The sequence below is a fragment of the Artibeus jamaicensis genome, unplaced genomic scaffold (assembly GCF_021234435.1).
Source record: "Artibeus jamaicensis isolate MK-2021 breed Jamaican fruit bat unplaced genomic scaffold, CSHL_Jam_final contig_477, whole genome shotgun sequence".
Lineage (NCBI taxonomy): Eukaryota > Metazoa > Chordata > Mammalia > Chiroptera > Phyllostomidae > Artibeus > Artibeus jamaicensis.
The window spans coordinates 9,492,744-9,564,832 of NW_026521854.1; the positions used below are offsets into that span (position 1 = coordinate 9,492,744).

Here is a 72,089-nt window from a genome sequence, read left to right on the forward strand (position 1 = left end):
CTTCTTAGAGTGGAGTCGTGTAAGTTCTTTGTATATTTTAGAGATTAAACCTTTGTCTGAGGTATCATTGGCAAATATGTTTTCCCATACAGTTGGTTGTCTTGCTAATTTAATACTGTTTTCTTTAGCCATGCAGAAGCTTTTTATTTTGATGAGATCCCATTTGTTTATTCTTTCCTTTACATTCCTTACTCTAGGGGACATATCAGTAAAGAAGTTGCTGTGTGAAATATCTGAGATTTTCTTGCCAATGTTCTCCTCTAGGACTTTAATGGTGTTATGACTTACATTTAAGTCTTTTATCCACCTTGAATTTATTTTGGTGTATGGTGTAAGTCTGTGCTCAAGCTTCATTTTTTTGCATGTAGCTGTCCAGTTCTCCCAACACCATTTGTTGAAGAGGCTATCTTTACTCCATTTTATGTTACTGCCCCCTTTGTCGAATATTAATTGACTGTAGAGAGTTGGGTTGATTTCTGGGCTCTCTGTTCTGTTCCATTGGTCTATGTGCCTGTTTTTATGCCAGTACCAGGCTGTTTTGATTACAGTGGCCTTGTAATACAGTTTGATATCAGGTATTGTGATCCCCCCTACTTTGTTCTTCTTTCTCAAAAGAGCAGCTGCTATTCGAGCTCGTTTATGGTTCCATATAAATTTTCGAAGTGTTTGTTCTATGTCTGTGAAATATGCCATTGGTACTTTAATAGGTATTGCATTGAATCTGTATATTGCTTTGGGTAGTATGGACATTTTGATGATGTTAATTCTTCCAATCCATGAACAAGGTATATGTTTCCATTTGTTTGTGTCTTCCTTGATTTCGTTCTTCAGTGTTGTGTAGTTTTCTGCATACAGGTTTTTTACCTCCTTGGTTAGGTTTATTCCCAGATATTTTATTTTTCTTTTTGCTATATCAAATGGGATTTTTCTCTTTATTTCTGCTTCTGCTGATTCACTGTTGGTATACAAAAATGCCTTTGATTTCTGAATATTGACTTTGTAACCAGCTGTTTTGCCAAACTCATTAATTAGTTTGAGCAGTTTTGGGGTAGAGTCTATAGAATTTTCCATGTACACTATCATGTCATCTGCAAACAGTGACAGTTTTGCTTTCTCCTTTCCTATTTGGATGCCTTTTATTTCCTTTTCTTACCTGATCGCTGTGGCTAAAACTTCCAATACTATATTGAATAGAAGTGGTGAAAGTGGACAACCTTGTCTTGTTCCTGATCTTAGTGGAAAAGCTTTTAGTTTTTTCCCATTGAGTATGATATTTGCTGTAGGTCTCTCATATATGGCCTTTATTATTTTGAGAAATGCTCCCTGTATTCCCACTTTGCTGAGTGTTTTTATCATAAATGGGTGTTGTACCTTATCGAAAGCTTTTTCTGCATCTATTGATATGATCATGTAATTTTTGTCTTTGCTTTTGTTTATGTGATGTATTACATTAACTGATTTGCGAATATTGAACCATCCTTGCATTCCTGGGATGAATCCTACTTGATCATGGTGTATGATCTTTTTGATATATTGTTGGATGCGATTTGCCAATATTTTGTTGAGGATTTTAGCATCTATGTTCATCAGCGATATTGGCCTGAAATTTTCTTTCTTTGTTGTGTCTCTATCTGGTTTTGGAATTAGGATGATGCTGGCTTCATAAAAAGAATTTGGGAGTTTTCCATCCTTCTGAATTTTTTGAAATACTCTGTGGAGAATAGGAGTTAGCTCTTCCTTAAATGCTTTGTAGAATTCTCCTGTGAAACCATCTGGTCCGGGGCTTTTGTGTGATGGGAGTTTTTTGATTACTGCTTCAATTTCTTTTGCTGTTATTGGTGTATTTAGATTTTCTGCTTCTTTTTCACTGAGTTTTGGAAGATTGTATTTTTCTAGAAATGTGTCCATTTCCCCTAGGTTTTCAAATTTCTTGGCATACAGTTCTTCATAGTAATTTCTTACAATCTCTTCTATTTCTGTGGTATCAGTTGTAATCTCTCCTTTTTCATTTCTGATTGTGTTTATTTGTGTCCTCTCTCTTCTTTTCTTGATGAGTCTACTTAAAGGCTTGTCTATTTTGCTTATCTTCTCAAAGAACCAACTCCTGGATTCATTGATCCTTAAAATTGTGCTTTTAGTTTCTATGTCATTTAATTCTGCTCTAATCTTGGTTATTTCCTTCCTTCTGCTTGCTCTGGGCTGTCTTTGTTGTTGTTCCTCAAGTTCTTGCAGGCGTAGGGTTAGGTTGTTTGTTTGAAATGTTTCTATATTCTTTAGGTAGGCCTGTATTGCTATAAACTTCCCTCTCAGGACTGCCTTCGCTGTGTCCCATAAGTTTTGGGTTGTTGTGAGATCATTTTCATTTGTTTCCAGAAATGTTTTGATTTCTTCCCTAATTTCATTCTTGACCCATTCATTGTTTAATAGCATACCATTCAGTCTCCATGTTTTGGGGTGCTTTGGGTTTTTTTCTTTGGGGTTGGTTTCTAATTTCAGTGCCTTGTGGTCAGAGAAGATGCTTGGTATGATTTCAATTTTGTTGAATTTGTTGAGGCTCCTTTTGTGTCCTATCATGTGGTCTATCTTTGAAAATGTTCCATGTACATTTGAAAAGAATGTGTATTTAGCTTCTTTGGGATGAAGGGCTCTATATATATCAGTTAAGTCCATTTCATCTAGGGTGTTGTTTAATGCCACAATATGTTTGTTGATAATTTGTTTGGAAGATCTGTCCATTTTTGATAGTGGGGTGTTCAAATCCCCTATTATAATTGTGTTGCTGTCAATATCTTTCTTGAAGTCCTCTAAGATTTTCTTGATATATTTGGGTGCCCCTATGTTTGGTGCATATATGTTTACAATGTTAACGTCTTCTTGGTGGATTCTTCCCTTGAGTATAATGAAATGACCTTCTGGGTCTCTCTTTATAGCCTTTTTTTTTTGAAGTCTATTTTGTCTGATATGAGAATTGCTACCCCAGCTTTTTTTTCTTGTGCGTTTGCTTGGAAAACTTGTTTCCAGCCTTTCACTTTTAGTCTGTGATGGTCTTTTGTCCTGAGGTGAGTCTCTTGTAGGCAGCATATGGGTGGGTCATGCTTTCTTATCCATTGAGCTATTCTGTGTCTTTTGATTGGAGCATTTAATCCATTTACATTTAAGGTTATTATTGATAGGTACTTATTCATTGCCATTTTTGTACCTGTGTTCCTCTCTGTCTCCCTCTTATCCTTCCTTCCCTTAAAGCAGTCCTTTTAGTATTTCTTGTAGAGCTGGTTTGGTGGAGGCATATTCTTTTAGACTTCTTTTGTCTTGGAAGCTCTTTATTTGGCCATCTATCTTGATTGAGAGCCTTGCTGGGTAAAGTAGCCTTGGTTGTAGGCCTCTGGTTCTCATTACTTGAAATATTTCTTGCCATTCTCTTCTTGCTTGAAGTGTTTCCATTGAGAAGTTGGTAGCTAACCTTATTGGGGCTCCCTTGTATGTTATTTCTTTTTTTCTCCCTTGCTGCCTTTAAGATTCTCTCTTTGTCTTGGAATTTTCCCATTTTGATGATGATGTGTCTTGAGGTGGGCCTCCTTGGGTTCCTCTTGGTTGGGACTCTCTGTGATTCCTGGATTTGTGAGACTTTTTCTCTTATCAAATTAGGAAAATTTTCTCTCATTACTCGTTCAAATACGTTTTCTATCCCTTGTTCTTCTTCTTCTCCTTCTGGTATTCCTATTATTCGGATATTATTACGTTTCATATTGTCTTGCATTTCTCTTAATCCCTCTTCATTCTTTCTGAGCCTCTTTTCATTTTCTTGCTCTTTCTGTGAGATGCTTTCTACCTTGTCCTCCAACTCACTAATCCTATCCTCCGCTTCATCTATCCTACTTTGGAAACTTTCTACTGTGTACTTCAATTCGGAAATTGTATTCTTCATTTCCTCTTTTCTCTTGCTGATGGTTTCCATTTCCTTTTTGATGTTGCTGTAGTTTGCAGAGATATCATTATAGTTCCCCTGTAGTTTCTGGTAGCTCACTGTGAGCTCTTTGAACTTCATAATAACCAGTGCTTTGAATTCACTGTCTGATAGTTGATCAGCGTCTATTTCATCTAACATTCTTTCTGAAGTTTCTGCTTTGTCTTTCATTTGGGGATTGTTTCTTTGTCTTCCCATTGTTTGAGACTCTTCTTGTTAGTCTCTGCTTCCAAAATTGATCTGTTCTGAAACACTGGTTTTATGGTGTAAACTTCTGTGGTATGTTCCTTGTGAAGTTCAGTGGTACAGACTCCTTGAAGTTTCTTGATGTTCTTCGTCTCCACCTACACTCATGCTGGTCCTCGCGCTGGTCTCTGCGTTGGTCGCCTACCACTGCTGAATGTCCCGGCTCTAGTAGCCACCTCCTCAAGCACCCAGGCCCGTTACTAGGGCAGTGGCACAGAGGCTGGGAATGTCCTGGCTCCCGTATCTGGCTCTCTCTGCCACCCAGGGCTGTCACAGGGGCTTGGAGTGTCCTGGTTTCCGTACCTGACTCCCCGGCATCTAGTCCTGTCTCTATGGCAGTGGTACAGAGGCTTAGAAAGTCCCAACTCCCGTACCTGATTCCCCAGTGTCCAATCCCCTCGCTATGGCAGCAGTACAGGGGCTGAGACCCTCCCAGTTCCCGTAGAGGGATCCTCTGCCACCCCGGGCTGTCTCAGGGGTTTGGAGTGTCCTGGCTTCCGTACCTGACTCCCCTGCGTCCAGTCCCGTCGCTACGGCAGCGGCACAGGATTTGAGAGCTTCCGGGCTCCCGTAGCTGGCTCCTCAGCTGCATCACAGGGGTTTGGAGAGTCCAGGCTTCCGTACCGACTCCCCGGCATCCAGTCGTCGCTATGGCAGCGGCACAGGATTTGAGAGATTCCCGGCTCCCGTAGCTGGCTCCTTAGGGTCCAGGCCTGTCTCTATGGTGGCGTCACAGGGGCCTTTGGTGTCCCAGCTCCTGCAACTGACCCTTCCGTTGCCCAGGCCGGTAGCTATGGCATCGGCACAAGGGTGTCCCCGCTCTGGTTCCTGACTCCTCTGTCTCCCAGGACCGTCACAGGGGCTTGGAGTGTCCGGCTTCCGTACCTGAGGCCCCGGCTCCCAGGCCTGTTGCTCTGGCGGCAGTACAGGGGCCGCGTGAGACCCAGCTCCAGTAGCTGACTCTGCCGCTGTCTGGTGTTTCAGCGTTGGTCACAATCTCTGGTCTTTTAATTTCATAAATGCTGGGTAACCGATGGTTTATTGTGCTGTTTCTCCATAGATCTGCCAGGATTTTCACCCATGAGTACAGGAGCTAGTATCCGCTCCATCTTACTCCGTCGCCATCTTCCCAGCATCCTCCGTTCCTCCCAGTTTCTGCAAGTGAATATGGGACCACCCAGTCTTCAAGCTCCCACCTCATCCAGGTCCTCCAGGTGCCACCTTCCTGCAAGTCCTCTCCACTGGGCAGCCCATCTCTGCCCCTGCTACCTCCTACCAGTTGGGATGAAGGTTTCTTCTTTAACTGCTTGGTTGCTGGACTTCATATAGTTCAATTTTCTGTCAGTTCTGGTTGTTTTTTGTTTTTAAATTTGTTTTTGTCTTTCTTTGGGTTGTGCAAAGAGGCACAGTGTGTCTACCTACACCTGCATCACAGGTTACTTATTTTTATAGCCTAAGTCATACATTATTAAAACACTTCCAAAAAATAAGAACAGTAGAAGACTTAAGGTGTCCTGTCTGAGGACTATTTTCAGCCTGAAAAGGTCATCAACAGGATGACACCTTTTCAACCAGAACGGCAGCATCGAGTATTACATGTCTTGTGTTTTTTCACACACATACATACTTATAATAAAATGTAATTTATAAATTAGCCCAGTAAGAGGTGGACAACAATAACTATTCTTTCTCTTTCAGGGAGTTTTTTTCTAGTTTGTCCTCCAACTCGCTGATCCTATCTTCTGCTTCATCGATCCTGCTTTGGATTCTTTTCACTGTGTTCTTTAGTTCAGAAATTGTATTCTTCATTTCCTCTTGGCCCTTGCTGATAGCTTATATTTCCTTTTTCATGTTGATATAGTTTGCAGTGGATTCATTATAGCTCCCCTGTATTTTCTGGTAGCTCATTGTGAGCTTTTTGAACTTCCTGATAACCAGTGCTTTGAATTCAATATCTGATAGCTGACTTGCCTCTGTTTCATCTAGCATTCTTTCTGAGGCTTCCTCCTTTCCTTTCATTTGGGCATTGTTTGTTTGTCTTCCCATTGTTTGTGAGACTCTTCTTGTTAGCTTCATCTTCATAAACTGCTTTATTCTGGCTTCCTGGGTTTATGCTGTGAACTTCTGTAGTATAATGCCTGTGAAATTCAGTGGTGTAGTCTCCTTGATCTCCCCAGCTCACTGGTCTTGGGCTGTCCTTTACTTTGGCTCTGAGTTTGTCTTTGGGTTTTTGTTGTTTCAGGGTCTTTCTTTTGTGGGTCCTTCCCACCAGCTGGTGAACTGATGGTCCCTCTGTCCACCACTCATTTTAATTTGTTGTGCTGGTGAGGGTAAGTTGTGGTGAAGCTAGTTCTGCCTTTTGACTCAGCAATGCCACTGCTAGGATTATATCCTAATAACCCTAAAAAACTAATCCAAAAGAACCTCTGCACCCCAATGTTCATAGCAGCACAATTTACAATAGACAAGAGTAGGAAGCAATCTAGGTGCCCATCAGTAAATGAATGGATCCCAAAAAATGTCACATACACACAATTAAATTCCATGCAGCAGAAAGAAAGAAGGAGCTACTACCCTTTGCAACAGCATGGATGGAACTGGAAAGCATTATGCTGAGTGAAATAAGCCAGGTGGTGAAAGACAAATTGCATATAATCTCACCTTTTACAGGAAACTAAACAACAAAACAAACAAGCAAGCAAAATATAACCAAAGACACTAAAATAGAGAACAGACTGACAGCGACCAGAGAAGAAAAGGGAGGGAATTTCAGGGGAAAAGGGAAAGTATTTACAGGAACTTGTATAAAGGACACATGGAAAACAACTAAAGGAGGTGAAAATGAGAGGGAGGTGGGGAGCACTGGGGGGTGGGCTGGGATGGGAGTAAAAAACAGAAAACTGTGATCGAACAAAAATTAAATAAATTATTTTTAAAACATTTTATTTTATTTTAATTGTAGTTCAAGTACAGTTTTCTGTCTTTTACTCCCATTCCAGCCCACCCCTCTAGCCCTTCCCACCTTCTTCCCATTTCTACCTCCCCTCCTAGTTTTTATACATCTGTGCTTTATAGTTGTTCCTGTAAACCTTTCTCCTTTAACTCCTGCAATTCCCTCCCCTCTCCTCTCTGGTCACTGTCAGCCTGTTTTCTATTTCAGGGTCTCTGGTTATATTTTGCTTGTTATTAAAAACACTTTTTAAAAAAACCATACAGACTTCCGCCAAGATGGAGGTTTAGGTGGATGTGCCGTGCCTCCTCACACAACCAAGTTTAGGGACAACTAAATATTAGCATCAGAAAACACAACCAGAACACGGAAAACTGAACTTTTCGGAAGTCCGCTAACAACAAATTCTTCGGCCCGACCGGTAAGGGGCGAAACCGGCGTCCGGTGAGGAGTTACAAAGGAGGGCTCGATCGACCCGGGTGCGGAATCCAGACGCACGAATCCAGTCGCACGGGTTCCAAACCCAGGATTGGACCTAGTGAGCGACCGGGCGGCCCACCGGGTGAGCGACTACGGAGGAGTCAGTGGGGAGGCGGTGGCAGCGAGTTGACTGTGGTTGCCTGGTTGCACACGGGTGAGGGAGTGACCGGTTGGTTGGACCGGTGGCGGCGGCAGCGGCGCCATCTCCCCGCTCTGACCACGCCCCCACATACAGCGTCACAACCCAGCGACCTGGGAATCCAAGGCGCCGCTCCTCCCACTTAAAGGGCCAGAACAGACCAAAAATGTCGCAGGGAGACCTCAAAGCCCCAGAGATAAATCTAAGTGATGAAGAAATAGCAAATCTCTCAGACGCACAGTTTAAAACACTGGTCATCAGCTTCCTCACAGATCTGGTGGACTATAGCCCCAAATTAGAGAAACATATGAAGGCTAAATTAAGGGAAATGAATGGAATTCCACAGGAAACCCATAGAGATGAAAAAAAAACTGGGACTCAAATCAATGGAGTGGACCAGAAGGAAGAAGAAAAAAAATCATCAAACAGAAAGGAATGAAGAAATAAGAATTCAGAAAAATGAGGAGAAGCTTAGGAACCTCCAGGACATCTATAAACGCTCCAATATCCGAATTATAGGGGTACCAGAAGGGGGAAAGACACAACCACCAGTGGAAAAACTATTTGAACAAATAATAAAAAGAAAATTTCCCCGATCTGGCAAAGGAAATAGACTTCCAAGAAATCCAAGAAGCCCAGAGAGTACCAAAAAAGTTGGACTCAAGAAGAAACACACCAAGGCATATCATAATTACATTAGCCAAAATTAAAATGAAGGAAAGAATCCAGGAAGCAGCAAGAGGTAAGGGGACAATCACCTACAAAGGAGTCCCCATCAGGCTGTCAGCAGATTTCTCAAAAGAGACCTTACAGGCAAGAAGGGGCTGGAAAGAAATATTCCAAGTCATGAAATCTAAAGACCTACAACCAAGATTGCTCTACCCAGCAAAACTTTCATTTAGAACGGAAGGACAGATAAGGTGCTTCTCAGATAAGACCAAATTCAAGGAGTTCATCATCACCAAGCCCTTATTATATGAAATGTTAAAGGGACTTATCTAAGAAAAAGAAGTTAAAGAAACATGAACGGTGAAAGGACAACAAACTCACAGTTATTAACAACCACACCTAAAACGAAAGCAAACTAAAAGGACAGCTAGATCAGGAGTGGAAACATAGAAATGAAGATCTCAAGGAGGGTTAGCAACAGGGGAGTGGGAGGAGGAGAAGGGGGAGAAGGTACAGAAAACAAGTAGCATAGACAGTAGATAGAAAATAGATGGGGGGGGCAAGAATAGTATGGGAAATATAGAACCTAAAGGACTTGAGACACATGGACATAAACTAAAGGGGGGTAATGGTGGGGTTGGGGGGCAGGGGTGGAGGGGAATGAAGGGGGGAATAGAACAACTGTAACAGCATAATCAATTCAAAAATAAATAAATAAATTTATTTTAAAAAAAAACCATACAGTGAACACAGTGATCACTGACTGATAAATTGGAAGACACAAAATTAATCAACTTTGTACATTCTCCAAAAGTGCATGTACAGATACCTAAAATAACTAAAATGAAAAACAGACAGTTTATATTTAAAAATCCCAATTCTTCCTTGGAAGGAATCCAATGAAAATAACATAAGGAAATACAATCAAAAGTATTGTGGCCCTGGCTGGTGTAGCTCAGTGGGTTGAGCACAGGCCTGCGAACCAGAAGATTGCAGTTCAATTCCCAGTCAGGGCATATTTCTGGGTTGCAGACTGGTTCCCTGCAGGCCAGTTCCCAGCAGGGGATGCATGAAAGGCAACCATACATTGATGTTTCTCTCCTTCTCTTCTTCCCTTCTAAAGATAAATAAATAAATAAAATCTTTAAAAAAAAGTATTGTGATAAGCTTGCATAGTGACAAGTAATTACTAGACAGTGTGGTGATTGCATTGCAATGAATATAGATGTGAGTCACTCTATTGTATGCATAAAACTAATGTCATATTGTCTACAAATGTACTTAAGCAAACAAACAAAAAAGAAATAAAAATACTCTTGAATAGATAACACTATTCAAGAGCAAGGAACATTCAGGTGAACAACATACCGAAAGTTGTAACATTGTAGTCCAACAACAATTTAAAATACATAAAGTAATACACAGGTAAAGCAAACACTTTCCCTGAAAAATTTCAGTAGTGACCATAACTGGTTTACAAACCCACACATTTCCTTACTCAGCCTTACAGGTAATGAAATAATTGTAAACTGAATCTCATCAGCACACTTGTTTTCACCTACCAAATATATGCCTTTTCATGTGAATAGCCACAGTGAGAGAAGATGCTGTGAAATGCATGTCTCATGCACTGCTGTTGCAAAGGTATATTTTCAGCCTTCCTTGGTCCACATCTTTCTCATCCATAGAAAGACACAGTCTACTAGGCCCCATCATAAAATTTGTAAATGTCCCCACTTCACTGTCTGTTCCTCCACAGCTAATAACCTATCTGTCTATTCCTGTTCATTGAACTTATGTTCTACTTCTACTGGAGGGACCACCCCTCCAATTCCCTCTCTTAATATCTCTTCAATTAAAACCACTTAGTTGTCAACAAAGACACCTGCACTTCTGAGTACGATGTTCACTTTCCTTTCCACATCATGAATTAACATTCATTTATTAGTAAAGCCAGCCAGCAACCATAGTGATCACTGGTATCTATCTGAGCTATGTTGGAATGGTTCTCAGGTGATTTCAGGTACAAGTTCTTGGTTCCCAGTCTCTCTGATCCTCTCCTTCCATGTCTTCTGGGCTCTCAGGCTCACGTGCATGGGAACTCTGACAAGAAGGTTTTCCTGTGGGACTCCAAAATCTTCCCCTGTGTGGTTGATGATAGAGACTGAAACTCTGTCCCAGACAAAACAGCAAGGAGTGGTCAAGCATTGGTCTCTCTGCCAGATTCAGGACTCCAGGAGCAACAGCCACCTTTCTCCAACCAAAGGTTGCATATGCTGAGATGCTGCAGTACTTACAGCTCTCCAGGACTGCTCATTAGGCACATTTATTTCTCAGCACTCTAACCTCTAAGCACAAAATTCCCCTTGGGGACACTTGTCTGGACAGAATAAAGTTTCCCTGCTGATCCTCTGTTCCTAGGAGGCTATGGAATAAGCCATCTGAGTACAGTTTTGATGAGTCCTTCTCCATTAACTGCCCTGCTTCCTGACATCTGTCTACACCTCCCAGCACCTCATCCCAACTCTGTGTTAAAGTTTCTAAATGGATGGACCTGGATGGTATTGTGCTCAGTGAAATAAGCCAGTCAGAAAAAGACAAATACCATGTGATTTTACTTGTATGTGGAATCTAAAGAACAAAATAAACAAACAAAAAAATGGACAGAGTCTCATAGACACAGAGAATGGACTTGTGCTTGCCAGAGGGGAAGTGAGTTGAGGGACTGGGAAAAAAAGGTAAAGAGAGTGAGAAGTATAAATTGGCAGTAACAGAATAATCTCAGGGATGTAAAGCAGAGCATATGGAATATACTCCATAGTACTGTAATAGTTATGTGTGATGTGGGTTGGATACTGAAAATACCAGGCAGGACATGGCAGGGGTAAGGAATGGAACACTATGTAAAGTTTGTGATTGTCTGACCACTGTGCTGAATACCTGTAACCAATGCAGAAAGATATTAAAAGTAAACTGTAGTTGAAAATCAGAGTCTTATTCTGAGAAATTTGACTGTTCTTTGAGTCTTCAAAGCATTGAATTACAGTGAGATGCACCTATTATCCCTAGAAAATCACTATTCTCCTCTTTAGTAAAGGGGAGATATTTGTTACTTTGCTATAAAACATTGGGCACTATACTCCTAGGCTTTATGATCGTTCAGCCAAAACAATTAGGAATTTCATAGTGAAATCACAAGTTAAGAGCTGCCATTTGGTCCCTCATCATAAAATGTTTACTAAATATAAGAGATACATTTAGATTTTAGGCACCATAGCCCAGCTTAGCACTTTGTAACAACTGTCAAATGTATGTTTCACAGAAATGCATTTTATGAAGTAGTGCATTGAGAAACTACCTTCTCCAATGCAATGCAGAAATGGGGCACAGAGGGATTTATTATTGTGCTCAAAGGTATAAACGAAGCAAGGGATGGAGTTTTGATTGAAACCAGTCAGAACACTTCCAGTTTGGAGATTCTGGGCCAATGGTTCTCAAACAGAGATGACTTTTCCCCTGGGGATGTTTGGAATTGGCTGCTAAACACCTGCAATGCACAGGAACGCACCCAACACACAGAATTACCCAGCCCCAAATGTCAACAGTGACAAGGTGAAAACACCTATTGTAGACCAGTACTTGTCCACTTCGTTGTGCACACAAGTCACTACACCTGGGAGTTCAAATGCAAATTCTGGTCTCCAGTGGGCCCAGAGACTGCATTTTGGACAAACTCCCAGGTGATGTTGAAGCTGCAGATCATCTTGTTCTGAGGACCACACTTTGAGCAGCTGTTTATGGCCCTGTCTTAGAGTTAAGTCTGGGTAACAGGTCTTCACCAGGAATTTTCTGTGTCTGTAATGTTGAACGACAAATCTTCCACTCAATCCATAATGAGTGGATAAATGAGAGGAGGATAAATTCTGTGTTTGATTATTTTATATTAGAGCTCCATAGAGACAGGTAATAATTTTTATCTGGGAAAGGCTTAGTGGTAGGCAGAATAGGTGCCTCAAAATATGTCAACAACCTAATTCAGAGAACGTTGGAGTATGTTAGCCATCCCAAAAGGGTAACTATGATAAGAGATGAAATAAAATTCCTAGTCAGTTGTCATACATAAGACTAGTTTGGATTTTGCAAGTTGGTCAAATTTCTTCACAATGGTCTTCTGAATGTAGAAGGGAGCAGAAGAATTGGTGTCAGAGAGGCATTTGAAGATGCTCTGTTGTTGACATTGAGGTTTGAGGACAGGCCATGAGCCACAGAGTGCAGGAGAAGGAAAGGGAAGGCATTGCATTCTTCCCTGAATCACCCAGAAAAATCCAGTCCCTGCAGACATTTTGAGCTAAGCCCTTTAAGACCCATTTGAAGCATCTGAACACTAAAACTCTAAGTTAGAAAGTTGGTTGTTTTAAGCCACTAATGTAGTAATTTCTAAAAACAGGAATGGGAAACTAATGTAGACATTGACCCAATAAAATACTGAGTTGAAGTCTCAGAATCATTCAGTTATCTTCCTTTGAGCAAAGGTATTTTTGTGTTGAAATTCTACATTAGATAGAAACAAATTACAGCTAATATAGAGCTACTTGGCCCCATAGGTGGTACAAAAAAATTCCCATTGCATAAATGTAAATGAATTCCTGACCTTGAAGCACTTAAAGCTTTCAAGTGAGAAAAAGTTATTCATTAAGATTAAAGACACATGTTTTACTTAAATCTTTTTGTCAAGATTTCTAATTCTTTCTATTTTGTGTTAACTCACACCTTTCTTCTTTTTATTTCTATTTTGTCCAAATTTCTTTCAACATAATAGATGGTATTATAAATGAGTCTATGTGCATGTACATACATATGTGTGTGTTTATTTGTGAGATGTATATGACTTTGGACAAGATGGTTGCATACATAAACACATCTTGCTTCCTTTCAAAACTACATCAAAATTATGACTAAAATATAGAACAGCCATCACTCAGAAATCAAGTCGAGTGGAAGTCTGACAACTATGGAATTATGGAAACCCCATCCATCCAGACTAGTAGAAGGGGTGAAAGTGTGGACCAGGCTGGTCTCACAGTCACATGTGCTGGATAAAAATTCAAAAGTGATATCTCAGGAGTGAGCAGTCCTAGCCCCATACCACATCCCCCAGGCCAGGTTCTAGTGCAAGGAAGACAAGTTCCCATAACTTCTGGTGGCAAAGACCAGCAGAGATTCAGTTGGTAAAAGAAAGTTCTGGAGTCTCAAGCAGAACCCACTTGAAGCCCCTTGAAGAACCCACACACAGACTTACTCTCATTCACTACCTCTGAGCTCCAGCACTAAGGTAGCAGCTGGAGGGACACCAGTGGCATAGGGGAAGAACTGAAGTGTCTGGCATTGAGGCGAGAGCTGGGGTAGTTTCCTCTCAGACAGAAAGGCAAGCAGAGGCCATTGTCCCTTTCTGAGCTTTCCCCTCCAAAAAGCCACCGAGCCAGCAGGATGGTGCCATATCTGAGACTCCATCAATCTGGCTAATACTGTTTGCCCTGCCCTGGGAATCCCCGGAGACTCCATCCCATCCAACTTTTGGGCCCACCCAAACTGTTAATCATGACTTTTACATATAAATGGCTGGTCTTTCCTCATACTTCACAACCTCCTAAATCCTATCAAACAAGCAACTGCTGGACTCAATGAGCCCCCAGCCTCCATAACTCTCACTAAGTGGCCCCAGGCCTGGCACTAGCAGCAGCCAGCCTATATTCACACTTAGGCTTCCTCTGGGAATCTGCAAGACCAGCACCAGTAGCAGCCATCTCAGACTGTTTTATAGCTTATGCAGGGTGGGCCCTGGGCAGAACACAGGTGTGGGTTGACCTTGGCCTGCATCACCTGGGAAATCCCAGAGCCTGCACACCCAGTAGACAGCTGCAGACCACCACCCTACTCCTGCACAACTGATCCTCCACAGAGGGCGAAGATTTCTGGTCAGTGGTCACTGCCAGATTTGCAGCTGACTGGCCTGGGTAATCTCCTCCCAGTGACCTGCCATCAATCAAGGCTCAGTTATAAGAGGAGGGTGTACTCAGCCCACATGGAGGGCACACCTTGAGACCCTGCTTAGGTGATAGGGGAGGCTGAGCCAAAGGACCCTCAAGGGCACCTAGTACATTGGACCATGCTACCCAGACAGGGAGTCATAGCAGCACTACCTAATACATAGAAACAAACACAGGGAAGCTGCCTAAATGAGGAGACAAAAACAAACAAACAAACAAACAAAACACATGGCCCAAATGAAAGAGCAGATCAAAACTCCAGAAAAAGAGCTAAACAAAATGGAGATAAGCAATCTGTCAGATGCAGAGTTCAAAACACTGGTTATAAGGATGTTCAAGGAACTTAGTGAGGACCTCAACAGCATAAAAAAGATCCAATCAGAAATGAAGGATTCACTCATTGAAATAAAGAACAATTTACAGGGAAACAACAGTGGAGTGGTTGAAACTGAGAATCAAATCAATTATTTGGAACATAAGGAAGCCCCCCGCCAAAAAAAAACCCCAACAAATCAGAAAAACAAGAATAAAAAAGAATCAAAAAAGAAAAAAAGAGTGTAAGCAGTCTGAGGGACAACTTTAAGTATTCCAACGTTTGCATTATAAGAGTGCCAGAATAAGAAGAGAAAGAGCAACAGATTGAAAATCTATTTGAAACAATAATGAAAGAAAACTTCCCTAGTTCAGCAAAGAAAATAGACATGCAAGTACAAGAAGCACAGAGAATCCAAAACAAGATGGGTGCAAAGAGGCTCACTCCAAGACACATCATAATTAAAATACCAAAGGTTACTGTTGAAATTCCACACTGTTTTGCACAGTGGCTGCACCAGTCTGCATTATCACTAAAATGCACTAGGTTTCACTTTGCTCCACAACCTCTCCAACACTTGTTTGCTGATTTGTTTATGATGGCCATTCTCACTTGTGTGAAGTAGCATCTCATTGTGGTTTTAATTTGCATCTCTCTGATGGCTAGTGATGTTGAGGATCTTTTCATATGTCTCTGGATCTCTGTATGTCCTTCTTGGAGAAATGTCTGTTTAAGTCTTTTGCCCATTTTTTTTTATTGGGCTGTTTGTCTTCCTGGGGTGGACTCTTGTGAGTTCTTTATATATTTTGGAGATCAAATCTTTGAGATATCATTGGTAAATATGTTTTCCCATATGGTTGTTTCTTTTCATTTTGCTAATGTTTTCTTAGCTGTGCAGACCTTCTTATTTTGTTAAGATCCCATTTGTTTATTCTTTCCTTTATGATGGTGTGGTGAGATGAAAATGGAGACAACTGTATTTAACAATAAAAAATAAAATAAAATAAAAATAAAATTTACAAAACAATAAAAAAACTAAATCCCAATGGTTAAAGATAAAGAGAGAATCTTAAGACAAGCAAGAGAAAAGCCATTAGTTACCTATGGAGACTGTCAGCTGACTTCTTAAAAGAAAATTTTCAGGCTAGAAGGGATTGGCAAGATTTATTCAAAGTCATAAAAAGCAGGGACCTATAGCCAGGATTGATGTACTCAGCAAAGCTATCATTTGTAATTGAAGGACAGATAAAGAACTTCACAGATAAGAAAAAAACTAAAGAAGTTTGTCATTACCAAACCATTATTACATGAAATGTTAAGAGGACTTATTTAAGAAAAAAAAGATCAAAGCTAGAAAAAAATAAAATGGCAATAAATATCTATCAACAGCTACACTTAAAAAACATACTAAGCAAACACGAAAAACAGACACAGAGTCATGGATATGGGAAACATTTTGATAGTTGTCAGATGGGTTGGTGGTGTTAGGGAATGGATGAAGAGATGAGAGGATTAACAAGTACAAATAAGTAGTAGTTACAGAATAGCCATGGGAATGTAAAGTACAGTATAGGAAATGGAATAACCACAGAACTTATGCACATGATCCGTGAACCTGAAGAAAGGTGGGGGAATTGCCTGAGGAAGTGGGGGTGCTTGATAAAGAGGGGGAAAGAGAGGGAAATTGGGATAACCGTAACAGCAAAATCAATTAAAAATAATTTTTAAAAAGAAAAAGATGTAATAACTGCACACATGCTCCTCATTCTTGAACATTTTCTTTGGATTCAACAAAGTATATTCAATATTTTACTTATTCCTTACAAGATCTGGTTGAAGTAAGATTCTTATTATATAATCATTTTCTTTTTCTTTTTAAAATACTTTTGATTTTTATTGTTGTTCAAGTATGGTTTTCTGCCTTTTCCCCCACCCTTCACAACCCCTACCCCAGCCTTCACAACCTCCCTCCCCTGTGTTCACCCCTCTTGATTTTGTACATGTGTTCTTTAGAGTTATTCCTGTAAATCCTTTACTTTTTCCCCCCATTATTCCTTCCCACCTCCCTTCTGGTTACTGTCAGTTTGTTCTTAATTTCAATGTCTTTGGTTATATTTTGCTTGCTGAAAATATATCTGAACTCATGTTCAGATCAAGAGTACAGGTAGCTGAGTCATACCAGATGGTGGTGGGAATTATACCTTATAACTAAGAAGAAAGCAAGGTTTCATATATAAACATGGGAACTGTGATATTAAATTAAGACAATTAATATTTCATAAACTATTCAAAATAACCTGTAAGATCAATACACACATATATAAATAGAGTAAACATCACATATTGCTTGAAGAAATAAGGGCAGTACAAATTAACAAGACATCATGAAAAAGCTTTAGAAACACAATGTAGTGCCTCACATCTGAATACAGACTCAGGTGAACTCAGAGAGATGAGAAAAAACTCCACAGCATACAATCCTATTTGATTATAAAAGCATTATATTAAAGTATGTGCTTTTAGGATTGCTTGTTATGGAGTGATAGCTAACTGATACAGTAATAAAAGAAAATACAACTGAGATCAATTAATATATAATAATATGCTCTTTTCCATTCTAGGCATTTGTACAGACATTTGGAGATAGCATTCATGATTATTCTGTTATGGAAGCTTATTTCAGATAACTGTATTAAAAAGTAACTCCACTGAGGTTTACTTCCAGGTACCAAGGGGAAGCTGAAAGGACATGCCTCTTTCAACAAAAGTTGTTACCTGAATCACTAGAATGAATAGTAATTCAAACTCTAGTAATCCCTTGATGAGGAGGATATATGTGTACACACATACATATATGAATATATATTCTATTCATATATAATATATATTATTCACATATAATATACATTATTCGTATATGTTACTCATATATATGAACAATATCAATATTGTTATTCATTGTCCATTTCATAGTCATGATGAAATTTAGAAAAGAGAAGACATTTCATTTAGAGCATTGGAATCACATCTATATGCAGCACTGTAGATTTTAAAGCAGAAACAGGAAGATAATTTGATGAAGAAACTATAAGCATGCTAACCAATTCTTCACTTCAGTAGAAAAAAATAACCCTTGTCTTTCTCTGTCTCACATACTTCACTTAGCATGATAATACGCATGTTGTCACAAATTTCATTCCTTTTAAGGCTGAGTAATAATATTTCGTTGTAAATATGTACCACCTCTTTATCCCTTCATCTATTGATGGATATATAGGCTGTGTCTAAATCTTGGCTATTGTAAACAATGCTGCAACATAGGGATGCATATATCTTTAAGAATAAATGTTTTTTATTTATTCAGATAAATAACCAGAACTGGGATTGCGGAAATTATATAAAGGTCTAATCATGATATTATACACCTGAAACTAATATCATACTGTATATTGACTATAACTTTTTCCAATTTTGGGAGGCCTTTGTACATGGACACCAGTCTTCCATACTTCAGTGAAAACGTGTACAGTATAGAAAAGAAAAATCTTAATGGTAATCAAATGTATGGTTAAAAAAATTTCTTCCTCATTTTTGAAGTTGTTTCTGACACTAAGACCATATTAGGTCAATCTCTTTATTCAAATTTGCCTTTCAGTGTAGGCTCCACTTGCAATATATGTGTGATAATCAATTTTTGTTAGTGAGGACATCAAGCTGAAAAAAATACAGTAGCAGATCAGTTATAAAACTTAATACCATGTTAGAGATGACTTTATCAGGAAGAACAGCTAAGGATAGTGATGATGATGTAGGAAAGAATGACAGAATCAAAGTGACAATTTTGTTTTCAAATTTTCTTCTGTGATAAAATTACATAAATGCCTGTAGTTGCCAAGTGTAGTATTTTTTCCATGTCAGTAATATAACTCATGACAATGCTTTCAGGAATACTATAGAAAATTTACTTGGAAAGTTAGATATCATTTCAGAGAAAAATAGTTTTAATGAATCTAATTTACCTTATAAAATAAATGAAAATTTCCAAATATTTCTCATCCAACTTTGGAAAAACCTTGGAGAGAATAGGAAAATTTAATAATGAAAAACTGTCCATATATCAGACAGAACGGGAAGCTCAGTCAGTGCGTTTTTAATTGTAGAAGGAATTTCAAATCAAAGAAGGTTCCAGGCATTAAATAGAAAGTGTACTTTTTCCAGTCTAATCAAAGAATAGCAATTTCTGACTCTAATGTTTTCAACATTATGACCAGTCATGGGAACTTTTTCAGCCCCAGAATAATTAGTCTTTTCATAGCTGCCATCCCAAAGAATCTTTTCAGAGCTCCCTTTATGTCTTTGTTCCTGAGGCTGTAGATGAAGGGGTTCAGCATGGGTGTGACCACGGTGTACATCACTGAAGCTGTTGCACTTGAGAATGAACTGTGGGTAGGAGCAGAGCTAAAATACACTCCTGCACTTGTGCAATAAAATAAGGAGACAACCAAGAGGTGAGACGCACAAGTAGAAAATGCTTTATACTTTCCCTGAACTGATGACATTCCATGTATGGAGAGCAGTATCTTAGAGTAAGAATAAAGGATCCCTGCCAGGGGAACACCACCCAGCAGACCAACTCCAAAATACATCACCATGTCATTAAGAAAGGTGTCAGAACAAGCAAGTTGGACAACCTGTTTGAGTTCACAAAAAAAGTGGGGGATTTCCACATCTGGACAGAAGGACAGCTGCAACACCATTAAGCTTTCTAACAAAGAATTGAGGATACAAATGATCCAGGACATCAGAACCAGCAGCCCACAGAACTGGGGGTTCATGATGACTGTGTAGTGCAGGGGGTGACAGATGGCCACAAACCGATCATAGGCCATCACAGTCAAGAGAAGGACATCCAACCCTGCAAAGAGTAAGAAAAAATACATCTGGGTGATGCAGCCTGCATAGGTGATGACTTTGCTCTGTGTCTGGATGTTCACCAGCATCTTTGGGATGGTGGTGGAGGTGAAACAGATGTCTACCCAAGACAGGTTGGAGAGGAAGAAGTACATGGGTGTGTGGAGGTGGGAGTCTGAGCTGATGGCCAGGATGATGAGCAGGTTTCCCAACACAATGATTAGGTACATGAAGAGGAACAGCCCAAATAGGATGGGCTGCAGTTCTGGTTCCTTTGATAATCCCAGGAGAAGAAACTCTGAAATTTGTGATTCATTGCCTTGTACCATGAGGTTTTGCTCAAAACTAGGAAGAGAAATAAAATGATTCATTTTTACACATGTAGGTATTACCATAGTGAAATGCTATAATTTATGTTTTTCAGTTAAGAAATTATACATTTATATTTATCTTGAGCATATAGTCTTTAAAGAATATGATGTGACATCTCTGATTAGGAATCCTTGTCCCACACTCAGTCTTATTCCCAAGAGGTCATGTAATATATAGTCATAATGCAAAAGTCTTTCATGCACTTGAGGAATTTATGTTGAGTACTGACCACCTTCTAAGGTAAGAGTATAGAATGCTGAGAAACAAAGTTTTTCTATAACCCAATGATGAAAAAAGAATATAAATTAGCAAATATAAAATATATACTATGTCAGAGGATGATAGATGCTATGAAAAAAAGCAGGTGTAAAATAGAATGCATGGGGCTCTGGCTGATGTGGCTCAGTGGATTAGTGCCAGCCTGAGAATCAAAGGGTTGCTGGTTCACTTCCCAGTCAAGGCATACACCTGAATTGCAGGCCAGGTCTCCAGTAGGGGGTGCATGAGAATCAACCACACATTGATATTTTTCTCCCTCTCTTTTCCCTCCCTTCCCCTCTCTCTAAAAATAAATAAATAAAATATTTAAAAAACTGGAGTGTATGGGGTGTTGTATTTCACAGAGTTCAGGAAGCCCTGCAACCCAGGTAACATTTGAACAGAGGCCCAGAGAAAGGCAGAGTGGGAGTCATGCAGTTGTCTAGGGGAAGTGTGTGCCCTGTTGTGAGAAGGGTCATGGCAAAGACTCTGATGATTGCATCTGTTTTGGATACCCAAGGCTCATTTTTAATTAAATTTATTGTGGTTACATAGATGAATAAAATTATATTAACTAATGTCATCCCAATAAATTTAATTTAAAAATAAATCAAAGTATATAGGTTCCATGTATAATTCTATAACACACCATCTGTTTATTACATGTGAGCCCACCACCCAAAGCCAGGTCTTCTTCTGTCACCATGTATGTGACTCCCTCTACTCTTTACTACCCCTCACCCCTCTTTCCTCTGGTAACCACCATATCATTGTCTCTGTGCCTGAGTTTTTGTCCTTTTTTTCTTATTTGCTCATTTGTTGCTTCAGCTTTATATCCCACATATGAGTGAAATCACATGGTTCTTGGGAAGTCAGAGTGTGAAGGGGGATGAGGAAGAGGGAGAGTGATGAGGGATGGTGTCAGAGGATGTGGAGGAACAAGGTGGCCTCACTGCTGCTGCTGCTGCTGCTGCTGCTGCTGCAATTAGGATATAGGTAGTCCCTCTCCTACATGTTGTTTTTTTAATTTTATATTTTGTTTCAAAAGATTCCTGTGAATAGAATTGTTGTTTTCTTTATTTCTATCTTTTGGTTAAGATTATACTGTCTTTTTAAAGGTCTACATTTTGGAGTACATGAGCTTAGGTAACACTGCCCACAGTGTAATCTAAACACTTGTGCCCCACAAAACATGCATGTGTGTGCATACACGCAACACATGCAACACACAGCACACTGTGACCTCCTGGGGCCCCATGCCTCCCTGGTCTCCTCACTTACAGCTGCAATAATTGCGAAGAGAATCATATAAATAAAGCAAGTTTTTAATATCATATTATCTTTATTATGAAGATTGTAGGAATATTTCCCAACAAGCTGGTAAGCCTCCTGAGAACATGTAAACATGGAAATCCATTTTAATGAGATTATTTTTGTGCCCTATATTAAAAAATTTAAGAGGCATTTGGGGAAACGTGAAAGAGGAGAGAAACAGACATGGAGTAAAATGAGATCCAAGAGCTCGGAGGGCCCCTGAGGGACTGACGTGAGCACAAAGCTCCCTGATTCTGGCAACATTCCAACCACAGTTCTAGCCCCTTGACGCCCAGAATAACTGATCAAACAGCAAAAAACAATTTACCCAAAAGAGAAAAGAGCGCTGTCTTTATGGTGTCAAGACATGTTCTTGACTGAACATTTACTAGACCAATAAGCTAAGGGAATAAACACACAATTTACAACATAAAATATATAATGTACAACAATATGAGGACTAAAAAGATAATTGGTGAGACTTTCTAAATGATTTTAGGTGCAAAACTTCTTGAATCAGAAAACTGAATCTGTTTTGAATCTTGGTGTACCAACCACACATTAGCTGCTTGAACTTAGAGAGACAACAGAATGATTCTAAATTCATCATTACATGTTCATATTCTCCCTTAAAAGCCTAGCACAGTTCCTCCCTGTTACTAAATGAATAGTTATCACTGGTGAGATTTGGATAGTTTTTTCTCCTATCTCACAAATATTTCCATTGCTTCCCCACCTCTTGGTAATAACGTATTGCAAAGTAATGCTCATTCACGTATTAAATGCAATTTTTCATTTGGATCCCAGTGTGAATGATGGTACTCTGAAAGGTATGTCTCAGGACCTGCTATTGTGAGGCAATATCTATGTCCAGGGGTCTGGACCTTTTTTTAAAATTTATTTAGAAGGGAAGAGAAGGAGAGAAGGAGAGAAATATCGATGTATGGTTGCTTCTGGTGCATCCCCTGCTGGGCACTGGCTCCTGCTGGGAACTGGCCTGCAACCCAGGCATGTGCCCTGATGGGGAATCGAACCGCGATTGTCTGGTTCGCAGGCCTGCACTCAATCCACTGAGCTACGCCAGCCAGGGCTAGACCTTTCTAATAAATACAAAACAGGCTCAAATGCAACCTATCTTAAAAAGTTGGAAAAATGCCTTTGTTTCTCTATTTTCCCACTGCCCTTAATTGCAAGATTCCTCTCATATGTTCTAATTTTATTAAAACAGTTTATGCGTCCACTTCCCTCCTCCATCTCATCCAACTGCACTTCCACTCTTATCTCTTGATTGTCAACAATTACTCTTGTATTTACTCCTTGTATTGCTCAGTCCAACAGACACTTCTCTTTGTAACATATTAAAGTAATTAGTTAAAAATTAATTCCACAAAGATGGCAATCTCTCAGCTGTGAGTTAGGCTGATTCGGCTCTCGGGTGACTTCAAGTACAAGTTCTCATGTTCCAATCTCTCAAAATCTTTCCTGAAGTAGCTACTGGGCTTTCAGACTCACCTGGAGGGTGTCTCTGAGTGGAAATTCTTTGTGTGGAAGTCTGAATTCCTGCCTGTATCATTAATGATGGAGACCAAAGCTCTGTCCCCAGAGAAGACAGAAGGAAAGAGTAAAGTGTTGGTCTCCAGCCAGAGTTAGAAATCCCAAAGTAGCAATCATGTTCTGTCCAGTTCAAGGTGCACACGCTAAGGGTCTGCAACTGAGAAGACATTTTCAGCTCCCTTTATCTGCTCATTAGGCACTGTTTTCACTGTTACTCCCACCACTGAGCACAATATTTCCCCATGGGATCCTGGTCTAGAAAGAAAGAAAAATTTCCTGCTGATTCACTGTTCCCTGTAGAACATATTAGAAGTCAAGTGAATCAAGTTTTTGTTATTCCTTCTCTATGGACTCAGCTGCCTCCCAGAGGTCTAATCTCCTTCAACCTTATCCTAACCTTAAGTTAATATTTTCTCCACATGTACCACTGAGAAGTCTGTCTTGACTTGGACTTCCACAGAACTGACTTGTGGTAGGAACAGCTCCTGATATCTTCAGAAAATTGCTAACCCCCTCTTCAACAAGAGAGAAATATGTGTTCCTTTGCCACAAAACAAATGGTACTATAATTCTTGACTTTATCTTACTTCCGACAAATCAGTTAGGAGATACATGCTTATAAATCTAATTTAGAGCTATCATTCACTCCTTCTACTAAAAATGTTTCATTATAAGATATATTTAGATCTTTTTATGCACTGTGGACTGAGCTCAGAATCTTATGTGGTTTATATTATTTCATTTTTATATATGTCCATTCTGTGTGGTTGGTACTATTATGAAACCCATTCTACATTTGCAGAAATGAGGCTCAGAGGGTGAAGCATCTGCCCTGAGTTATGAACTGAGAAAGAGAATGACTTTCTTTGGAACTCCCTCAAGATGCTTCTTGTCCAGGCCAGTGGGTCTCAACTGGAAAAATTTTGCCACCAAGGAATAATTGACAATATCTAGAGAAAGTGTTTGTTCTCAGCAGCTAGGGAAGTGCTACTGGCAGCTACTGGATTGAGGGCAGGGTTGCCTCTCAACGTCTTACAATGCACAGATGTCCCCGCCACAAAGAGGAATCCAGCAGATGTGTCAACAGTGCAGAGATGAGAGATACCATTCAGGACCAGAACCTCTCCAGCATCAATGGATATATGTATTTGGGATCTTGTTCAGATGTATATTTTGATGGGCAGGTCCAGTGTGACCCAGAGATTCTGCACTTGTAACCAGCTCCTACTTAATATTGATGCTGCAGGTCCTGGTGTGTGACCACTCTGACTACCAAGGCTGAGATCCAGTGTCAGATTCCAGGATAAGTAGATTTTTGGCTCTTTAAGAATCTTCTCACATACCTCGGGTCTGGACTTACACCGTCACACATTGGACTCAGTAGTTCAGCTTATGAATACTCAACTTCGCACATGCCTCTTGAATATTTCTCTTATGATAGAAAATGACACTTTCAGGCCTTTGGTTCCTTATTTACATAAATAGGAAGCTTCCAGCTATGTTTTGGAGTTGGTGAGAGAAGTTAGTCACATTTTATAACTGATGGGAAATTATTGGCATTGAGCAGATGCTCACTTTATAGCAGCAACGTGACTATGTCCCAGTTCTGAATTTACTAAGCTCATTGTGACACAGAGAATCTGTAGGGACAGGAAGTGAGTCCAGCATGGCCCTGACCCTGAGAGAGAGAGAGAGAGAGCACGGTGATCTCGAAGGTCGACCTGCTCACAGGGCTCCTCACAGGAAGCAGAGTGCTTAAGTAGCCACCATTCTGTGCTATGATGAACTCAGTGATATGACCTCTGACCTCTGACCTTCTCACACTGGCTCCAAATAGCCACAGTAAGGATTTGTAAATTCTTCCATCTGTTCCACTCTTGGGAGTATCTGCAAAGCTGATGTTTCTTGGTGAATCAAATTATTCCATCTCTTTTTATCTTCCTTGTTGCATGTCTACAACGTCTGTCTTATAAATGTTTGATGCTTGTGTGTCTGTTTCTGCTCCAAGTAGAACTGGTTTCTTTTTTTCAGTTACTGAATCCCTGCCTCATTCCCTCAGAGGTCTGTACATCCCCAGCCATGTTTTTGAGTCCTGAATGTGCCTCAAGGGGAATGAGCACGAATCCCTACTGTTTGCCTCTGATTTGGGGGGTGGGGGGGGGGGGCAGGGGGGGCAGGTGGTAGAATGCATGCAGAGAATGCCTAAGAAGAAGCTGTAAGAGGCAATGTGAGATTCCACCCTTTCTTTTCATCTTTTCCTCTGTCATGTGAATGGACCTGTCACATAGAATCTGTTCCACCAGTCCCTGTCCCAGGTGAAGACATCCACTGAGCAAAGAACAGCTGAGTCAGAGCCACAGACTCTCCACAGCCTACCCATACTGTGATGAGGAATAAACTTTTATTATTTTTAACCACTGTGGTGTTGAGTGTTGCTTGCTGACAAAACTGATTAATACATTCCTTTGTGTAATTCTTTTTAAAGTGTATTTCAGTGATTATGCTATTACAGTTTTCCCAATTTTCCCCCCTTTATCCCTCCTCCACTGTGCACTGCCCAACCCTCCAGCATTCCCCCTGCCTTAGTTCATGTTCAAGAGTTGTACATATAAGTTGAGTTCTCTGTTTTCTGTACCATTTTGACCTCTTTCTATCTATTTTAAGCCTACGAATTATGCTTCTACTTAACTGTACCTTTTTCACTCTATTTCTCCCTTTTCCCTCCCCACTGAAAACCCTCCATGTAATGTCCATTTCTCTGACTCTGTTGCCGTTCTAGATGTTTGCTTAGTTTTTGTTTTATTATTTTTCTTTTTGTTTTAGGTTCATTTGTTGATCGTTGTGAGTTTGTTGTCTTTTTACTGTTCATAGATTTTGATCTTCTTCAATTTCTTAGATAAGTTCCTTTAACATTTTATATAATAAGGGCTTGGTAATGATGAACTCCTTTAACTACCTTATCTGGGAAGCACTTTATCTGTCCTTCCATTCTAAATGAAAGCTTTGCAGGACAAAGTAATCTTGGATGTAGGTCCTTGCCTTTCATGACTTGGAATACTTCTTTCCAGCCCCTTCTTGCCAGCAAGGTTTCTTTTGAGAAATCAGCTGATAGCCTTATAGGTACTCCTTTGTAGGTAACTCTTTCTTTTCCTCTTGCTGCTCTTAAGATTCTCTTTTTATCTTTAATCTTGGGTAACTTAATGATGACGTGCCTTGGTATGTTCCTCTTTGGGTCCAAACTCTTTGGGACTCTCTGGTCTTCCTGGACTTCTTGGAAGTATATTTCCTTCACCAGATTGGGGAAGTTTTTCTTCATTATTTGTTCAAGTAAGTGTTCAATTTCTTGCTGTTGTTCTTCTCTTTCTGGCACCCCTATAATTCAAATACTGGAACACTTAAAGGTTGTCCCAAGGGTTCTTAGGCCCCTCTTCATTTGTTTTCCCCTGAATTCTTGTTTCTTCATTCTGTTCTGGTGGGATGTTTATTTCTTCCTTTTCTTCCAAATCATTGGAACATGAGTCCAGTTTCCTTCTTGTCACTGTTGGTTCCCTGAATATTTTGCTTTATTTCACTTTGGGTATCCTTGATTTGTTCTTTCATTTTGCAACCAAGCTCAATTAGTTCTGTGGGCATTTTGATTACCAGGGCTTTGTACTCTCCATCAGATAGGCTGGCCATCTCCTCATTGCTTAGCTCTCTTTCTGAAATTGTGCTCTGTTCTTTTATTTTGGCCCTATTTCTTTGTTCAGAGCACCTGTTAAGTTATAAGGGGGTGGGGCCTTAGGTGTTCACCATGGCAGAGGAACCTTTGCTGTGTTGTGGGCTGTCTATGGGGGAGGGTTTAGAAAGGGAACAATGCTATTACAAAGGGTAGGAGCTCCTTCTTTCTTTCTGTTGTGTCATATTTCATTTTGTAAATGTACCACAGTTTTTGGATCTACTCATTTAACCAGAGAGGATGGGGGAGGAAGATAACAGGGGAAAGAAGGAAAATGGTCATCAAGGAACATGTATAAAGGACCCATGGACAAAGCCAAAGAGGGGAAAGATAAAAGAGGGGATGTGAGGGTGGTTTGGGGGAGAGGATAGTGTGGCAGGATAATGAAGACAACTGTATTCTAATGACAATAAATAAATTAGAAATTAAATAGAAAAAAATAAAAGGGCCTATTTCATCTGTGTGATAAGAGCATTTAGATTCTCAGACAGCTTATTGTGCCAACTTGGTTAACATATGAACACTAATTTGGTGCCTCCAATTAACAAGTCACTATCCTAATTTTCTAAATTACTTGCCTCTCTATAGTTCCTTAGTTCTTATAATTTTTATGTGCCAGGAATACATGAATTTGATAAGAAAAATCTCTTTTTTCCCCACATAAATCTGTAACCTGAAAACATTATTACCAAATCTCAGATGAATAGTCTACCTCATGTGACAAAAAACAATGCCCAAATACAACATCAGCTTTACAGGCAGCATGTACATTACTTTTTAAAACCGTTCTTCAAGAAGTTCTGCTGAGAGATTAAAGGAAAAAGGCATTATGGTTGACAGACTTTCTAATGACACAGACTAGAACATCATGAAATGAACATGTAAATTAATGTCATATACTATCATGTAAACAGTGAAAATCATTGTGAAAGTTGCACGTATTTGTATTGAAAAGTTAAACACTGCTTGGCACAGGGAGGGCCAATGTATGAAAGTAAGTCCACACAGATGGCAGCAAAAACATGGTTACTGAGCTCTTATTTTTGGCCACATGTTCAGTAATGAGGTTTGAGCGAAGATGTAGAGAAAAATAAACATGAAGAGATAAAAACTGAAGGGTTAGAACATCAATGTTCTAGAAAAATCAATGTTCTAGACCAAATTTCTAAAATAAGGTGTATTTCAGCCTGTTTTCTATTCATTGAAAAGTGAGGCAGACAGCACCTTGCAGCAGCAGTCAGTGAGACAGACATTGCAGTATCTTCTCTCATACTGAATATTCACATGAAAAAGTTATTTAATAAATCTAAAGTGAAATAATATTAAATTGAATTACTACCTTGTCATATGATAAATGTCCATTTATATTGACACCTAATTCCAGAATCATTAAATGAATAATAACTGCATCTGCTATGTGCCAGAACACTCAAGGAACAGTATATATTAAATTCTTTTATGTCTTGCCCTGGCTGGTGTGGCTGAGTGGATTGAGCACTGGCCTGTGAACCAAAATGTCACGGGTTTGGTTCCCTGTCAGGGCACATGCCTGAGTTGAGGACCAGGCCCCCATTTGGGGGCAAACAAGAGGCAACCAATTGATGTTTCTCTCCCTCTATTTCTCCCTCCCCCCTCTCTCTGAAAATAAATGAATGAAATCTTTTTTTCTTAAAGATTTTATTTATTTATCTTTAGAAGGGAAGGGGGGAAGGAGGGAGGGAGAGAAACATCAATGTATGGTTGCCTTTTGTGTGTCCCCTGCTGGGAACCGGCCTGCAACCCAGGCATGTGCCCTGACTGGGAATCGAACCGCGATCGTGTGGTTCCCAGGCCCGCACTCAATCCACTGAGCTACACCAGCCAGGGCAAATCTTTTTTTAAAAATAAATAAATAAATTTTTTGGTCTAAATCTTTGACAATTTAACTGTAAGTCACATTCATATCATTAAAATATTGCTATTTTATGTCTTGTTTCAGTTAGTATTTGATTTTTCCATTCACTTTTGCTTACACTTTAACCTGGTCTCATTTTCTCTTTATTCTTCATATTCTTAGTTTGGTTCCTGTATGAGTTCACATCTATTCACGTAACTTTGTGAAAAACCCAAACATGAACAAGTAGGTGAAGTTTCTGCTCTTTGGATCAATCAGTACAACTGCAAGGACAGAGAACAATGAAATGAATGTGTGTTGAAATAATGCCCTTAGTCAGAATAATACAAAGACTCTTCCATCTAAATGATAGAGTTGTGACGGTGTGGGCAGGGTTTACAAAGCGTGGTCTGGGGAGATTTTACATGTTGTATGAAGACCAGAACCAGGACCAGAGTATACCAGCTGGGTTTGTCGCAAAAGAGATCAAAACCCACAGCCCAAGAAGTCATAGGAAAGATGCCACATGAGAATAGAAAAAAGGACCTAATTTCATCCCCTATTGGACCATATAAAAATGAGCCAGTCAAATAATTATGAAATAGGGCTTCTCTGCTTGTTTTAAGAACCACCAATTTTGCTACACTTTACACGTTTTCTTTTGTGAAATGTTGGTTCATCCCTTTGCTCTAGCTGTGCAGTATGGAAAGATAACCATCACGGTGTCACCTCTTTTGTCTTCTAGACAAGTTTGTTTGTATTCTTTTATTATTTTTGCTGGACATCAGGGTAATGTGTTCAGGGTTCAAGTGCAGCCAAAACCAAGAAAGACTTTTCTTCCTCAAACCTGAGCTTATTAGATCATTGTTTCCTCAACCACTTCATTTCATTCATTTCTTTTTCTCTCTTTTTTTCCTTGCTCTTTTTCTCTCAGATTTTTATACAATTACAACTACTATTTATTTTTATTCATTATTAAAGTACAGTTATGCTACCTTAATTTCAGGTGTACAACATAGTGATTTGACATTTATACACCTTACAATGTGATCACCACCACAAGTCTCAAAACCACCAGTCACCAAGCCAACTTATTATGATATTACTGACTGCATTCCCCATGCTATCATACTACACTACATGTCCATGACATTTATGCTATAATTGAAAGTTTGTACCTCTTACTCCACTTCACCCTTTTCACCCATTTCCTCACCGTCCCCTCTCTGGCAACCCTCTGTTTGTTCTGGGTATCTATCAGTTTGTTTTTGTTTTGCTTTGGTTGTTCATTTGTTTTTCTCTGTTTTGTTTTTAGATTCTACATGTAAGGGGAATCATATGGTGTTTGGCTATCTCTGTCTGACTTCACTTAGCACAATGCCCTCTAGGCCCATCCATGTTGCTGCAAATGGCAAAATGTTGTACTTTTTTATTGTCTCTGTTTCTATGATGTGAGTATGTGAAACACAGTGATTATTCTTGTATTATTATTTATTAATTAATGTATTATTTTCCATATGAACAACTGCATACCTATTTTGCTCCACCCCATATAAATGTCATTTATTAAATATATTCACGTATATGTCACTCATTATCCATTCATCTGTTGATGGGCATCCAGCAATTCTACTTCTGAGTACTTATCTGAGGAAAACAAAAATGCTAATTCAAAAAGATATGGGCATCCCTATGTTCACTGCACATTATTTACAATAGTAAAGATATGAACACATTTTTTAAATGTTTGTTTAACTACAGAGCAGAACATGGCCATCCCAAAATGGAGCCCAGGTTTTTTGTCCATGGGAGGTATAGGACAGGAATTGCTGGGAACCATTTCTATGATGTGCAGGGCAACAATCTGACCACCTTGGTTGTAGCCACTCACAGCTGAATCAGTATGGCTGAGGCTGAGAAAGACATGCAAATAACACCACAATGGTCATAGCATGTGTGTGCGTGTTTATGTGTGTGAGTGACTTGTACATGTGACAGTCCACCAAACAGGGGGACTAGGAATTATATACTCCAAGGTAACTCTTACAAACAGGGGCCAGAATTCAATTAAATGGAAGCACTGAGGAGGGGATCTGTCTCCTTCATGGGACACATTTGCAACAAGATTAGTCAAGGGCAAGAGGAATGTGGACAAGAAAGTCTCTGTGTCTGAGGTTTGAACAGCAGCAGCAGCGAGGCCACATCACTCCAACCTACGTGTCTGACACCTTCTCTCCTCTTCTTCCTCATAATCATTTACTACCAACACCAGCTCCCTTTCTCAGGCTGAACATTAAAACAGACACCATCCTCAGGGCCTTTGCATGGGCCAATTATTTTGCTGAGCACACACTTTACAACATAACCTTGAATAATCCCCTTCCCTTTCTTACTTGAGTTCTCTGCACTAATGCCATCTTATTTGCAGGTCTTGACTGAACACCCATGAACACCCTCTTCATTTCTTTATACCTGCTTTACTTTTCTTCTATACCACCTGTCACCATCTGAAACGTTATAGATTTTTATTATTTGCTTCTACCCTTTTCTCCATCATTGCCTTATAGGAAATTTCGTTCTTCAGCACCCTATAATCATGGCCTGGACAATGTGGGAAATATGGTCTGCATTCAATTCACATTCCTGAAACACATGAAAAACTTCTCATTAAGTGTAGAATACATGATGCGTGAGGGGAAAAGATGATCGATATATTTCCACAGCTACTGGTCTGCAGTTGTTCTGACAGTGGCAGTTGTGGCATTCCTCTGTGGGAAATGAACTGTTACACAGTTAACACCACTTTCTTAGCAAAGCAGAAAGTGGGCATGTGTGTGACAGACACAGGAAAAAAAAGATGATCAATATAAAAGTTTTGTATGACAGGTGGCACCATGCATTTCCTGAAAGGGGACCATATTCATACACAATGTATTAAATTAATTTTTTACTGACAATATAAATTGTAGCATTTCCAATTTTGGGAATTAGTCATATTATTTTCCTCTTTCCTAGTATCACCTCCACCATACGGAACAAGGCAATGGTACACAAATTTGAGTTTCTTCTCCCGGGACTATCAGAGGAAGCAGAACTGCAGCCCGTCCTATTTGGGCTCTTCCTCTCCATGTACCTGATCAGTATGTTGGGAAACTTGCTCATCATCCTAGTTGTCAGCTCAGACTCCCAAACTCTACATGCCCATGTACTTTTTTCTCTCCCACCTGTCCTTGACTGACATCAGTTTCACTTCCACCACCATCCCAAAAATGTTGGTGAACATGCAGACACAGAGCAAACATATCACCTATGAAGGTTGCATCACACAGATTTATTTTCTTGTACTCTTTGCAGTGTTGGATATACTTCTCCTGACCGTGATGGCCTATGACAGATATGTGGCCATCTGTCACCCACTGCAGTACTTGGTCATCATGAGCCCCCAGCTCTGTGGACTGCTGGTCCTAGTGTCCTGGATCATGAGTGCCCTGGATTCCTTGTTACACAGTTTAATGGCATTGAAGCTGTCCTTCTTCACAGTCTTGGAAATACCCCACTTTTTCTGTGAGCTCAATCAAATGATCCAACTCGCCTATTCTGACACCTTTCTTAACAACATGGTGATGTATTTTTTCAGCTCTCCTGCTGGGTGGTGGTCCCTTTGCTGGGATCCTTTGCTCTTACTCTAAGATCCTATCCTCTATATGTGCAATCTCATCAGCTCAGGGGAAGTATAAAGCGTTTTCCACCTGTGCATCTCACCTCTCAGTTGTCTCTTTATTTTATTTCAGCTGACCTCAGCTCTGCTGGTACCCACAGCTCACAGTCAAGTACAATAGCCTCAGTGATGTACACCGTGGTCACACCCATGCTGAACCCCTTCATCTACAGTCTCAGGAACAAAGACATCAAACAAGCTCTGACAGCATTTTTTTGTGAAGGAAACGACCAACACGCCAACTGTCCTAAGACAGAACTATGCCCCTGATTGTTGAGGTCAAAGGGTCAGGGTCCGCTATTGTGGTTATTTTGAGACTAAGGAAGTAGAACCTTCTCTTTCTATTTATTTCCTGGAATTTCCATTTCTTTTACCTTAACTTCTCTATTCAATTTCAGAAGCTCCTTTATTAAGCTTTCTTCTCTCTTACATCCCACAGCTTTTCTCTTCATTGTTTTTCTACTTTCCCAAGTTTATTTCCATCATGTGTCAGAAGTACTTGGAAAATCCCATTTCCCGCCCTGGCTGGTGTGGCTCAGTGGATTGAGTGCGGGCCTGGGAACCAAGCAACCACAGTTCGGTTCCCAGTCAGGGCACATGCCTGGGTTTGCAGGCCAGTTCTCTCCCTCTCTCCTTCCTTTCCCCTCTAAAGATAAATAAATAAAAATCTTAAAAAAAAAAAAAAAGAAAGAAAGAAAATCCCATTTCCCTAATGAGACTGTTACCGAACAAGAGGTCCGAGGGAGGGGCAATACAATATTTGGCCCACCTAAGGATGCCCAAAACTGCTATACAACAGGGGTCCCTCCCCAAAAAACAAAATACTAATATCTACTGGGCTCTTCTGTCTGCCGCCAATTGGAAAGACATCTCTCAATTGCCAGAGATTTGTGAAAAGGAAACAAAATGTTTATTTAATTTTATTCAGGCCTAATGCCTCCACTAAAATATCAAAGTCCTTTAGGTTGTACATCTACACCTACACAGCGCTCCCTTCTCCCACTGTCCCAACTCCGGGTACAGTAAGTCAGGAAAAGAGCACACGTCTCTGTTTCAGGCCGCTGGCACCGTCAGCTGTGTCACTGTGCAGGATCTTGAGTTAATCCAAAGTACTGTGGTACCCTCTCATGGTCCACTGGCAAGAGTCCTTTGTACCCAGTTCCAGTCAAAGTCTCTCTTGCTTTTCAGGCCCCGCGGCCAAAGGGGGCACCCCAAAGCCGTGTGGGCCTCTTCTACCAAAGTTGCAGGAGTTTGCACTCCACCAAAAGCATGTGGCTTTCTTCTTCACCTGGCTGCAGGGATCTCCACTCTGGCAAAGCTGCGTGGTTTTCCCTTTCACCTGGGCAGTTATCCCCTCATGTCCTGGAGCCCATCTTTTCCAAGCTCTAACACAGGCCTTCTGACTCCGGAACCCAGCCTCTCTTTATATCCTGTGTCCCAGTCCACTCCCTTTTCCCTGCTCAAAACTAGGCCACAGCTATTTAACATATCTATGAAACCAGTTAAAGATTATAGATATGTTAAATAATCATTCCAGAGGTTAGCTGCAAAACTGTTGCTATGCAAAACAGCTCTCAATGGCCCTGGTTCTATTTGTCTCTTCCCCCTGGGGGAGCGGTGAGGACATCTTATATGTCTCTCCAATATTCTTATACACTTTGAATTCTGGACACCATTCCAAATCTTTTTTTTGGGGTCCCCCCTTGGCTGCACCCTGTATCAAGACAACATGCTTTTTTTAAAATAATTTTTCTCAAAGGACATATATCATATGAAATAATTTTTTCACTAAAAGAATCATCCAGAATCACACTATTCCTATTGGGGAAAGTACATTTAATTACCAAGGAAATTTATACAATTTTATAAGTGAGGAAATCTGAAACCACTGTTTTTCACTTTTATGCCTGACATTCCTTTATATACATCTTTGTGTCTTAACTGTTCTTCTTGACAAGTTAGACTCTAACACACCAATGTGTTTAATAGCCTGTCCCTGAATTTTATTCTCCTCATTATGATCCTGTTCCCCTTCAGCTCAGTGTTCACAATCCCTCCTAAACCCTTTGCAAAACAGTTATCAAATACATGTCTCCTACAGGTCTTCAGTGAAAGACAGATTTTAATAAAATTGACCTAATATGATTTTTTGACCACAGATGACCTTCTATACAGTGAGGCCAAATTGTGTAATTACTGTGCAAAATATTTTTCCTCATGATGTGCATCTAGGAACATGAAACATTGGCCTCCATGAGTAATCAAGGGTGGGAGGTGGGGATGACTGGGGTAGGTAAGTGGTGGGAGCAAATGGAGACAACTGTACTTGAACTGTTACCGAACAACAAGAGGTCCGAGGAGGGGCAATACAATATTTGGCCCACCTAGGGGTGCCCAAAACTGCTGCACAACAGGGGCCCCTCCCAAGGACAAAATACTAATATCTACTGGGCTCTTCTGTCCGCTGCCAATTGGAAAGACATCTCTCAATGCCAGAGATTTGTGAAAAGGAAACAAAATGTTTATTTAATGCTATTCAGGTCTAACGCCACCATTTAAATAGCCAAGTCCTTTAGGGTATACACCTACATCCACACAGCTCTCCCTTCTCCCACTGTCCCAATTCCAGGTACCGTAAATCAGGAAAACAGCACACATCTGTGTTGCAGGCCTCTAGCACCGTCAGCTGTGTCACCGTGCAGGCAGGATCTCGAGTTAATCCAAAGTACTGTGGTACCCTCTCATGGTCCACTGGCAAGAGTCCTTTGTACCCAGTTTCAGTCAAAGTCTCTCTTGCTTTTCAGGCCCCGCGGCCAAAGGGGGCACCCCAAAGCCGTGTGGGCCTCTTCTACCAAAGTTGCAGGAGTTTGCACTCCACCAAAAGCATGTGACTTTCTTCTTCACCTGGCTGCAGGGATCTCCATTCTGGCAAAGCTGCGTGGTTCTTCCCTTTCACCTGGGAAAGAGGGGGTCCTCACCCTGCCAAAACCACGTGGCTCCCTCTTTCACCTCACCAAGAGGGGGTCCTCACTCTGCTGAAACCGCGTGGCTCTCTCTCCCCATCTGGCCAAGCGGGGACCCTTCATGTCTTGGGGCCAGTCTTTTCTAAGCTCCCACCCAGGCCATCTCACTCAGGAGCGCAGCCCCTCATTACCATTTTGAGTCCCAGTCCTTCTCACTCAGGAGAGCAGCCCCTAGTTTCCATCTTGAGTCCCAGCTACTCCCTTCTCCCTGGCTCCAAACTTGGCCACAGCTATTTAACATATCTATGAAACCAGTTAAAGATTATAGATATGTTAAATAATCATTCCAGAGGTTAGCTGCAAAACTGTTGCTATGCAAAACAGCTCTCAATGGCCTGGCTCCATTCGTTTCTTCCCCCTGGGGGGAGGCGGTGAGGACATCTTAATATGTCTCTCCAATATTCCTATACACTTTGAATTCTGGACACCATTCCAAATCTTTTTTGGGGGCCCCCCTGGCTGCACCCTGTATCAGAACAACAATAAAAAAGTAAACTTAGAAAAAGGGAGGGAGAAAGATTGGTGTCCATGTGTAAAGGGGTTTATAATAGATATGGGTAAAGAACTCATTAGTATTATTCTATTTTTTATTAAATTATCTTTGTGTTTCTACTTAAAAACATCCAGTGTTCCCTATACTATGACTCCTTTTGTTACTGAACAAGAGGTCCAAGGGGGTGGGCAATATTTGACCCACCTAGGGATGCCAAAAACTGCTACACAACAGGGGTCCCTCCCAAAGACAAAATACTAATATCTACTGGGCTCTTCTGTCTGCCGCCAATTGGAAAGACATCTTTCAATGCCAGAGATTTGTGAAAAGGAAACAAAATATTTATTTAATGCTATTTAGGCTTAATGTCTCCACTAAAATATCAAAGTCCTTTAGGGTATACACCTACACCCACACAGTGCTCCCTTCTCCCACTGTCCCAACTCTGGGTACCGTAAATCAGGAAAAGAACACACGTCTGTGTTTCAGGATGCTGGCATCATCAGCTGTATCACCATGTAGGCAGTATCTCTCGTAAATCCAATCATGTGGACCTTCTCACAGTCCACTGGCAAGAGTTCTTTCTACCAAGTTCTAGTCAAAGTCTCTCCTGCTTTCCAGGCCCCACGGCCAAAGGGGGCACCCCAAAGCCGTGTGGGCCTCTTCTACCAAAGCTGCAGGGGTCTGCACTCTACCAAAAGTATGTGGCTTTCTTCTTCACCCGGCTGCAGGGATCTCCACTCTGGCGAAGCTGCATGGTTTTCCCTTTCACCTGGGCAGTTATCCCCTCATGTCCCAGAGCCAGTCTTTTCCAAGCTCTCACACACAGACCTTCTCACTCAGGGGCGCAGCCCCTAGTTACATCCTGGGTACCAGCTACTCCTTTCACCCTGGCTCAAAACTTGGCCACAACTATTTAACATATCTATGAAACCAGTTAAAGGTTATAGATATGTTAAATAATCATTCTAGAGGTTAGCTGCAAAACTGTTGCTATGCGAAACAGCTCTCAATGGCCCTGCTCCATTCCTCCCTTCTCCCTTGGGGGGGGGGGGTGAGGACATCTTATACATCTCTCCAATATTCCTATATACTTTGAATTCTGGACACCATTCCAAATCTTTCTTTGCCCCCCCCTTGACTGCACCCTGTATCACTTTCATTGCTATAAAGGCAATATATTTCTCCTTCTAAATTTCCCATAACCACAGAAGGGATGGTGAGTGATCACTGTCAGTGTTATCCATCATTATCTCCACGAGGCTCAGGACTCCATCCATCCTTTCTGATCAAAGAGTGACTGAAGTGAAAGCTCGGGGTCCTGTCAGTCATGTGAACCAGAACCAGCAGTTTTCCTGCACAAACATGCATGTCCTTTAAATCTCTCCCAATTTCAGGAAAATGAACCCCCATTGAGAGATCTTAGATACAGTTATCTGTCTTAGAAACAGAGAAAAGACTGACAGTTGCCAGAGGAAGCCAGCTGGAGGGCCGGCTGAAAAAACTGAAGGGATTAAGCAGTACAAACTGGTAGTTACAAAATAGTCACAGGGATGTAACGCACAGCATAGGGAATATAGTCAGTAATATTGTAATAACTTAGTTGCTAAGTATGGTGCCAGTTGGACACTGAGAATATTGAGGGGGGTCCTTTTGTAAATTATATGATTGTCTAACCACTATGCTGTACACCTGAAACTAATATAATATAGAATGTCAACTGTAATTGAAAAATAAAATATAAGAAAGAAAGTGCACTAATCATACGTCAGAACACTTAAAAGAGCCATGGATGGTATGGCTCAGTGGACTGAGCACTGGCCTGCAAACCAAAGGGTCATGCGTTCAATTCCAGGTCAGGGCACATGCCTGGGTTGCAGGCTAGGTCCCCAGTAGGGGACAGAAGAGAGGCAACCACACATTGCTGTTTCTCTCCCTTTCTTTCTCACTCCCATCCCTTCTGTCTAAAACAAAATAAATAAAATCTTTTTTAAAGAAGAACACTTAAAAGACAAATTAAAAATTAATACTATTTTCAGCATTTAAAAAATAAATTGCTCCAGAGCATTGAAAATGAAGTAAATAAATACATACAAGTTGTCTGAAACAAGCTAAAATGACAGAGTAACCAGGAATGCTGTCTTCAAATAGGAGAACAAATGCCAGAATGTTCTTCTTATACTTAGTGCTAATAAATCATCTTTTATATATACTTCTAACTTGTTTTGTGTCTATTATTCCTTATTGTTCTTTTTGGCCTTCTGTGATTAGAGCTATTTCTAAACCTTGCATCATCTTCAGCCATTATATCCACATTTGACTAAAGATCACCTTTCTTTCCATAAGTGTCCCATTTAAATCCATCTACCTCTTTTCTTAGGAGAGAACATGAACACAGTCCCCCACTACCACAAATCACACGGCTGAGTTTCCCACATTTGGGGAAATCCCAGGGGTCAGCACACCCAGAGTGCAATGGGTGAGCCTCACCCTGGGAAAACCACCTTCGCAACATGGTATCTCTCCTGCCAGGTAAGTATAAAATACATCTCTCTTACATAAGAAATTATAACTGAGAGACTGCTTCCTCTGCATTTTGAAAAACTCCTCTATTATATTTTTTCATTTCCAAGTCCTTGGAAATCTACTGGGTCCCATGTTAATATCTTTAAAATATTACTTGGTGTCTTTCAATAAGTTAATTTTTGATTCTCACTCAATTTTATTCAAAAAATTATTTTGAAACCTATTTTTCCCCTAATTTTACTCCTACTGATGATCTGTATCCCATAAGTGGTTAGTTTTTTTTAAACTTCTCTTCCTATGTTATGCTCACATACACACTCATATGCTTTTGTACAGATGCATGAACAGCATCCTGCCCATCAGAAATGCTCTTTACATGATTCAGTTTTTTTTTTCTACATGTCCAATATTCCTACTTACTCAGCAATACTTATGGTCTTCCCTCCAATTGACTAGTGTGATGCTCATTCATTATCACCATGTCTATGTAATATTCCACAGTTTATATGGGCTATTCACACTTGAAAGTCTAATGTATACTTTCTCAATACATTGCTATTATAACAACATATGAAAATATTTTGAGACGGTTACACTAAAACTATGGTTCTCCACCAGAGACAATATTGTTCCCCCAGGGGACACTGAGCAATGTTTGGAGACATTTTTGGCTGTCACATGGGAGGTGTCAGTAAAGTCCAGGGATGCTCTAAACATCCTGCAATGGCTGGGAGACACCACCCCTCTCACACAAACACCTGGCCCAGGATGTCAGTCCTGCAGAGACTGAGGAGCCCTGCGTTAGATACACAGGTCTTTGTAGTGTGTGTAGCTGCCTTCAGACTGTTCTCCCAATGTTGTAACACTTCACAGTTCTGACAGGAAAAAACAGAGCACCCCTTTGCTACCTGTTTAAAAGTCTCGCACCAGCTCTTTAAGTTTCTTCCAGGCTGATGGGTGTGAAAGAGATGGTTTTTTTTTGTTTGTTTGTTTCCTAAACCATTACTGACTTTGATCCATAATTCACATATTTGATGGTCATTTTGAGTATTAGTATTATATACTCATATATGTCTATTATTCCACCATTATCGGCCTTTCAAATTATTTTTCAAAATTGTCGTTCCTCGGCTGGCTTTTGGGAGACACTTTAGCAATAAAAATGTTTTATATTTTATTTAGTTAAGTATGTCTGTCTTCTTACTTCTGAGTTCCTCACTTGATTACAATGGTTTGGCCCACCCATAAAAATTAATATGTAGTTTTTTTTTATCTGTTCACCTATAAAGTCTTGGTTAGCCTTCCAGTGAATGGGCAATCCCTCTGATTTTTTGTGATATAAGTGATCAACTTCACTTGCTTCCAGTTCAACGCTTATTTTGCCAGCTCTTACTCAACAATTCAATCTTTCCAAATATATTGAGATGCGAACTTTCCATGTGTTAAATGTATTTATATACTGAGACTTAATTCCTCCTTCATTCAACAACTAATTGCTGAACATCTGCCGTTTGCCATGATGTCTAGGAACATTCGACATCACCTTCTACATCTATGCCTTTGCCAACTTAATTGCTAACCCATGTTGAAATCATTAAATTATTACTATTTCATGTCTTGTTTTGTTAGTTTTGATGTTCCACTCAATTTTTTGATACAATTGCTTGAAAATCATTCTGATTACTCTAATTTCATTCTCCCTAACATTCTTGTCATTTTGTAACCTCACATTTACTTAAATGTATTCTATGTAAGTGCACATACATTCCCACACATTTGTGAAAATAGAAAGGTGAACAAAACAGGCAATGCCCTGCTTGTTTAGATCTTGTATTATGATGGTGAAGGCAGAGCACAATGAAATAGATGTTTGCATGATAACATGCTCAGGCATAAATTATATAAAGAAAGTTACTCAGTATAAAAGGATGGAATTGTCACAGCATGTGCAGAATTTTCTAGAGTACAGTCTGGGAGGCCTTTGAATGTTGGATGATCAGAACCAGAATTAGTGTTTGCTGGTTTGCCAAAAATAAGATCAAAACCCAAAGTCCAAGAAAAACAGAAAGGATACAAATTTAGAGAAGTCAGAAAGGGACCTGCCTCATCTGCAACTCAACTTTATAAAAACCCCCTTCCTTGCAAAAATAATTCACGCACACAATCATCATCATCATCACTTGCCACACCTATGTAAATATGGAGGTGCTGCTGAGATTAAAACTGACTTCACATATAGATCAACCACTGCAAATTATGGAGTTTATAAAGATCCTGAATAAAATCAGATGTGAAACCAGGAAACAAACAAGCAAGACAGTTCGAAAAATTGGAAAACTGACTAGAATTTTGATCATGCAAAAAACTTGTTTTAATCGTGGTGTTTGATAATGTTGTCTTCCTGTTCTAAATATCCCTGTCTCTAACAGAAACCAACATGTTTACAGATAAAATCATGCACTCTCAGGCATGTATGGCCAGCTCATTCCATGGGATGAGAATACATCTCATTTAGTAGCTGACCATTTCTGAGTTAAGATGATGAACACATGGGAGTTGGTTTTTCTCTGTTCTCTGCCTTTGTAAATGTTTGAAATTTTTCATGAAAATGTTTTAATATAAGTAGTATATTCAGTTCACTGTTCACATTGCAATTCTTTAAAAAATTAAAACACAAATACAAATGAGTCACTCTGTTTCTGATCCTTTTTCAATCTCAATGCATGTGAAGATAACCACTACTCAGAATTTAGCAATTCTTATTCTCTTCTCTAAACTGTCTTACTCTAAAACACAATCACTTGTTCCACATTTTTCATTGTTGACACTATTACAGATGTCCCTATTCCCCCCACCCCCACCTTTGCCCACCTCCACTTACCCCTCACCCTGCTTGCCCCCTGGCCATCACCACACTGTTGTCTGTATCTAGATGTTATGCATATATGTTCTTTGATGAATCCCTTCACCTTCTTTCATCCAGTCCCCCCACCCCTCCCCTCTGACAGCTGTCAGTCTGTTCCACATATATCCACACCTCTATGTTGTTTCTCAGTTTATTTTGTTCACTAAATTATATATATATATATATATATATATATATATATATATATATATATATATAACCATATGGTATTTGCCTTTCTCTGACTGGCTTATTTCACTTAGCATAATGATCTCCAGGTCCATCCATGCTGCAAAAGGTAACAGTTCCTTCCTTTTTACTGTCACATAATATTCCACTGTGTAAATATACCACAGCTCTTTTATCCACTCTAATAATGGATGCTTGCATATCTTGGCTATTGCAAATAATGCTACAATGAACACAGAGGTTCATATATTCTTTCAAATTAGTGTTTTGGAATTCTTAGGAGATATCCCCAGAAGTGGGATCACTGGTTCAAAAGTGAGTTTCATTTTTAATTTTTTGAGAAAACTTTACACTGTTCTCCACAGTGGCCATATTAATCTGCATTCCCACCAACAGTTCACAGAAGTTTCCTTTTCTCCACATCCTTCGCCCTCCCTGATTTCAGGAGCTGTAATGCCACCCCACCCCCCGCTATGGCTTAGGCTGAGTAAGTGACCTTCAGACCGCAAGCCACTAAGGAGACAAAAGTTTATCTCCCTGGCAGGGGCGCTGCTTCTGCTACTTTTACTTCACCCTGCCTGGCCCCCAATGCTTGATAGGTTAGCCTGTGATGGGTAAGATTTCTCAAGGGAGGGATGACCTAAGATAGGCACTATCATGGGGGCTCCCAAGGAAGGACTTGGGGACTACAGAAGACGGGAGTGTTTGACCCTCGTCCCTCAGCTTTGATATAGCCTGAGTCCTCATTCTGTCTGCAAGAAGTCTCCTAATCTCTTGGCTGCCTTACTTCCCCTGCCTGACATAAGCCTGAAACATGCCTTAAGCCTGAAACAATGCTGGTGGTGGGTGCTGCCCTGTGCTGGAAAGGGCAGGTTCCCTAGGGTGATCAGGCCTAAGAAAGAATGCATAAAATCCTGTGAAGCCCACTTTGCTAATACCCTCAATTAAAATAATAAGGGACCAAGCAGGAAGTGAGTTTGTTCCCCAAAGTTTTATGGCCCTTTGGCTCTCTGACCCTGACTCAGAATAAGCCCTCAGAGTTCTTTGAATGTTATCTATTGTTATGGGGGCAACTTTCCTCGCAAGTCCCCCCAGCTGCCACGGATGAGAGTCATTATGACTGAGACATGATGTGATCTGCTTGGGGAGAAGAAGTGGCCATTTTCCCAGAGGAAAAAGGCCATGAGCAGTGGCCATTTTCTCAGGGGAAAAAGGCCTTGAGCCCCTTCCTCCAGGGCCTTTTATTGGGTTGTAATACACAGTAATACAGGGTGGCAAGGAACAAACAGTAGAGAACATTTCAAAGAAATCTGAGGGTTTAGTATGAGTCAGTCTGTCAGGAACAGAGTTTTAGGGTTTCCTGCTGAAACCCTTAACATATGAATGAAAACACTCTTAGCTGAGCATATTCCACAGGTTTATAAGGAAGTCTTGGCGATTCCAGATTTTTCCCCGGGACATGCTCTAGCAAGGCAAGGAACTGTACCTCTCCCCAACAGGTATTCAGGCTTATGGGCATTAGAGCCAAAAAGTGCTTCTCCCAGAGGATGTGGGGACTCGGGCTGACAAAGCCGGGGGGCGAGAGTCCATTGCTCTTTGTTGCAGCCCTCTGAGTTCTTCCATGAAGGCCTCCCAAGTGATGGAGTCTGGCTTGGGTTGCCCCCTGCTGTGAGGGGTCTTACCCGTCATCGACTTCCGACCAAGCTTTGCAGGCAGGGAGAGGAAACTGAGGCAGTGTTTGCTACCAAAGATAAACTTTGTCTCCTGTGGCTGGCATTCCAAAGGTCCTCCCTCGCCCTTAGCCACAAGGGGTAGAGATACAATTCCTAGAACCAGGCAGAGCGGTCTACAACATATTGTGTAATCATTTCTGCCTGACAATGATTGATGCTTTCTTCCTGTGCAAATTGAACCCAATAAAAGCCTGTCAAGGCAAGGGCTGGGGTCCTCACCTCTTGAGAGAGTGGCTGTGCTGTCCCTTTTCCTCCACAGGACTCGGTAGTCCATGTGAATGTATCTCATCTCATCCATAATGCCGAGGACTGCAGGGCAGTGTCTGAGTCATCCTCTGAGTAAGGAGAACTTGAGGGTGTCCTTTGGGAATGAGGAAGGGGGGCTGGCCCTTCACCCAAATACAAGATGTGATCCCACAATGTTTCTTAATTCAAGGAGGAGTGTGAGATCCTCCCTGTGGTTGAAATGGACACAAAGGTGAAAGAACCACACCACCACTCCCAAACTGTAAGTGAAACAGAACTGTGATATATTATTCTACTCTAACATTGACTGCTTACAGTAAAAAATTAGCTGTTGGGCAGACACATTTGGGAGTTGAGGGAGGTAGTTCCCTGCCTCATGCCTTCACAGGACTCTAAAGGAGCTGGTAGTGTTCTTTGTCTCACGACATAACATATGAGGGTCCACTGCTACCCAAAGATCCAAGCTGTTTGTCTCCATATCTGATGAGGGGGCAAACCTTAAGGGGTTCTCATGATTGTCATCTGCCACAGGAAATGGACCCATTCTCCAGAACCTGAAGTCTGAACAGAAGAGTCTGGTTATTTGGGGGATCCTGCCCCACTGAACTCAGTGACCAGACCTTCTGCTGACTACTCTGTCTTTGAACACCTTGGATGAACACTTACATCTTGCTGGCCCAATGGTTTGGAAGCTCCAGCTAGACAAACAGGCCATAGCTATAAGACAAGAGGGTGTCTATGAGCTCCTAGGAGTCCCACGTAAGATGTCTGTGGCAGCACCTGCCAAAAACTGGAGTCCCGGTGCCCCAAGAATCACTATGCAGCAAGGCCTGGGACTGAGCAGAAAGCCACAGCTTCAGGCTCCCTGGACTCAGCCAGCCCCTCACAACTCACCTCTCATCCTCACTGAGCAGCTCCAAGGTCTAGAACAAGGCTCCAAATGGCTCTACAAACTTTGTGTTGTGTTTATGTGCAACCTCCTAGATGAGCTGAATCTCCATCATTACTTTCATTTTCTGAAACAGAGGGAAGAAAGGACAGGATGCAGTCAGGGTTTGGGTGGGGGATGCCCCGGGGTCCTGTAGGTGTAACCAGTTGGGCAGGGGGCCAGTCTTTGCTCACACACAAACCCTCCAACCCACTGTCCCTGCAATTTCATTCAGGCCCTGCCCATTCTCACAGTTGGATGTGAGTAGCACCTACTCCAGGAAGTTGTCCTTGATGTCATCTTCTCCACCTACCAATTTCATGAGTTTCCCTGCTCTGTGTACCAAAATTTAAGACCTAAGGCATGGGGACTGAGAGGTCCTCCCAGGTGAGTCTCTGACTTCCACACCCTCCCCTCCAGTAGTAAGGGCACAGCCGCTTTTTTAGAACTTCTCCACGTAGCTCTGAAAGGCAGCCAACCAAAATCCATTAGAAACACCCCATTTAGCCTGTCACTAGCTCTCATCCCCGCCTCTTTTAGCTCTCATCCCCGCCTCTTTTAGCTCTCATCCCCGCATTACCTCCAGGGCCCACCAGGGGGCAAGCACACCCAGGAACAAGATATGGACCTGGGCCAGTCTGTAGGTTCTAGAGAAGGAGGGACAGGGAGACTCAGGCCAGTGATCTTCCAGCCCAGCCCACTCTGATGAGAGACAGAGACTGAGGCTCATGTTTGGCCAGTACTTAGAGCTCAGGGCTCATTGTGAGGCTTTTTTCTTCCAAATAGTATCCTAATCCCTCATCCTCACCTGGATACTCACTCACTCATCTCCTGATAATTGTCCATCACAATGTCCAGTAGGTACAGGTAAGTGAGGAAGGAAGATGGCACCCTGTGCCTTCAGGGTGGGTGGTGATGAGCCTGGCTCTCAAGGGCCCCCACGGACCTTCTTCTGCAGCCACTCATCTTTAGCCTTCTGTCCCCACCCCACTCCAGGGCCCTCACATGGATCCACCTAGGACCCTTATTAGCCTTTTCTAAGCCTTTTCTAATTTCTCCTTCTCTTCCCCTCCAGAACACCACCACTCCCTCATTACCCCCACAGTCAGCTCTGAACCAATCCCAGGTTAAGTCACCCCTGCTCTCCAGCCCCACATCCATCTGGCACTCAGCTCTTCCAGGCCACCTCCTGGTAACATTCACACAGGTCTTCTGGGCTCCAGGGTCCCAGGGGCTGGGCTGGAGGAGAGAGGCACTGCTCTCTGAAGGGGGCCTGCAGCATGTATGGAGGAGCCCCTCTCCTTTTTTCTGGGGCCATTTCCCCACAGGCACCCTTTTATTTAAAAAGCAAATTGCTTTTACTTAAGTAGCTAGAAGATCCCAGCACCTAGACAAGGGTTTTTACTGGTTCCCCTGAGCCTGGAGGTCTGGCGGGGCTGGGCAGGGGGCACTCATGTTGTCACATGGGGCCTCCATTTCCATTTCTACGCAGCAGATCTGCTTTGAATAGTGTTGGTTTCCGAAGGACAAGTTCTCTCGATGCAAAAGAAACACTTGAAAATCTTCAGTTTGGCTCAGCTCAGAGTCTGACATTCAATGAAAGCGATTCTTGAAGCAGAACCACTGACTTAAAAGTCCCAGGGAGAACCAGAGACTCCACCAACCAGGCCAGGCCCTGTCCCAAGCATGTTGCCTCCCAGGAGGTCCCAGTTGACTGAAGGGCAATATTATCACACAGGGGATCCTGGTCCATCCTGGAGCTCTGATGGAGAGTGACCTACACACCAGGACACACATCCCCATGTCTTCTTCAGACGGTGAACTGAAGGGCTTTGCAGACAAGACACAACAACATGTAAGGGAGAGGAGGAGTCGCAAGCACTCAGTTGAGGGGGGACAACTAGAGCACGCTGCTTCCTGTGGCTTCTGTCCCCTCATCTACTCCTCCTGTCCTGCATGAAACAGAGAGCCCAGGGAGGGCACACCTGGGACCCAACGAGTAACACTCCCAGGAGGGGAAATTTTAGCTCAACCCAAGGAAAGAGCCAGGTAGGAAGCGAGCCTGAGGCCCAGGTATTGTATCTTCTTCCTTTACTGAGCTTTGCCAATTGTCCCAGTAAGTGTTTGCATGTAGCAGGCATTTTCTATATTGTTGAATAAATGAACTCCAAACAGAAGTGCCCCAGATATCCGGTGGACCTGGGCTCCCTTTGCTGCCCACACAGATCCCTAATCTAGCCACACTAGAGACAAGGAAAAAGACTAGCTTGATGGAATCTCAACTTTTTTAAAGGTTTTATTTATTTATTTATTTATTTTTAGAGAAAGGAGAGGGGAGGGAGAAAGAAAGGGAGGGAAACATCAATATATGGTTGTTTCTTGTGCACCCCCTACAGGGCACCTGCCTGCAACCCAGGTGTGTGCTCTGTCTGGAAATCAAACCAGCAACCCTTTCGTTCACAGTCTGGCACTCAGTCCACCAAACCACACCAGTCAGGACAGAAGCTCAAAATTTTTGATGGGTTGCTTCCCATGTGCTTTTTCAAATTCATAATGGCCACAGGCCAGTGAGGAGAAGAGCAGAGGCTTTTCATGGAGAAAAAACAATTAAGAAGGACAAAGAACCACAGTATGTTCAGCAGCATATTCTGCAGGACCAGGCATCAGGTCAGAGAAAAAGGAGGAAGATTCAAATTCAAACAATCAGGCAGAAAGAGGGATACTACTACTGGCAATATGGAAATTAGAAAGATTAAAAAGGAATTCAATGACTGATTGTATGCCAAAAATTGGATAAGTAAGATGAAATGAACAAAGTAGTAACTCAAAAATAAATGGAAAAACTAAACCAAACTATAGCAAGTGAAGTGCTTTAATTAGTAAACAATAAACCACCCACAAAGAAGCCTGGGCCCAGATGGCTTCAACACAGAATTCTCTAAAACTTGTAGAGAAGGTTAGTAAAAAATCTTCACAAACTTTTTAAAAACAGAATGGAGACGACTCTTCACACCATTTTCTGAGGCCAGTATGACTCTAATTCTAAACCCAGCAAGTTATCACAGAGGAAAAAAGGCTAACACACCTGAATATAGATGCAAACACCCTCAACAAATATTTGTAAACATGAACCAGTAAAGTATACAAAGAATTATATAACATCAGTGAGTGGGATTTATTCCAGGCATAAAAGGTTAGATTAACATATCAAAAGCAATTAATATAATAAATGAGATCAGTAAAGTAAAAAAGCCAAAATAACAAGATTATCTCAATAGACTGAAAAAATGATTGATAAAATCCAATACCCTTTCCTGATTAAAACACTCAGCATACCCAGAAGAGAAGAAAATTTCCAAATTTTATTGTCAGATCTGTGGAAAACCCACAGTTAACATTGTATTTCATGGTGAAAGACTGAATGCTTTGTCCCTTGCCCCCCAAGATAAGAAACCAAGGATGTCTGCCGTTGCCACTTCTGTTCAACAGTCTGCTGGAGATTTTAGCCAGAACCCTTAGGTAAGAAAAGAAGCAAAATGTGTGGGGATTAGTTAGGAAGATATAAAATTAACTTTACTTCCAGATGAGGCATCTTGTATATAGAAATCTCTGAAGAATCCACTAAAAAAAAACTATTGGAACTAAGAATTCAGTTTGGCAAGATTGTAGACATTAAAAGGAAAATACAAAAATCAGGCACATTCTCCCGCTCCCCCAGCACACCCACGCCTTTCCCTTCCTCCTCTTCTTCCCCAGGCACCTCACCTTTGCCTTCCTCTCTCCTTGGCTCCAAGGGGCCTTCTTTTGCTTCTATAGCTTGTTTCCTTAGCCCACTTCTTCCATAGTTCACTTTTACTACCTGTAACTTTCTAAATAAAGTTTCTCTTGTAATTTGAAAAAATATATTTATGAAAATGAATTATATTTCTATGCATTTATAATGAACAATCTGATCATAAAATTGAGAAAAGAAATACATTTATAATAGAATCAAAAGGAATAAAATACTTAAATAAATCTAACCAAAAAAAACACAAAACACACACTCTGAAAACTATCAGATATGGTTAAAAGAAATTACTAAATGTATGAATAAATAGGAATGCATCCCATGTTATAGATCAGAAGACTTAACACTGTTGAAATGCCCCAGTTGTAATCTTTATAGAAATTGGAAAGTTGTTTCATAAATTTATGTGGAATTTCAAATGAACCAGAACCACCAACCCAATTCTTGAAAAAAATACAAAGTAGTAAGCCTAACATTTCTTGATCTCAAAACTTTGTACCAAAAAACAAACAAACACTGTACAAACCAAAGGGAATCAAGATAGTGTGGTACTAAAAACAAGGACAATCATACAGATCTATAGAATAGATTGATATTTGAGAAGTAAACCCCTACATCCATGGTCAACCATATTTGATATTTGAAAAAGTTAGCAAGAATGCAGAAAAAATATTTTTTCAAAACTTTTTTTCATAAATTGGTGCTGGGCCAACAGAACAACCATATGTAAAAGAAAAGAAGAAAAGGTTGTGCTGTGTAATTCACGCCACATACTATAAGTTACTCAAAAGAATCAAAGACCTAAAATATCAAACAAAACTGCAGCAAACTTAAATAAAACAGCAAAAAAAATCCTGACCTTGAATTTGGCAAAATGTTAAATATGACAGAAAGGGCAATAACAGAAGTAAACTGTTAATTTAGAGTTCAAAAAATTAGTGACTTTTGTGCTTCAAAGGAAACCATTCAGAAAGTGAAAACACTTTCTGAATTTATGAATTTCAACTCAGAAGTTGAAACTCGTGTGTACTATTGTGGAAATATAAAAATCATTTGCCAGTAAAAAAAATATGAAAACAACAGTTCACTGAAAACTTAAAAACTGAGTTACCATCTGATCTAGCAGTTTTATTTCTGGGTAAAAACCCAAAAGAACTGAAAACCAGGACTCAAACAGATATATGTCTCCCCCTGCTCATACTAGCATTATTCACAATAGGCAAAACCCAAGGGTTCATCAACATACAAATGGATCCAAAAATTAGCATATCCATCCAACAAATTACCCTTCAGCTTTAAAAAGAAAGCCAATCCTGACACAAGTTACAATCTGGAAGAACTTTAAGGACATCATTAATCAGCCTATCAAAAAAGCCAAACACTGTAGTATTACAAAAATAGAATGGCTGTTGCCAGGAGCTGAGATGAACAGGAGAATGAGCAATTGTGTCTAAAGAAATAGAGTGTCACTTTTGCAAGATGAAAGTAGTTCTGAAAATTGGTTTTACAATGTCAGCATCCTTCTCCCTACTGAACAACACACCTAAAAATGCTGAAAATTTAAATTTTATGATATATATATATATATAGTACCACAATTAACAGTAAGCATTTTAAAGCAAGAGAGTGAAAACACAACCCACGGAATGGAATAATCTGCAAATATATCTATCTAATAAGGAACTTGTATCAAAAATATCTAAAGCCTTCTTATAACTAATTATAGAAAGTTAAATGACTCAATTTTCAAATGACAAGGGCTGGTTTGGCTCAGTGCACTGGGCATCATCCCACAGACTGAAAGTTCACTAGTTCAATGCCAGGTCAGGACACATGCCTGGGTTGCAGGCATTTGAGAGGCAATTAAACAATATTTTTCTCACACATCGATGTTTCTCTCCCTCTCTGTCTCCCTCCCTTCCCCTGTCTCTAAAAATAAATGAATAAAATCTTTAAAATTTTTTTCAATAGCAAAGGATTATAGAAAATAAAGAAATGCTCAAAAGCACATGAAAAAAAGGCTGGACATCATTAATTATCAATAAAATGCTAAAGTGAAATGAAGTCATCAATTAAAACCCCAATAAGATATCACTTCACAACCACTAGGACAGCTAAAATCAAAAAGTGAAATAGCCCTGGCTGGTGTGGCTCAGTGGATTGAGTGCTGGCGTGTGAACAGGATCGTTGCCAGTTCGATTCCCAGTCAGGGCATATTCCTGGGTTGCGGGCCATGTCCCCAGTGAGGGCTGTGTAAGAGGTAACCACACATTGATGTTTCTCTTCCTCTATTTCTCTTTCTTTTCCCTTCTGTCTAAAAATAAATAAATAAAATCTTTTTCAATAGTTAAATGATAACATATTTTGTCAGGACATATGGAGATGTTTGAACCCTCATACATGAGTGGTACAATATAAAATGGTGTAGCCACTATGGAAAATCACCTGAAACTTTCTGAAAGATTAAACTTGGCCTGGGCAACATAGCTCATTTGGTTAAACCAGTGTCCTGTAACACCAAGGTTGCAGTTCAATCCCCAGTCAGGGCACAGACAAGAATCAACCAATAAATGCACAAATAAGTGGAATGACAAATCGATGTTGCTCTCTCTCTCTCTCTCTCAAATAAATAAATAAATAAATTTAGAGTTGCCATGTGATTTCTCAACTACTTTCCCATTTACATGCCTAAGAAAAATAAAAACACATGTTCAAACAAAATTTGTACATGTTTATAGCAACATTATTCATAGTAAACATAGATAAATAACATGTGTTTCATCCATCCAGTAGAATATTATTGGGCCATAAATAATAAATGAAGTATTGGTACATGCTATAACATGGATGACTTTTGAAAAATTATGCTGTCAATAAAGTCTATTAAAAAGATCATAGGTAATATAATTCCTTTCCTATGATGCCCTGAATATGGAAACCTATAGAGGCAGAATGTAAATTCAGGGTTGCCTAGGGCAGGGAGAAAGATGGGAAGTTGGGAGTTACAGCAAAAGGGTAGAAGGTTTGTTTGTTTGTTTGTTTTAAGTGACAAAAATGTTCAAAAGTTGACTGTGGTGTTGATTACACATGCATTCAAATAGGCTGAAAACACTGAAGTGCACACTTTAATGAAGTGCATAGTATGTCGGTTACATCTGTGGGCAGAGAATGAGTCACCCCAAGAGGTGCCTCTGTGGTATGTCAATTATTTTGTGCTAAAGGCAGCATTAGCCACAGGCTCAGGAGAAACTTCTGCCCCCTGACCCTTACTGCCTGAAAGAATTCAAATTAGAGCTGTTGCCCACAAGAGATTATCAGCAACAAACTTCTTGAACCACCTATATGGTGGGGCAAACGTTTCCTGCAAGGACCCTTCAAAGTTCCTGAGGTGCACTACATCATCCCTAGCTCACAATGCCTTATATTCCTCAACCCCCACTTCTATCTCTGAACCTCTCCTGTATGTGGTATCTCTGACTTTCTCATGTTTCTAAGGTTCCCGTACATATGTATGTATTAAATTTGGTTATTTTGTCTTGCTACACTGTCTCATGTGTATTTGATTTTTACACCAACCAGAAGAACCTTAAGGGTGGAAGAAAGTTTGTCCTTCCACACATATCTCAATAAAAGTTGTTCATGTAAATAAATTCATTTAGTTTGGCAATGCAAGGAGATGTGTCTCTGGATGGTGAACACATGATACAATTTACAGATGATGTATTATAGAATTCTATACTTGAAACCTATATATTTTTATTAACCAATGTCTTTCTCATCCGTAGGGAGACATAGTCTAATAGGCCCCATCATAAAATGTGTAAATGCCTTCACATAACACTGTGTATTCCTCCACAGCTAACAATCTGTCTATTCCTTTTTATTGAAATTTTGTTCCACTTCTACTAAAATGACCTTACCTCCGATTCCCTCTCTTAATATTTCTTCAAGTAAAATCACTTAGTTGTCAACAATGACACCTGCATTTCTGAGTATGATGTTTGCTTTCCTTTCCACATCATGAATTAACATTCATTTATTAGTAAATCCAGCCAGCAACCACTATGATCACTGGTATCTATCTGGGCTATGTTGGAATGGTTCTCAGGTGATTTCAGGCACAAGTTCTTGGTTCCGAGTCTCTCTGATCCTCTCCTGCCATGTCTACTGGGCTCTCAGTCTCACCTGCATGGGAACTCTGACAAGAAGATTTCCCTGCAGGAGTCCAAAATCTTCCCTGTGTGGTTGATGATGGAGACCGAAACTCTGTCCCAAACAAGACAGCAAGGAGTGGTCAAGCATTAGTCTCCCTCCCAGATTCAGCCAAGAGCAACAGCCACCTTTCTCCATCCGAAGGTTGCACATGCTGAGATGCTGCAGTACAGGGGCTACTTAGAGATCTCCAGGTCTACTCATTAGGCACATTTATTTCTCAGCACTCTAACCTCTAAGCACAGAATTTCTCTTGGGGACACTGGTCTGGACAGAATGAACAGTTTCCCTGCTGATCCTCTGTTCCTAGGAGACTGTAATAAACCATCTGAGTACAGTTTTGATGAGTCCTTTTCCATTAACTGCCCTGCTTTCTGACGTCTGTCTACACCACCCAGCATCTCATCCCAACTCTGTGTTAAAGTTTCTAAATGGGTGGACCTGGATCATATTGTGGTCAGTGAAATAAGCCAGTCAGAAAAAGACAAATACCATGTGATTTTACTTATATGTGGAATCTAAAGAACAAAATAAATGGACAAACAAAACGGGCACAGTCTCATAGACACAGAGAGTGGACTTTGCTTGCCAGGGGGGGAAGTGGGTTGAGGGACTGGGAGAAAAAGGTAAAGAGAGTTAGAAGTACAAATTGGCAGTCAGAGAATAGTCTCAGGGATGTAAAGCAGAGCATAAGAAACATAGTTTGGAATATTGTAATAACTATGTGTTAGGCCAGTTGTGTACTGGAAATATCAGAGCAGGTAGGAGGGGCAAAGGCAGTATGTGAAGTGTTTGACTGACTAATCACTGTGCTGTATACCTTAAACCAATGCAAAAAATATTAAAAGTAAACTGTAACTGAAAAACAGAAAGTCTTATACTGAGAAATTTGGCTGACTTGTCTTTGAATCTTCAAAGAATTGATTTATAGTGGGACATACCCCTGATATCCCTAGACACTTACTATTTTCCTCTCTAAGAAAGGGAATCTATGTTTTCCTTTAGTATAAAACCCTGAGCACTGTGCTCCTTGGCATCATGATTCGTTAGCCAAGACAATTAGGCATTTAGACTGTGAACCAAGATGAAGGTGTAGGTACGTACACTTTGCTCCCTCACAAAATTGAAAGGACAATAACAAATGTTTTAAATATCTTTTATTGATTATGCCATTACCATTGTCCCATTCCCCCCTTATTCCCCTCCACCCTGCACACTTCTTCCCACTCATTTTTCTGCCCTTTAGTTCATGTCCATGTGTCATAAGTTCTTTAGCTTCTATATTTTTCACACTACTCTTGCCCTCTCCCTGTCTATTTTCTCCCCACCATCTATGCTATTCATTCTCTGTACCTTCTCCCCCCACTCCTCCTCCCACTCTCCTTTGCTAACACTCCATGTGATCTCCATTTCTATGGCTCCACTCCTGTTTTTAGGTGTCCACTTAGATTGCTTTGGTTTTAGGTATGGTTGTTAATAACTGTGAGTTTGCTGTTCTTTCACTGTTTATATTTTTATGTTCTTTTTATTAGATAAGTCCCTTTAACATTTCATATAATAAGGGCTTGGTGATGATGAACTCCTTGAACTTGACCTTATTTGAGAAGCACTTTAGCTGCCCTTTCATTCTAAATGAAACCTTTGCTGGATAGAGGAATCTTGGTTGCAGGTCCTTGCCTTTTATGACGTGGAATACTTCTTTCCAGCCCCTTCTTGCCTGTGAGGTCTCTTTTGAGCAATCAGCTGACAGTCTGATGGGATCTCCTTTGTAGGTGACTGTCCCCTTATCTCTTGCTGCTTCTAGAATACTCTCCTTCATTTTAATCTTGGGTAATGTAATTATGATGTGCCTTGGTATGTTCCTCCTTGGGTCAAACTTATCTGGGACTCTCTGAGCTTCCTGGACTTCCTGGAAGTCTATTTCTTTTGACAGATTGGGAAAGTTCTCCTTTATTATTTGTTCAAATAAGTTTTCCATTTGTTGCTCTTCTCTTCCCCTTCTGGTACTCCTATAATTTGGATGTTAGAATGTTTAAAGATGACCTGGAGTTTCATAAGCCTCTCCTCATTTTTTTTAAATTCTTGTTTCTCCATTCTTTTCTGTTTGGTTATTTCTTTCTTCCTTGTGGTCCACTCCATTGATTTGAGTCCCAGTTTTCTTTTCATCACTATTGGTTCCCTGTGCATTTTCCTTCATTTCACTTAGTGTAGCCTTCATTTGTTCATCTAATTTGTGACCAAAACCAACCAGTTCTGTGAGCATCCTGATCATTAATGTTTTGAACTATGCATCTGATATGTTGGCTATCTCTTGGTCACTTAAAAGTATTGGCTCTGGGCCTTTGATTTGTACTTCTGTTTGAGGAATTTTTTGGTCAGATTGCACCTGTTACATATGAATGGTGGAGCCTTAGGTGTTCACCAGGGCAGGGCAACTCAAGTCACTGGGTTGTGACACTGTATGTGGGGTCCGGTTCAGAGAGCAAGCAATAGTGTTTGTTCCATACTCTCTTGGACTTTGGTCCCCTCTGCTGCTATTCACAAGCAAATTGGGCTCTTCTGGTGCTGGTTCCAGGGTGGGTGGACTTTTGTATGTTCTAGGACCTTGTGGGTCTCTCCAACAAGCTCTCCTTTGAGACTCAGAGCCTCTCCTGGCACCTCCACTTTCAACATTTATTTCAATCAGTGCTTTTAGGTTTTATTTTCTGTTGCTTGGGCCCTGGGTTGCTTGACTGTCTCACTGCCCATTTTTTGCTTAGTTTATCTGCATGTGAATGTGTGACCACTGTCAGCCAACCTTCTTGCACTTCTCACTGTGTCTGCTCAATTCCTTCCCACACCTGGTTCTGCTAACTGCTGCCTCTTTCTGTAGGGACCCCTCTACACTGGCTGCCAACTCTGCCACTTTTACTGATCTGGATAAATAGTTTGTTGTTGTCAGACTTCAGTACAGTTCAATTTTCTGTCTGTTCTGGTTCTGTTTTTGTTTCTAATTTTTTGTTGTTCTTAAATTTGGTTGTGCGAGGAGGCACAATGTCTCAACCAATGCCTCCCTCTTGACCAGAAGTGACAATAACAAATTTTTAAAATAACCAAAACTGCCATAAAATCAAACTGTATGGAAGTTTCACAATTAAAGAGTTAAAGAAGAAACATACATCAAGACTGGTAGGAGTGGTGGAGAAGAGCAGCTGTGACAGAGAGGATGCACACAAGGCAGCTGCTGTGAGACCAGGTGGTCCTATATTTGCATGTAGATAAACTGGGAGGAACACTGAGAAGTAAGATGGACTGTGCAACCCAGGGTTCCAGCATGAGGAAATAAAGCTTCCAAATCCCTGACTGTAAAATTCTGTGGGGGTTGTGGTGGGGGAATAAACTCCCAGACTCACAGGAGTATTCATGGGGGAGACCCACAGAGTCCTAAAACAAACCCACCCATCTGGGAATCAGAACCAGAAAGGCCAAATTTGCTCGTGGGTAGTAGAGTAAGCAACTGAAATTCAGCCCAGTGCTGAGCAAACAGCATTGTTCTCTTTCAACGCCTCCCCACAGACAGCACCACAGCACAGTAAAGTGTTTTTGCCCCACCCTGGCTAACAAATTAGGCTCCACCACTTAATATAACAGTCGCACAGAGACGAAAAAAAATATATGGCCCAAATGAAAGACCAGATCAAAGCCCCCAAAATACAACTAAGTGATGAAGATATAACTAACCTGTCAGATGCACAGTTCAAAACACTGGTAATTAAGATGCTCACAGAAATGATTGAGTATGGTTGCATAACAGAGGAAACAGTGAAGGTTATGAAAAGTGAAATAAAGAAAAATATAGAGGGAACTAAAAGTAAAGGGAAGAAAACCAGGACTCAAATCAATAATTTGGAGCAGAAGGAAGAAATAAACATTCAACCAGAACAGAATGAAGAAACAAGTATTCAACAACATAAGGAGAGGCTTAGGAACCTCCAGGACAACTTTAAATGTTCCAATATGTGAATAATAAGTGTGTCAGAAAAAGAAGAGGAAGAGCAAGAAATTGAAAAATTACTTGAAAAATATTGAAGGAGAACTTCTCCAATCTGGCAAAGGAAATAGAATTTGAGGAAGTCCAGGAAGATCAGAGAGTCCCAAAGAAGTTGGATCCAAGGAAGCACACACCAAGACACATCATAATTACATTACCCAAGATTAAAGATGAGAGAATCTGGGTTTTTTTTTTCACTTATTTTTTTATTTTTTTATTGTTGTTAAAGTACAATTGTCTCCATTTCGCCCCACCACCACCCCCCACTCTACTCATCCCTGCCTTCTACCTTTGAACCTACCTCCTTTGATTTTGTCCATGTGTCCTTCCTTGATGGATCTTCCCCTTATTTCCCCTATCATCCCTCTCTCCCCTCCCTAGGTTGTTGTCAGTTTCTTTTTTAATTGAATGATTCTGGTTATATTTTGCTTGCTTGTTGATTTTGTTCATTAGGTTCCAATTGTAGGTGAGATAATGTGGTATTTGTCCCTCACCACCTGGCTTATTTCACTTTGCATAATGCTCTGCAGTTCATCCATGCTGTCAGGAAGGACAGGAGATTTTGTTTCTTTAAAAAGATAATGATAAGAATAAATCTTAAAAGCAACAAGAGAAAAGAAGACGGTTACCAACAAAAGAGTTTCCATAGACTATCAGCTTTGTTGATTAGAATCCAAGCAAAATACAAATTTCAATACATTGAAAAAGACAACAAACTGACAGTATGCAGAGAGGATGGGGGAGAGGGATAATAAGGAATAATGGGGGGGTGAAAATGAAGACAATTGTACTTGAACAACAATTAAAAAATGACTATCAACTTATTTCTCAAAAAATAATTTAAGGGCAAGAAGGGGCTGGAAAGAAGTATTTTAAGTCATGAAAGGAAAGAAACTACATCCAAGATTACTCTATCCAGCAAAGATATTATTTAGAATGGAAGGGCATATAAGTGCTTCCCAGATAAGATCACATTCAAGGAGTTCATCATCACCAAGCCCTTATTATATGAATGTTAAAGAGACTTATCTAAGAAAAAGAAAAAGATAAAAACGATGAACAGTAAAACAAACAAAAAAAAACCTTAGAGCTATCAACAACTGAACCTAAAAAACACAAAACAAAAATGAACTAAGGAAACAACAGCAAGAGAATCAGAGAAATGGAGATCACGTGGAGGGTTATAAGTGGGTGGGGGAGAGGAGAGAATGGGGGAAAATACAGGGAATAAAAAACATAAATGTACAAAGTAAATGTAAGAAGTGCAAAATAGACAGAGGAAGGTTAAGGATAGTATGGGAAATGGAGAAGCCAAAGAGCTTATATGTATGGCACCAGGATATGAACTAAAAGAGGGATGCTTGTGGGAGGGGTGGTGCAGAGCAAAGGGGAATAAAGGGGAGAAAAAAGTGGGACAACTGTAATAGCATAATCAATAAATTTTATTGATTATATTGATACTTTAAAAACCAATTAGAAATTTCAGAGTTATATCACAAGTTAATAGCTACCATTTGGTCCCTCATTGTAAAATGTTTATTAAATATAAGAGATACATTTATTTATTTAAAAAAATTTTATTGTTCTCCAATACAGTTTTCTGCCTTTTCTCCCCACCCCTCCCCACAACCCTAATCCTCACTGCATCCCTCCCTCATTTCCACCTGCCTTGTTATTGTCCGTATATCCTCTATAATTATACCTATAAACTCTTTACCCTTTTCCCCCATTAGATTTTAGGCACCATAGCTCAGCTAAGCGCTTTGTGACAATTGTCAAATGTATGTTTTACAGAAATGCATTTTATGAGGTAGTGCATTGAGGGACTACGTTCTCCAATGCAGAAAAAGGGCACAGAGGGATTTATTGTTGTGCTAAAAGGTATAAATCAAGGAAGGGACAGAGTTTTCATTGCAATCAGTCAGGACACTTCCAGTTTGTAGATTCTGGACCAATGGTTCTCAAATAGAGATGACTTAGCCCTGTGGATGTTTGAAATTTCTGAAGGTTAGCTGCTAAACACCTGCAGTGTACAGGATAGCACCCAACACAGAATTACCCAGCCCCAAGTGTCAACAGTGACAAGGTGAAAACACCTATTGTAGACCAGTTCTTGTCCACTTCATTGTGCATACAACTCACTACACTTTGGAGTTCAAATGCAAATTCTGGTCTCCAGTGATCCCAGAGACTGCATTTCTGACAAACTCCCAGGTGATGTTGAAGCTGCAGGTCTTCTTGTTCTGAGGACCACAGTTTGAGTAGCTGGCTATGACCCTATCTTAGAGTTAAGTGTGGGTAACTTAGGTCTTCTGCACCAGAAATCTTCTATGTATGTAATCTTGAAAGACAAATTTTCCACTCATTCCATGGAGGAGGATAAATCTGAGTTTGATTCTTTTACATTAGAGCTCCAGAGAGACAGGTAATAATTTGTACCTGGGAAAGACTTTGTAGTAGACAGAATATGGGCCTCAAATGATGTCAACACCCTAATTCAGAGAACTTTGGAATATGTTAGTTCATCCAGCAGGTTAACTATGATAAGAGATAAAATAAAGTTATTAGTCATTTGTCATATGATAAGGAGACTGGCTCAGATTGTCCTGGTTGGTGAAATGTCATCACAATGGTCCTCTAATTGTAGAAGAGAGTGGAAGAATTGGTGTCAGAGAGACATTTGTAGATGCTCTGTTGCTGGCATTGAGGTTCAAGAACAAGCCATAGGCCATGGAGTGCAGGGGGCCCTGGAAGCTAGAATAGGAAATAGAAAACATTGCATTCTCCTCTGGATCACCCAGAAAAATCCAAACCCTGCAGACATTTTGAGTTAAGTCCTTTAAGACCCACTTAAGGCATCTGAACACTAAAACTGTAGGATAGAAAGTTGGCTGTTTTAAGCCACTTATGTAATTTATAAAAACAGGAATGGGAAACCAATATAGACATCAATTCAATAAAATATTGTTCAAGGAACTGAGTTGAAGCTTCCCAATCACTCAGTTATTTCCCTTTAGGCAAAGGTATTTTGTGTTGAAATCCTACATTAAATAGAAACAAATTACAGCTAATTTAGAGCTATTTGGCCCCATAGGTGTTACAAAGAATTTCCCATTGCATAAATGTAAATGTGGTCTGACCTTGAAGCCTTTGAAGCTTTAAGATACAAAAAGTTATTCATTAAGATTAAGGTCACATTTTACTTAAAATCTTTGTGTGAAAATTTCTATTTTTTTCCATTTCATGTTAATTCATATTTTTCCTTATTCTATATTCTCCAAATTTCTCTCAGAATTTCTTTCATCATAATATATGGAATTATAGGACTTCCGCCAAGATGGAGGCATAGGTGGATGTGCCGTGCCTTCTCACACAACCAAGATTAGAGAAAACTAAATATTAGCAACAGAAAACACAGCCAGAACACGGAAAATTGAACTTTTCGGAAGTCCGTTAACAACAAATTCTTCAGCCTGACCGGTAAGGGCGAAACCAGCGGCTGGCGGAGCAGGGTTGCACAGGAGGACTCGGCCGGACACACTCAGGCCCGCGGAATCCAGGCGCAGGGTCAGACCTAGTGAGCGACCCAGCGAGCAACCAGGCGAGCAACTGCGGGGGAGACAGCCGGGCCCGGGGCTGCGTGTTGACTGAGGTCGCGCATTTGTGCGAGGGTGGACGGGCAAGGGAGTGGGCGGTTGGACCGGGCCGGCAGGTCCCCACGGTGGGCGGTGGTGGAGGGCGCCGCCATTTCCCTGCTCTGACCCCACCTCCACATACAGCATCATAACCCAGCGACTCTGAGTGGCCCAGCCCAGGTGAACCACCTAAGGCACTGCTCCTCCGCACCCAGCTGTGAGAAGCAGCAGACGGGGTCGCCATTTCCCTGCTCTGACCACGCCCCCACATACAGCGTCACAACCCAGCGACCTGGGAATCCAAGGCGCCGCTTCTCACACTTAAAGGGCCCGAACAGACCAAGAATGGCGCAGGAGGATCTCAGAGCCCCAGAGCCAATAGATCTAAGCGATGAAGAAATAGCAAAACTCACAGACGCACAGTTTAAAACATTGGTGATCAGGATCCTCACAGAACTGGTTGATTATACCCACAAATTAGACAAATATATGAAGGCGAAACTAATTGAAATGAATGGAATTGCACAGGACACCAATAGCAATGAAAAGGAAACTGGGACTCAAATCAATGGAGTGGACCAGAAGAAAGCAAATAATGGCCAAACAGAAAAGAGTCAAGAAGCAAGAATTTAAAGAAATGAGGAGAGTCTTAGGAACCTCCAGGACATCTTTAAACGCTCCAACATCCGAATTATAGGGGGTACCAGAAGGGGGAAAGGCACAGCCACCAGTGGAAAACTTATTTGAACAAATAATAAAGGAGAATTTCCCCAATCTGGCAAAGGAAATAGACTTCCAGGAAATCCAGGAAGCTCAGAGAGTACCAAAGAAGTTGGACCCAAGAAGGAACACACCAAAGCACATCATCATTACATTAGCCAAGATTAAAATGAAGGAGAGAATCCTAGAAGCAGCAAGAGCTAAGGGGACAGTCACCTACAAAGGAGTCCCCATCAGACTGTCAGCTGATTTCTCAAAAGAGACCTTACAGGCAAGAAGGGGCTGGAAAGAAATATTCCAAGTCATGAAATCTAAAGACCTACAACCAAGATTGCTCTATCCAGCAAAACTTTCATTTAAAATGGAAGGACAGATAAGGTGCTTCTCAGATAAGATCAAATTCAAGGAGTTCATCATCACCAAGCCCTTATTATATGAAATGTTAAAGGGACTTATCTAAGAAAAAGAAGTTAAAGAAACATGAACAGTGAAAGGACAGCAAACTCACAGTTATTAACAACCACACCTAAAACGAAAGCAAACTAAAAGGACAGCTAGATCAGGAGTGGAAACATAGAAATGAAGATCTCAAGGAGGGTTAGCAACAGGGGAGTGGGAGGAGGAGAAGGGGGGAGAAGTTACAGAAAATAAGTAGCATAGACAGTAGATAGAAAATAGATGGTGGGGGCAAGAATAGCATGGGAAATATAGAATCTAAAGGACTTGAGACACATGGTCATAAACTAAAGGGGGGGTGATGGTGGGGATGGGGGGGTAGGGTGGAGGGGAATAAAGGGGGAATAGAACAACTGTAACAGCATAATCAATAAAAAAAAGAAAAAATATATGGAATTATAAATAAGTTTGTGTGCATGTACCTATATGTGTGTGAACGTGCTTATTTGATAGAAAAGAGTGTACAAGTGCATACAGACAAACACTCCTAACCTTGAACATTGTCTTTGAACTCAACAGAGTAGTGCAACACATTTAATTTATTATGCACAGTATTTGTCTCTAATTAGAATTCATTATCTCATTACCTTCTGAAATAAAGAAACAGTTTTAGGGTGATTACATTTTTAATGATAACATAACAAAGGAGTTAAAACTGTACACCTTTTCAAATTATATGCAAATTACATCATGTAGTATAAATTCTTAATTTTTATGTGGCTTCTTTAATTCATCATGTTGTATTTGCAGTATAATTTTGTAATTATGTTCCAAAGAAGTAATTAAGAAGTAATATTTTCTACTAGTGAGTGGCTCAGGGTCACATCTAGAGCACATGTAGCCAAGTCACCCCCAGAAGTGCCAGGAGAATCTCTTCTAACCAAAAAGACAGAAAATGTAATATATGAGTATAGGACTTAAAATAAAGCAATTAGTATCTCTCTGATTGCTAGTGATGCTAACCATCCTTTTATATTCTTTGAGCCCTCTGTATATCCTCCTTGGAGAAGTACCTGTTCAGGTCCTTTGCCCATTTCTTAACTGGATTTTTGTCTTCCTGGTGTTGAGTTATATTAGTTCTTTATACATTTTGGAGATCAAATGCTTATCTGAGGTAACATTGGCAAATATGTTTTCCCACACATTTAGTTACTTTTCATTCTGATGTTTCTTTTAGCCAGGCATAAGCTTTTTAATTTCATGTAGTCCCATTCGTTTATTATTTCCTTTATTTCTCTTGCCTAGAGGATACATATTGGTGAAAATATTGCTGAGTGGGATATATGAAAATTTACTGTTTATGTTTTTTCTAGGACTTTTATGGTGTCACAGCTTATGTTTAAGCATTTTATCTATTTTGAGACAACACCTTACACCAATCAGAATGGCCATCATTAATAAATCAACAAACAAGTGTTGGCAATGATGTGGAGAAAGGGGAACCCTAGTGCACTGTTGGTTGGAATGCACACTGGTGCAGCCACTCTGGAAAACAGTATGGAATTTCCTCAGAAACCTAAAAATGGAACTGCCTTTTGACCTGGTAATTCTGCTGCTAGGGTTATACCCTAAGAATCCTGAAACACAAATCCAAAACAACGTAAGCACCTCTGTGTTCATAGCAAGACTATTTACAATAACTAAGTACTGGAAGCAACCTATGTGCTCATCAGTAAATGAGTGGATCAAAACACCATGGTACACTTACACAATGGAATACTATGCAGAATAAAAAATAAGGAACTCCTACTCTTCACAACAGCATGTATAGAACTGGAGAATATTGTGCTAAGTGAAATAAGCCAAGTGGCAAAAGACAAATACCATATGATCTCACCTACAAGAGGAAACTAATGAACAAAATAAAAAGGGAGAACAATAGAACCAGAGGCATGGAAACAAGGAGCAGTTTGACAATGTCTACAGAGGGTAGGAGAGAGGGGTAATGAGGGGAAAGAAGAGAAAGGGTCTAGTCAAGGAAAAGGTATAAATGACCCAGGCACATGGACACCAGGGTGGTGATTGACTGTGGAATCTGGGAGTGGGCAGGGCAGGAGAGAGCAATGGCAGAATATTGAAATAGTTGTAATAGAAGAATTTAAAAATAAAAACAGTTTTTAAAAATAAAGCAACTGTTACTTAATACATTCATTTTGCCATAAATTAAATATTCATCTTCTTATGTAAAGGGAATAAACTGACATGACTTGGTTCAGCAGAGAAGAGCACTACAGCGACACACAGCATCATGGATGAGCCTTAGAGACACAATAGAGAGACCGACAGCTGACTACAGACCTGTGAGGAGACAGTCAGAACTCAGATCAACTTCCCACCATGTAATCCCACTGGTAATAAATGCATCATATTAATGCAACCATTTGCATCAATAAATGCAACCATTTGCTCTAGGATCACTTGGTCTGCAGCAACAGCCCACTGACAACAATATTGAAAATGAACAGAAGGGAAGAAAATTATTGTAACCCATTGCTTGTCATTGCAGGCCTTTGTTCTAATATTTGTAAATAGTGTTCATTGATGGGGACTCTGTCCAGCAGGGTCCATACATTGTGGATGCAACAAACAAATTCACACAGACTACAGAAGTTCTGCAGAGAAAAAAGGACAGTACAGCCACTCTCTGACAGAGAAAGTGCCTTGACCCTTGCCAGACAGGTCTTTATTGCTTTCTAATAGCATACATCAAAGGTTTTTATTCATTATGCTCAGGCTTGCTTTAGGTGATTACTTTTTCCAGATAATAAAGAAAATGATGTTACTGAGTGCTTCTCACAGATTAACAAGTAAAAAATGTTGCAAATGCAAGGGAATGATAAGAGTAATTGGTCTGGTTACACTCTGTCCTTGGGAGAACTAGCACAGACTTTAGGAAGTTACTTTAAAGATATGCAGTAAACATTTGCTACTTCAACTCAGGGTGAGGGATTTTTAGCAAGAGCAAGCCTCAGAGCAGCCCAGGTATAATTCAGGCCTGTTTTCCCAGAGGAAAGTCAATCCGTGGGTTTGGATCCTGTGTGCTGACTCATGCCTGTCAGTTTTCCCATAGGGCTGTGCTACATTTGCCAATGTCAAGCAAACCAGTTCCTTATAGTTCATGATTATTCTGTTTTTGAAGTTTATTACAGATAACTGCATTAAAAAGTGAATCCATTAAAGCAGAGGAGGTTGAAAGAACGTGTGTTTGTGCAGCACTTACAACTCTCAATCACAGAACTAGACAGGAATTCAAGGTCTCTGGTGAGTCATTGTTTGGTCGTTTATGTGCATATATGACATATATATAGATCACACATATAATATATACACTGCATGAGACTGATGTAGTTCTTTCCATACCCCTCAGTGGTTACACAATATTTACAGTAGGGAGAAATGCTTCATTTAGAACAAAGAGGGAATCATATTTTTAGGCAGCAATGAAAGTTTTCAAGTGGAGGCAGGAAGACAATTTGATAGAAATCATAATTACGCCAAGCAATACTTCACCCCAATCATAAATTCCTTTACACACAGACACAGATCTTATATCGATAAGTAAACATATGTCATAAAAATAGTTTACATAGTAATAAACGTATGACTTAAAATTTTGCTTCCTCACACTTAAGGTCGTCTTTGACTCTAAGCGCATATTATGTCAAACTATGTTATGAAATTTGTGTTTCCACGTCAATTAGAATTGGAGACATGATTTGATGGTCAGTTTTGCCTGTGACTATGGTAAGAATGTGGACACCAAGCTCAATAAGAATCAGGATCCTGATGAGGAAAGGCAAGCCAATGGCCTGTTACTAAACACACTATATGTTGAAATCTACATTTTCAGAAAGAGCCGTTACGGTAGTGAGGTATGAAGAAATGACGGACAAGTGTTAAACTGTGATCTAGTTTCCTCTCCTATGGAATGATATAAATGGCTTTGGTTACCAAGTTCAGTGTAATTCCATAAGAGAAATACAACTTAAGATGTTTCTTTTAGTGAAACAAGACAAAAATTATTCAGTATGCTGTATTTCATTTCAAAAGAAATTGGTCTAAAGAAATCCATGTAGTCTCCATAAGATAAATGGGAGCATCCAAATATTTTATCCAAGGCTGGGAATCAATTTGGGAGAGGAGAAAACTGACAAAGAAAAAGTTGCTACATATTATGAAGCTGAAAAGTTAACAGTGATTCATTTAAATATTATAGAGAAGTTAAAATCACAGAAAAAACTGAGGAAAGAAGCAGAGTAATTTCTCCTTCCACAGTCTGATCTGAGTCATAATATCTGGCTCTGTGGCTTTGAGCCCTATAATCATGTGCATTTCTTCAGCCCTAGGACAAATGGTCCTTTTATAGCTGCCACCTGAAATAGTCTTCTCAGAGCCCCCTTTATGTCTTTATTCCTGAAACTGCAGATGAAGGGGTTCAGTATGGGTATGACAGTACCATACATCACTGAGGCTCTTACACTTAAATGTGGGCTGTGAGTACCAGCAGAGCTGAGACACACTCTTAGGCTTGTACCATAAAATAAGGAGACAAACTGAGAGGTGAGATGCACAGGCAGAAAATGCTTTACACTTCCCCTGCACTGATGGGATTGCTTGTATAGAGGACACTACCTTAGAGTAAGAGTAAAGGATTCCAGCCAGGGCATCACCACCTAGCAGCCCAGTTGAAAAATAGACCACTATGTCATTAATAAAGGTGTCAGAACAGGCTAGTTGGACTGTTTGATTTCACAAAAAAAGTGAGGGATACCCAAGCCTGGACAGAAGGACAATCGCAACACCATCAAGCATTGTAGCAAGGAATTCAGGGCACTTATGACCCAGGACACCAGAACCAGAGTTTGAGAGCTGAGGGGTCATGATGACTGTGTAGTGCAGAGGGTGACAGTTGGCCAGAAACCAGTCATAGGCCATCACAGTCAGGAGAAAGTCATCCAATCCTGCAAAGCATAGAAAGTAATACATCTGGGTGATGCAGCCTGCATAGGTGATGGCTTTGTTCTCTGTCTGGATGTTCAGCAGCATCTTTGAGATGGTGGTGGAAATAAAACAGATGTCTACCAAGGGCAGGTTAGAGAGGAAGAAGTACATGGGCATGTGGAGGTGGGAGTCTGAGCTGACGGCCACTGTGATGAGCAGGTTTCCCAACACTGTGATCAGGTATATGCAGAGGAACAATTCAAAAAGGAGGAGTTGGGACTACCTGCCAAGATGGAGGCATAGGTGGAAATACTGTGCCTCCTCACACAACCAAAATTAAGGACAACAAAGATTTAGAAACAAAAACACAACCAGAACAGATAGAAAATTGAAATGTATGGAAGTCCAACAAGCATTCATCTAGACAGGCCAGAGGGATGAAGTGGGTGGCTGGTGGAGAGAAATGCCAGCAGAAAAAGGCAGCAGCTGCCAAACCCAGGAGTGCAGGTGGTGTAGGGCTAGCAGACCCCAGGTGCCAGAAGGAAATGAGCAGAGGGTGCAGGGTGGTAGGCTGACCTTGGTTACACATTTGTGCCCAGATAAACTAGGAAAAAAATGGACAGACCAAGCAACCCAGGGAGCCAGCAAAAGGAAATAAAGCCTAAAAGCATTGATTGAAAAAGTGCTGGAGGAGACTCCTAGCATCACAGGAGAGGTCATTGGAGAAAGTCATAGGGTCCTAAAATGTACACAAGCCCACCACCCCTGAAACCAGCACCAGTAGGGCCCAATTTTCTTGTGGGAAGTGGCAGAGGGGACTGAAATTCAAGAGAGAACAGAGCAAGCTCTCTTGTTCCCTCTCTGAACTTGACCCCACATATAGCATCACAACCCAGCAACTGGGTTGTCCCACCCTGGTGAACACCTAAGGCTCCACATCTCATATGTAACAGGCACAACCAGGCAAAAAAAAAAAAAAAAAAAAAAAAAAAAAAAAAACATGGCTCAAACAGAAGAACAGATCAAAGCCCCAGAGCTAATACTTTTAAGTGACCAAGAAATAGCCAACATGTCAGATGCACAGTTCAAAGCACTGGTGATCAGGATACTCACAGAATTGGTTTACTTTTGTCACACATTAGATGAAAAAATGAAGGCTAACTAAGTGTAATGAAGGAAAATGCACAGAAACCTATAGTGATGGAAAGAAAACTGGGACTCAAATCAATGGAGTGGACCAGAAGTAAGAAAGAAACAAACAGAAAAGAATAAAGAAACAAGAATTCAAAAAAATGAGTAGAGGTTATTCCTAAGCAACATGTTCCTCCAGAACATCTTTAACGTTCCAACATCTGAATTATTGGGTACAAGAAAAAGAAGAGGAAGAGAAACAAGTGGAAAACTTATTTTAACAGACAATGAAGGAGAACTTCCCCAATCTGGCAAAGGAAACAGACTTCCAGGAAGTCCAGGAAGCTCAGAGAGTTCCAAAGAAGGTGGACCCAAGGAGGAACACACCAAGGCACATCATGATTACATTAGCCAAAATTAAAATGAAGGAGAGTATTCTAGAAGCAGCAAGAGATAAGGGACAGTCACCTACAAAGGAGATCCTATCAGACTGTCAGCTTATTGCTCAAAAGAGACCTTACAGGCAAGAAGGGCCTGAAAAGAAGTATTCCAAGTCATGAAAGACAAGGACTTAAATATAAGATCACTCTATCCAGCAAAGCTTTCATTTAGAATGGAAGGGCAAATAAAGCGCTTCTCAGATAAGGTCAAATTCAAGTAGTTCATCATCACCAAGCCCTTATTATATAAAATATTATGGGGATTTATCTAAAAAAAAAGAAGACAAGACATATGAACAGTAAAAAGACAGCAAACTCACAGTTATTAACAACCACACCTAAAACAAAAGCAAATGTGGACAGCTAGATCAGGACCAGAGCCACAGAAATGGAGATCACTGGGAGTGTTAGCAACAGGAGAGTGGGAGGAGGAGAGACAGGTAAAAGGTAAAGAGAATAAGTAGCATAGACAGTAGAGAGAAAATAGACAGGGGGAGGCAAGAATAGTATGGAAAATGTAGAAGCTAAGGAACGTATGACACATGGACATAAACTAAGAGGAGAAATGTGGGTGGGAAGGGGTGTGCAGGGAGGAGGGGAATGAAGGTGGGAAATGGGACAACTGTAATGGCATACTCAATAAAATATATTTTAAAAAAACATCTGTGGTACATTTATACAATGGAATACTATGCAGCAGAAAGAAAGAAGGAGCTCCTATCATTTGGGACACCATGGATAGAACCAAAGAGCATTATGCTAAATGAAATAAGCCAGGCATCAAAAGACAAATACCATATGATCTTACCTCTAAGTGGAACTTAATCAACAAAGCAAACAAACAAGCAAAATAAAACCAAGAATATTGAAATTAAAAACAAACTGACATTAACCAGAGGAGAAATGGGAGGGAATAATGGAGGGAGAAGGGGAAGGGTTTTCAGGAACATGTACAAAGGACACAAGGTCAAAACCAAAGAGGGGCAGGATCAAGGGTGGGGAGTGGGGATAGCTGGGGTGGTGAGGTGTTGGAGGGAAAATGGAGACAAATGTACTTGATCAACAATAAAAAAGTGGCATTTAGTGGCATATAGTATTTTCAGTGGCATTTAAACCATTGTTTAAATGTAGTTACAAAACATTTCATCACTATGGAAATTCTCTGTACTCTATCATTTTTCTGTAAGTCTAAAATTATTCAAAAATAAAAAATTAACAATAACAAAAAAAACAGATGTGAGAGAAAAAACTCAGCGGTGTTCACATCTTGTTAAATCCCTTAGAAAGTAGATTACAATTACTTCAAATATTAACAAAAATATTAATATCTTGGAACAGGGATTGGAAACTTCCAAATATACAAAAATGAAACTGATATATTTACTGAATTAGCTAGTTTCTTGAGAGGCTCCATATGTTGAGCACTTGCACCATATTTCATGTATCTTGGCTTATTTTATCATTATCATTCTTTTTTGACTTAACAGTGAATATGTGTTTACAATAATGCAGTGATGATAAATAACATTTATAGGTGCTCACTAGGTAAAAGAGACAATCAACTTCTCAAGCAGACAATTAATAAACTTCCCATTCTTTATCTCTAACCCATTCTTTATTTCTTTTAATTTAATTTTTATATTATCCTTATGAAGAGGATACTGTTATCATCTTCATTTTATAAATGTGGAAACTAAAGTACAGAAACATTGAGTAACAATATCACAAGAGGTATGAATGAACTTGTAAGTGCTAATAATGTGAAATTCAAGGGACTGTTCCTTCTTTGAATGAATGAGTGAACAAATGATTGAATAAGCTTTTGTAGAGAAAAGAATATGGGTACATCTTTGAAAGAAGAGAACAGAGAAAGTTTTGTCTCCTAATAAGCGGCTGGGTATGAAACTCTTGATAGATGTTGGGAATTGAGAGAAGGTCAATTTCCATTAGGAAGGTGAGAAATCCTCAGAATTGGGTTCCAGAAGAAAGAGGAAGGAAACTGAGAGGAAGAGAAATTGAGAGAGACACAGGAATTGAATTGTGTAGAAGGTTTTAAGTAAAGGAATTCTTGCCATTGTGTTATCCCCATTTGTATGATCACACAGTTCATCCTTTGAGAGCTCTGCCTGCCTCCACAGCTGCCTCCCACAGCAGGTGATCTGATGACACTGCTGAATCTCTAGTTCCCTTGGTACTTTCTTCTCTGGATAGTAGATATTCAACTCAGCTACAAGGAAGGGTGTGGAGCGAGCATTAGTTGAACTTCCTCCTTCCTTTGATCTGTTGGTGAAAGGAATAAAGGACATAATTGCTGTTTCTGGGGCCTTAGAGCTTGAATTCTCACAGATCCTCATTAAATTAATTGTTCCATGGCTTCTCTAGTCTCTGAGCAATTTGATTCCCATGAAAGAGCCCACACAGAAAGGAACTTTTTTTCTGCTAGTTTTGTGCCCTTGGGGACATTTTTATGCCAGTTACATATATCCCCTCCCCTGGGTCACTTAGTCATGATGTTCTTTTCTCTATGGGTCTGACTTCCATTGTCCTCTCCCATGAGAATTTCCTCAGGATCTGAGATGGAATTTCTTTGTCTATCAAAGGCAAGAGCAGGCACATTTTTCAAGACCACAAGAGTTCCAAGCACCTTGCTTTGAAGCTGTGGACAGGGTTCTGAACCACATCCAACTTCCAAAAAAACCATTCCAATGACTTTCCTACTTCTATTCTTACTATTAAAAGTGCCACTTAGAAAAATTTCTAAGTATGCAATGACAGAAGGACAGCCACAGGTGGATGAGCTAACTGTATAGGCAGAAATCTGTGGGTATCTACAACTTCTCAGGGCCAAAACAAATCCATTGGGCAGTCCTCAGTATTTCAGTCCATTGAGTATCAGCCACCTTTGCCAATTCACAAAAGACTTATTTTTCTTGTTTTTATTTTTGTCATTTTTTAATATATATATTTTTATTTTTTAATATTAAATTTTATTTAGTTACTTTTCAAGTACATTTTTTAATCTATTTCTCCCATCCCACCTCCCCCCCGGTCTTCCCCCTCCCTCCCATTCCCCCCCCCCCAGTCCTCATCTCTGTGTCTTTCTTTTTTTTTTTTTTAAATTTTATTTAGTTATTTTTCAAGTACAGTTTTTTGTCTATTTTTCCCATCCCAGCCTCCCCCGCCCCTTGCTCCCCACCTCCCTCCCATTTCCACCCCCCCCTTAGTTCTCGTCCCTGTGTCCTTCCTATTTGTTCCTCCAAATCCCTCCCCCTTTTTCCCCTTAACTTCCCTTCCTTCTCCCCTCTGGTCACTATCCCCTTGTTCTCTATTTCAGTGTCTTTGTTTTTGGGGTTTTTTTTTGTTTTTCTGCTTGCTTGTTTGTTTTGTTGTTTAGCTTCCTGTTAAAGGTGAGATCATATGGTATTTGTCCTTCAATTATGCTATTGCAGTTGTACCATTTTCCCCCTTTATTTCCTTACACCCTGCACACCCCATCATACCTGCATTTCAACCATTTAGTTCATGTCCATGGGTTGTACATATAAGTTCTTTGGCTTCTACATTTCCCATACTATTCTTAACCTCCCCCTGTCTATTTTCTACCTACCATCTATGCTACTTATTCTCTGTACTTTTCCCCCCTCTCTCCCTGTCCCACTCCCACACTGTTAACTTTCCGTGTGATCTCCATTTCTTTGATTCTGTTCCTGTTCTAGTTGTTTGCTTAGTTTGTTTTTGTTTTTGTTTTTGTTTTTAGGTTTGGTTGTTAATAGCTCTGAGTTTGCTGTCATTTCGCTGTTAAGATTTTTTATCTTCTTTTTCTTAGATAAGTCCCTTTAACATTTCATATAATAAGGGCTACATGGTGATGAACTCCTTCAACTTAACCTTATCTGGGAAGCACTTTATCTGCCCTTCCACTATAAATGATAGCTTTGCTGGGTAGAGTAATCTTGGATGTAGGTCCTTGCCATTCATGACTTGGAATACTTCACACAGCCTCTTCTTGCCTGCAAGGTTTCTTTTAAGAAAGCAACTAATAATCTAATGGGAACTCCTTTGTAGGTAACTATCCTCTTTTCTCTTGCTGCTTTTAAAATTCTCTCCTGAGAATTGAGCTTCATGGACTTTCTGGAAGTCCATTTCCTTTGCCAGTTTGGGGAAG

General features: G+C 40.4%; 1 protein-coding gene, 2 non-coding genes and 1 pseudogene across 4 annotated transcripts; 1 reads left to right on the top strand and 3 right to left on the bottom strand.

The window, feature by feature from the left end:
• Positions 1-19,079: 19,079 nt before the first annotated feature.
• On the bottom strand, positions 19,080-52,661 carry LOC119051832 (olfactory receptor 7A17). 2 transcript variants are annotated; one of them, XM_053668132.1, is made up of 3 exons: positions 52,528-52,661; positions 52,178-52,187; positions 19,080-20,051 (listed from the first exon to the last, which is right to left on the bottom strand). In XM_053668132.1, the coding sequence occupies exons 1-3, from the start codon at positions 52,659-52,661 to the stop codon at positions 19,080-19,082; spliced, it is 1,116 nt and encodes a 371-aa protein (XP_053524107.1). The 2 variants fall into 2 exon arrangements, with proteins under 2 accessions (XP_053524107.1, XP_053524108.1); XM_053668133.1 differs by lacking the exon at positions 52,178-52,187 and having other exon boundaries at positions 19,080-20,064; positions 52,528-52,652.
• On the top strand, positions 31,524-31,655 carry LOC119043184 (small nucleolar RNA SNORA41). Its single transcript, XR_005081373.2, has one exon. It is a non-coding gene; the product is annotated as a small nucleolar RNA SNORA41 (small nucleolar RNA).
• On the bottom strand, positions 38,420-38,582 carry LOC119051843 (U1 spliceosomal RNA). The gene has a single exon (XR_005083003.2). It is a non-coding gene; the product is annotated as a U1 spliceosomal RNA (small nuclear RNA).
• A 13,073-nt stretch (positions 52,662-65,734) lies between the features above and the next one.
• On the bottom strand, positions 65,735-66,530 carry LOC119051834 (olfactory receptor 7A10-like; annotated as a pseudogene).
• Positions 66,531-72,089: the final 5,559 nt, after the last annotated feature.

Excerpts from the sequence above, each read along its gene's own strand:
- LOC119051832 (XM_053668132.1), bottom strand. The coding sequence starts at position 52,661 with ATGCTTGACCACTCCTTGCTGTCTTGTTTGGGACAGAGTTTCGGTCTC.